Genomic DNA, 72,089 nt, shown 5'->3' with positions numbered 1-72,089 from the left:
CTTAATAACATTATATAGAGTTAAGAAGGAATATTCACTTAAATTCCATAGTAGTATAATATTATACTGTATTAAGTGGATGAAACACATCATTCATAAAGAAAGTGATATTCCAAAGAAAGAGATTGAGTATGACATGATAAGTTGGAATTTATATTGATGGTATCTTTAGCCTTACAAAAGTAATCAATAAACTAATCAAAACAATATTACAGTACAAAGCAAAGTTACCTAGGTACTGTATCTGTTTTAAGTGTAATTAATATTACATAACAAAACTCTTATCTCATTATGCTTTTAAGGTGATATTTGTGAGCAACTTCCTATCACCAGAATATTAAATTGTTTTCTCGAAATCTGATAAAGCTATAGAGCTGACATTTTTACAACACATGGGCATGTATCTTTTGCTTATAATGTAACAGTATTTGCTTTGTTAATTAATTTCCTTACAAACAATTTCCATGCGAATATTTTCAAAATGTTCAATACACTATCTTCAGTAATACGTATATACGATATATTAGATTTACGAAAACATTCTGTAAGGCTACTAAATAAATAGGCCTATACCTGAAAATTTCACTTTCCTATACGAAAAGTTGAGAAAATATTTCTTTTGAATGAAAAAATAAAACTTGTTAAAAATGAGCATTAAAATTAAAACTTACATTCTTATAATGCACTTACACTTCTCAGGCAAATCTAAAAATTAACATGGATACAGTTTTAATAAGTTCTCTTCCCTTTATCTATTGAATCAGTGCTGGCCATCCCTGAATATAGCTCGAGCAAGCGGCATATACAACCTCTTTCGTCTGTCTCTTTCATTTCCGCTGTAAAGCTCTCAGGCTCTCCTGGGCTCTAATGCGCGCGCTTGCTCCTGTGGGCATCAATTGACATGCATGATTTAAGGCAACGTTAAAAAGTAAAGGTGATATTGCATCTCCTTGCTTTAGCCCGCAGTGAATTGGAAAAGCACCAGACAGAAACTGGCATATACGGACTCTGCTGTAAGTTTCATTAAAACACATTTTAATTAATCGAATTAATTTCTTGGGAATACCAAATTCAATAAGAATACCTATTAAATAAAACTTCTCTCTTAACCGAGTCATATGCCTTTTTGAAATCTATCAATAACTGATGTACTGTGCCCTCATACTCCCATTTTTTCTCCAATATCTTTAGAATATAGAAAATCTTATCAATAGTCGATTTATTATGCCTAAAACCACATTGATGTTCTCCATTAATTTCATCCATATATGGAGTTAATCTTCTCAAAGAATATGGGACAAAATTTTGTACGAAGTTAACAAAAGTGATATTCCACGAAAGTTGCTGTTATTATTATGAGACCTATTATTATTATTATTATTATTATTATTATTATTATTATTATTATTATTATTGTTATTATTATTATTGCTATTATTATGTTACAGTATATTTATTAATATTATACTATGTTCTAATATAACATATTCATAGATATTATGTAAAAGTGTTTTCCAGAGTTAAAGGTGACGAAGAGCCTGAATAAATTAATTTTAAACAGTGAACCTTAACACTTTCATACGACACGTTTCTTCGGTTGCATTCTGAAATTACATTTAATGTATTTTACGGTAAACTCAATCGATTAGGCTAATTGGCAGTAACTATTTGTGAATAAACGAATGTTTCTAGGAGAACTATAATAAATTGTATACATTAGTTACTGAAAAACTTTACTTTGCTGTAGATTTCGCAATAATTGAATTTAATGACGTTAATTTGATCAATAACATAAAACTAACACACTCTTCCATAAATGCTATGAATTTCAAATATAGAAAAAACAATTGTCGTCTAAAGTAGTACCTCAAGCAAAAACAGGAGGGAAAGAGCGTAAAAAAATGAGTGAATAAACAAAAAATAACACTTATTAAAAATACTCGGATTTGAACCACCGCATGATTCGAATAAAAGGAATACTCAGCGGAAATTGTATGTCTGCGCCACGGCACATATTACAATCTGCGCGGCATCAATCGGTGTTAATCCGGATGTCTCCGATTGAAAGCGCGCAAACAACGTAATCATGCGCAGCACTACATCTTATGTCATAATTTTTACCCTTAAAATATAATGTTTACTGTGTACTTACTTCGAAACCATGTCTTACGGTGCTTTGGCGTTAAGTTGCTGGCCGCCATTTTAATTATTTACAAATAGTAGAAACAGGCACACTACAGCTGGATTAAGACACAGTAGGAATTATGGATCAAGACTATACAATTCAGTATTGAAAAATAATCCAGACCTAAGCAATTTACACATTCTTAAGTTTAAAAATAAAGTGAAAATGCTTGTATGGTATTTGATAAATTTCATTATTATTTTAAGTGTTACTAGCATTATATGGTACTAATATTTATTGTATTTATCTGATGCATGTAACCTATAAGATAAAACATTGTAATAAATATAAATAGATCATTTTCTTAATTAGTAACAGTATATATATATATATATCCAATAAATGATTTCTTAGCATCGCTACAGATACACTTGATTGTACTTGTCACTATCTCTTGTCACTAGAGAGTTCTTGAAATTTATATTTTCCCCGCCATTCATAAAATATTTTGATATGATACCTTTTGCACAAAGGGGAAATCTATAACTGAAACTTGATTAATATATTTCAGTATTATTTCTATTTATCCTGGTAATAATGAACAGTTTGACTCGTAGACATTTTGTTTTGCAGCATTAACTTCTCATGATTGTACGAGAAGATTCGAAGAGAACGGTAGTTACGTAGACTTTCGGCTCCCCCCTACTACCAATAATGCATAGCACAATGTCAGTACAGCGGTTGCTGTCGTCTGCGATACAACGAACTTTTCTGATTCATTCATTCATTCATTTATTTTATTCCATAGATATTACATGAGCAATGAAGCTTTAAGATGTGGAACATGTCAACATTTTACAATATTACAATTACAATTTTTACAAATTTTTATAGTTTTACAATTTAGTAATTTTCTACAATTTTTACAATATTGTACAATTTTTTTTACATTTTTTTTACATTTTTTTTTACATTTACATTTTGGCGAGATGTAGTGAGATGAAATGAGGTCCGAGGATTCGCCAAAATATTACCCGGCATTTGCCTTCTCGGTGGGGGAAACCTCGGAAAAACCCAACCAGGTAATCAAATCAAAGGGGGTAATCAAATCAAAGGTGTTGATGCCAAGGACTCGCCATAGACCGTCCGGCTTTAGTCCCACGGCTGTGGAAAACCTCGGAAGAAACCAAAGTCCAAAGGGGGATCCAACCCAAGCCCGAACGCAGCTCCGGATCAGCAGCCCAGCGAGTCTGCCGACTGAGCTACATCGATGGCTCTACTAAAAGTATACAATACATAGCCAATCAGATTATTAAATTTACAAGTTCGTCATTTTTTTCGGTTATTATATACTTATTTAAGTTGTGTTAACTCTCGCTAGTGGCTTTATATTTTATTTTATCCGTCTTAGTATTTATTTTATTATTGTAAACATTTTTGTTTTATCACTATTATTATTATTATTATTATTATTATTATTATTATTATTATTATTATTTTATTTTATTATTAATGAATTATTTTGTATTACTATCTTTTGTATCATCTCTGTACGATTATTCTATTATTAATATTATTATTATTATTATTATTATTATTATTATTATTAATATTATTATTATTATTACTATTATTTCTATCATCAGCATTATTATGTGATCTCTGTAAAATTTATGTAGACTACTGGACTGTACCCGAGCACGAGCATATGCTCATTTCGGGTATCTATTCATATTGTAACTTTAAAATTCAAAACAATAATGTAGTTTTACGTATTCTCACACCAATAATAATCACTTTCTACAATTTAATTCTACTCCCGTCAACAATGGGATTTGTACTCCACACAGCAACACAGTATTCGTTATTGCACTCCACAGACGACAATGAAAATTTACTTGGATTATTGAGAACAATGAACTGTTAATCTTAACTAATGTTCACAGAGCACTATTTACAAAACAGAACTGTCAGTTCTCAGTTCACAGTTCGTTTGCCTTGGCTAGTTCTTCTAGCTCAGTCACTCGAGTTCATAGTATCTCGAACCCCAGACCTTCAGAGACAGTCCACTGAACTTCGAACTCAGGTCCCCCAACTGCGGTCCACTGCACTCGAACTCAGGGCTTCAGATGCTCACACAGCTGCGGACACACTCAAGTCGAACTCCGGTCTCGAAGCTGGCTTCACTGCTACATAAGACTGGCTTGCTGTCCAACGACTACAACAACACTGCACTAGTTCGCTCGCGTGTCGTAATTTATAACCAAACCATAGCTACGAGAATGTACGATGCTAGAAATTTCCACGGATGTCCAGAGATGGCACTCTCGAATTCTCTGGATTTCTCCCCTCTCTGCCGCGGTCGCGCTCTCTCCTCTCCTCTCTACGCCTCAGCACATGCCCCAGGAAGCAGATGCGCGCGCAACTTGCGCAGAACCACGGCCGACCTTGCTCTTCTTCTGCCGGTCGTGAGATCGAATCTCACGTGGCTGTCACAATATGTATTCATTTCAAATGTAAATTGTAAATAAATTTGGAAAAAAAAAAAAAAAAAGTAAATTTGAAATAAGGCATTACAATGATTGAATTGATCTTCTTTTGCTTCCTGTAAGTCCCGAAAGATTACAGAAGCTTGACAAGCATAGAAAAGACGTGATCGATAACGATTCCTCCTAGTGGCAAATTTGAAACTAAGTATGAAATAATTTTAAAGGAAAAGAAGTAGACGCGCTCAGTCAATTGTCCCGGGATCGATACCCGACCCCTTGAAATTTTTTCCTTGAAATTATTCACGTCTGCTTCGCAGGATGCTATACTTGAAAGCCTGATTTGCATAATATATACGTCACTATAGGTACGTTAACAGAAAACCACAATTAATTCACACAGAGTTTATGTGCACTCAAAGTTGGGTTTCTGGCGTCTTATTAGCCCACTTAAGGTATGTGGATATAAAGGAAAAAATTGAGACGATGTCGGGTGCAGTTCCTGGGTAGCTCAGTCGGTAGAGCGTTGGCGCGCTTAGCCAAAGGTCCCGGGATCGATATCCGACCCCGGAACAATTTTTTTCCTTTGAAATTATTCAAGACTGCTTCACAGGGAGCTATAGGGTTGGCAATATTTCTTTTTGAGAATTTATTACAATTTTACTGAGCGAGAGAAGCAGAAACTTGTCAACGAACATTCCCTTAATACGTTGACGCAAAAACCGATCATCCTCTCGCTCAGTAAAATTGTAATAAATTCTCAATAAAAACTATCACTCTCTTCTCTCTTATACCGAATTTTGCACACCTCTACTCCCTCTTACTTATCTGTCCGATTCCACAGTCTTTCTCGGTATCATAACTTAAATACTCGGTCACAATATGATAACACGCTAGAAATACCACTGCACACATCATCTCTTTATTCTTCATCTTTCACTGTTGCTACTTCTCGTCACTGGAATTCTCTGCCGCCTGAAGTCAAGGGCTGCCCAACTTTAATTTCCTTTAAATGTAAATTAGAAAAATATCTTATGATGAATTGCCAGACCTAACGTGTTGCAAATGTGTTCCACTGTATTTATTTTTATTTTTTTTTGTTTCTTATTTTTATTATCTAAATCGTGTTTGTTTATCACTTAATGCCAATATGTATCTCACTGTGTAGTTGTTTTTTATTATTAATCTATTTTTGTGTACATTTTATTCAATTGTCACTTTCTGGTTTAATTATGTAAATCCTACTTAATTGTAATCTAATACTAATATGTGTACTAATGTGTTTATTTTTATTTTTACTGTGTACATTTTTCTTTTTTATTGAATTATCGGCTTCTGTTTTTATGTGATTCGTATTTGATTCTAACAAATTAATATGTATTTCACTATGTTTATTTTTATTTTATGAGATAAATTTTATGTAACTACCTCTTTTGATCTCATTATGTATCAGTATGTAATTACTTAATTCTGATCCAGTTTTATGTTCAACTGTGTAAGCAAGTTTTAATCCTGGTTGAGTGTAAGAGAAGGCCTTACGGCCTTAACTCTGCCAGGTTAAATAAAGCCATTATTATTATTATTATTATTATTATTATTATTATCACTATACTACTCATATTATACCAACCTTTACCCTATCTGAAAGCCAGATTTGCATCTTTAATAAATCGACCGTAAATATAATCCTTAGTCAGTATTTTACCATCCTGACTTTCATGTGAATTGCTTCGTTTTGAAGCCCAAACTCCTTTAACATCCCGCAATGAGCTGTGCTTCTTCCAATGCCAGGTATCCATTTTAGGAAATCCGTTTGTATCTTATTTAATTTTCCCGCATTTTTCCAGCCCCAAATTTGTGCCTCGTACAACATAGATCTTACCGCATCTCCGTATACTAGCTTCAATGTTACTGCAGGAATATCTGACACTTAAGTGATCAATTAAAAAAAAAAACTGCACATGACACGTGATAGTAAGCGGTGGGTTCAAAAACTGCTTACTTTTGAACAATTGAAAGTTCACGTATATTTTTATGAGGGGCTCAAAAGGGCGTTAGTGTAAAAAGATGAGCGGCGGTTTCGTTTGAAGACTTGACTGGGAATGAGACTTGGTTATATGATTTTGAGTCTGAGATTGAGCAACAAAGCTCTGTTTGGAAATCTCAATAGTCACCAGTCAGAGTTGTATCGTCTGCAGGAAAGGTCATAACCGAGACTTTTGTGAATGTAAAGGAGTGGTTTATCAGCTTGTTATGCACTGACACATAGCTCTGACAGAACAATATTTCAAAGTGTAGTCATCCTGAAGGCCTTGAACGATAACGTGCGAAAAAGAAATCACGTTTCATTGCAATAGAATGGACGATGCACCACGGTAATGCACTATTCCTCATGACAAGTGCAGTCATGTAATAACTTAGCAAAATGAACTTGTAAAGTGCCTGTCATTCTATCTGGAGTACGGACTTTGTACCATATGAATTTTGATTTACAGAATTTTAAATTAGAACTTCGTTGGGTACACTTTCATTCTTCAGAACAAATGGTGAGTGCTGCGGAAACGATTCGAGAAGTTCTATTAAAAAATTGCTAGAGCGTCTTATAGGCAGAGAGGTGATTTTTTTTTATTTATTTAAATTTAAATATACAGAATGCAGAATATAATTACAAGTATAGAAATGGAAATAAAATCGTAATATATTATATGATAACTTTCTTGTGTTAAATTTTAACGTACCTTGTTAACATGTTTCGACCTATTCTGGCTCCTCTTCAGAACAGGTCGTTGTTGGTCTTGGCGCCTCTTGTTTCCTGTGAGGGTGCGTTTGTAGCGTAGAGTCAGAGAGTGTATGTGTTTTGAAATTGAGTTGTGTGTTGAGAATATCGTTGGGGCGTGTTTTTGTGTGTCTGTATATTTCATATTGTTCTAGTGTGTTGAGTTTCTGGCTTTTTGGTTGGATGTGCAGTATTTTCAAGTCTGTGTTGGTGTTTCTGTAGGTGTGGTTGGCATTTGTGATGTGTTCTGCTTATGTGGAGGTGTTTTGTAATTTTGTTATGGCTGTGATGTGTTCTTTGTAACGTGTTTGAAATGATCTGCCTGTCTGTTCTATGTAGAAGTTTTTGCAGGTGTTACATTTGAGTTTGTATACGCCTGTGTGGTTGTATTTGTTGTTTGTGTGTCGAGATGTTTTTGTAGAGTATAATTTGTTCTGTATGCGATGTTGTAGTTTAATTTCTTGAATGAGGTTGCAATTTTATGTGTGTTTTTGTTTTCGTATGTTAGTGTGATGTATTTTTTGTGTTTGTGTTGTATTCTTCTGTTTTTTGTGGTTTTGTTTTGTCTTACGTATTATGTTGTCTATTATGTTGGGGTTGTATCCGTTTTCTTGTGCTATGTATTTGATTGTGTTTAGTTCTTCGTTGTAATCCTGTTGGTTCATTGCTATGTTGAGTAGTCTGTGTACCAGATATTCTCAACACACAACTCAATTTCAAAACACATACACTCTTTGATTCTACACTACGAACGCACCCTCACAGGAAACAAGAGGCGCCAAGACCAACAACGACCAGTTCTGAAGATGACCCAAAATAGGTCGAAACATGTTAACAAGGTACGTTAAAATTTAACACAAGAAAGTTCTTACCGTACATATTCTGAAGTGATACAGTGTTAAAAGTTGTGTAATCAAGATGTAGAAATAAAATAATACAATCAATATAAAAAAGGAGATACAGTAATATTAACAACATTTGAGGACCGAATGAGCAGCGCTCGTGTTCCGTAGCAGTTCAGATATATTATTAATAAGCATATTAGAGAATATGCAAAGTAAAATAAAATAGGAACTAAAATTAAAACTACAGTTACAGTGAAATTATATAATATATATAATATAATTTGCCTATATTAATATAAGAGGAATATAGAAAATGAAATAAAATAAAATAGGAAATAAAAATTAAAACAACAGCGGCAATGAATTTATATAATATAATATTAACATAGAGAAGAATAATATCGTACGTGAATAAAGTAGGACAATTATATATATATATATATATATATATATATATATATATATATATATATTCTTAATTACAGACATCAGCTCAAAGAATTTGAGTGACCACGAGGGCCCTGAATACAATAAACATGTACAATATAATGTGATGTGATACATTAAAGAAAAAAGAAAGTTAATTGTTTAAGGCAAATATAAGTGGATTAATTGAAATAGAGATGATGATGTAGTATTTGAAGAGAATCCTTGATAATATTTATAAGGACAGACATTACATAATCAAAAGGAATGTGAAGTTCCTTAAGATAATTCCAGTGAATTTGGAAATACAACCTCTACTGCCAAACAGCAAACCAATGACAGACCATTGTGTAAGAGGGACGTTGTACTTTTGAGAAAGATAAGGCAGACAAGGTTCATATATGGACTTCTTCTCAATATCAACTTCGGTGGCCTGATTTAGGTTTCTTTCGAAACGGATAGTAGGGTCAAGAGCAAGAGCCAAAATTATAGAATACAAAAATATAATATAGGCTGATTAATTCATACACATAGGCTATAAATTTATTTAATCAAATTGAAGTCATTAACACGTATCTAAGTTTCTTGTTATATGTTAGTGGGTTACATGTTAGAAGTTCTGGGTGTAATTTAGCTAAAGAATTATACAAATGAGGGCCAAAATTAATGCTATGCTTTAGACAAGCAGATGTGAATCATTTAGGTTCAACTAATGTTGAATTATTATTTCGTTTTGTGTCATGATTATGTGCCTGTAATATAAACTTATTAAGATTTTTATGATAAAATTTCAACAGAGTATATTTATAAATTTGTTCAATATTAAATACATTAAATTCAGAATAAATTAATTTATTTCGATAATCAAAACGTTTCTTCAAACAAATTTTAATTATTCGTTTTTGTAGTAAATTTAACGGACTAAGATTAATTTTTTGTATTTCCACCACAAACAATAATACCATATTGAATGATAGACTGAAAAATGGCCAGATAAACATTTCGTAGAACTCTAATGGGTAAGTAGCATCGAAGATTAACGAATTTTCTGTCGGTGCACAGCGACAAGATGTCACTTTTCTTGGCTTATAATCCCCATGCAGGTACGGTCCGCCTGTAGTTCAGGGACTCAGTTCAGAACGGCAGTTCAAAACTGAAGCAGGCCACACATTATTCAGACCGAACTGACATTCTGATCGAACAGTCCCAGGACTGCAGTTCGAGTGTCTGTTCACAGCACACACACAGTCTAGGAATCAGATATCTAGGTGAAAAGTTCGCGTTCAATTCCATTGTGAGAATGGTGCTTACCGTCACAAAGAGCAGAATGAAGATTGCATCGTTTCTAATGTTGCTGCTCTTAACGTCAAAAGAAAATTGAAAATAGCTGTGGACGAAAGAGTGGCTGTTAAAGCGTGAAAATTTATCATTAATGAAGATTCTGGAATGCCTGCAAAATACTAGCATTGAAGATTTGAAAATAAAATATTTAAGAATGGATGAATAATGTTTCGGAAAAGTTATTGAAAATGATCAAATCGTATTTTCACAGAAAAAAATACAATAATGAGAAGTGCAATCAGTGTGCGCGAAAGATTAGTAGTGACGTTAAGATATTTAGCAACTGGCCGTTCATTTGAAGATTTAAAATTTTCTGCAGTCATCTCTCCACAACCACTTGGAAAAATAATTCCAGAAATATGTATTTTATATACAGAATGTCTCCAACCTTTAGGGTCAAAATTATACAGATGGTAGAGGACTCTATTCTTGGCTTTTGTAAATGATATGCCAGTTAATATCTTGTCTAGGGTTCGCTTATTCGCGGATGATTGTATGGTATACAGAGAAATAAAAAGTCATGAAGATACTTCTCTTCTCCAGAATTACCTAAATAGAATAAACGATTGGGCAATAGGCAACAAAATGAAAATAAATTCTCTAAAGAGCAAAGCCATCAGCTTTACAAGGAAAAGAAATAAAATAGTCGCATCGTATACGTTAGGAGGTGAAACCATTCCGGAAGTCAACAAATGTAAATACCTCGGAATAACATTTAGCAGCGATCTCGGCTGGGAGAACACGTTACAGACACAGCGGGAAAAGCATGGAGAGCGTTACACTTTGTGATAAAGGTACTAAGAAAAGGTTCTGATAAATCCAAAAAGATTGCATATAAATCACTAGTACGTCCAGTAATGGAATATGGTGCTGCATGTTGGGATCCTTACAGATCAGAACATATTAAGACACTGGAAAAGATTCAAAAACGGGCTCTTAAGTGTTGTCGGAAAAATTCACCATTAAAATGGGACACGCTCACGGACAGGAGAACGCGAATTCGATTATGCGCACTGTTCAAAACATACAGAGGTGAGCATGCCTGGAGAGAAATAAAAAATAGGTTGCAGCCGCCAAATTACTCTTCAAGAAACGACCACTCATATAAATTGAGGGGAAGAAGGCAGAGGACGGACACTGGAAAGTTTTCTTTTCTCAATCGTACTATCAGGGACTTGAATGCTTTACCTGCAGACTTACTAAAGGCTTTACGAACAACCAAAAATATATTTAAAAACAGGCTTAAGGACCTTACTAATAGACGGTAATTATACACAGTATTTAAAGGGTGTAAATGATATGTTGTTATTGAAGTGTTGTATCAGTGAAGAATTATGTTGTGTCAGTGAAGTGTGTTGTATCAGTGAAGAAGTATGTCGTGTCAGTGAAGAGTGCTGTGTAAGTGAAACGTGTTCCTGTCAGTGAAGCTTTATAGTTTATAGTGGCAGTGCATAGTATTTGAACAGTGAAATGTTTTTGAAGTGTTAGTGAAATCAGGATAGAATCAGTGAAATGTGTCGTAGTTCCAGTGCACTGAGTGAGTTGACAGCGAAATGAGTGTAATGTTGAAAGGTACTTGTGCAGATAGGAACATATCATACTCGTTGGTTTTAGTTCGATCTTAGTTTTAAGATACAAATTAGATTTATTTCAAATGTTATTTTAAGTGATCATATCATTTAATTTAGTATATTCCCTGTTGTTGTTGTTATTATTATTGTTAATTATTGTTAGTAATAATTATTAGTATTATTATTAATTGTATTTTAATTAATAAGTTTATTATTGTCATTATTGAGTGTAATTAGTTACCACTGCCACCGGGTATATACCTATTGCAGTGTGAATAAATACATACATACAACAAGGAGAGGACACGCTCTGTATATCACCGAATGGAATAAGATTGTGTGAGATGAAAGTACAAGACGTACTGTTTAAAGTCATACCTGGTATGGGTGGCTAATGACCCCTCGTTTTGAAAATATTGGCTATTGTTTGTGACATACTTCCGTTAGGTGCTTAATAGGGACTGTGTAACGGCGTAGCCCACATGGTTGGATGCTGAGTTGTTATCCAGGCAACTTAAGTTCGAATCTTAACTGGTCTTATTTTTTTTTCTTTTAATAATGATTAATATTGTGATCGCAATAATCTATTTACATATATCATATTTCTCAATGTATTGAACGCTTCATAATGTTTTAAACAAATTATAATTAGCTAACATTGTATTGTAAAGGATAAACAATGAAATATTGCTCATGTAGGCAGGCAAGATGTGTCACTGGTGTCTGTTCTGTTTCTGTAGCAGCTATTCCACTTCATTGTGTTCCGATTCATTATGATAAATGTCATAAAAACACACAAAACATACAATTTCCTGCACCATGTATAGCAAATGAAAGAAGGTTGTCGACAGTCACACACATTATTCCGCACTTCTACTGCGAAACAGATATCATTCACATTCACAAACACTTCTCATTCCTTTATTAATTTTGATGCATACCACACATATTTCAACATGGGTTTGAATATAGGAGCTGACAACTGAAAGTGAATAAAATAATAATAATAATAATAGTAATAATAATAATAGTAATAATAATAATAATATAATAATAATAATAATAATATCAAGCTTTGAAAAATGAGAAGACATTAGGATTCGAACTCAAGTTGCCTGGATGACAACTCAGCATCTAACCATATGAGCTATGCCGTTACACAGTCTAATGTTTTCCTATTAGACACCTAACGGAAGTATGTCACAAACAATAGCCAATATTTTCAAAACGAGGGGTCATTGGCCATCCATACCAGGTATGACTTTAAACAGTACGTCTTATACTTTCATGTCACAAAATCTCATTTAATTTGGTGATATACAGAGCATGTCCTCTCCTTGTAAGACCTAAGGCACCATTGGTCGGAAATGCATATTTCAGGACCTATAAAGTCTTGGACAAGTAATAAGTTTGAAGAACATTTTTGCAAGCTGCTTACATTTTTTACACACATAAACAACTTACATCGCATAGCAACTGTTCAAAGTGGTGATTACCAGCCTTGATACATCCAGAACAATGCGTGACATTTTTGTTCCACTCTCTTAAATAACCCTGGCGTCTGTTGTATAATGAGGCAGGTAGGTTAGAATCTGTTGCCCTAGTGATCATGGATATGAAGTGGGCTGTGTTACAACTACATTCTCTTGCAAACAACAAGATATTTAATGCTTTATTTCCAAAACAACATACATCTCATAGTAACAACTTAGAGCTCAGAGCAGTTGTTGAAAGTGGCGACTACTTGTATTACAACGACGCACGAAATTTTGTAAGCAATAACAAATAACTAATATCATCATGGAAGCGCCAGGCAGTTATTTGTTGTGAAAATTAAAGCAGCTTACAGAAACTCCTTCACATGTACTTTCAAGATCTCGTGGCGTCCAAAGTATCCATTTCTGACCACTGGTTCCTTAATGTCAAATTAATGCTCAGTTTAGAGTCCTCTATCATCTATAATTTTCACCCTAAAGCTTGGAGACTCTCTGTATAAAGCCCTGAAGGTGGAGTATATGAAAGTAAGTATTGAATAACTACATTGTGCATTGTACAAATATTTATTTAGAACCAATTGTACAAAAACTGCAACTGAAATAAAATCATGTTCCTTACGAAAAGCACTGCGAAAGTTATTAATTTTCTTTATAACTGTATCAACAGAAAGTTGAAATCAATACAACTATGAAATCTGCATCGACATGGGGAAATATTAATAATGGAATTCCTCAAGGATCAATATTAGTTTCCCTACTTTTTCTAGTGTTTATAAATGATCTTGCCCCCCTAATAAAAGATGTAGGTCATCCCATATTGTTTGAAGATGACACAAGTATAGTAATTACAGCCAATAACTCCAACACATTCCAATCTTCAACAGAGGAAATTCTCTTCAAAATATGTGACTGGTTCTCAGTCAATAAATTTGTATTAAATTGTAACAAAACTAACATCATTCAATTTAAATACTGTGCAAATTCAACCTCACAAATTTCTAGGGCAATAATTAAGAATAGATCTCTATTAGAAACAACAACTAGCAAATTTCTTGGCTTAAAAATTGATAATGTGTTAAATTGGAAAAATCATATTAAACTAAATTCAGCTTGTTTTGCTATTACATCTATGCAAAAGATAGTAAATATCAATACCTTAAAAACAATATACTTCTCATACTTCTACTCGGTAATAAGGTTTGGAATAATATTCTGGGGAAATTCCATAGATAGTAACAGTATATTTCTATTACAAAAATAGTAATTAGAATAATAGTAGGTGCCAAATCTAGGGAATCGTGTAGGACTATTTAAAAAAAACTACAAATAATGCCCATGGCTTGTCAGTATATCTTTTCGTTAATAATCTTCCCCGTATGTAATAGTGAAAACTTTGTAACTAATTCAAAAGTTCATAGCATAAATACACGTAAAAAAATGACTTTCATATTCCATCGGCAAGTCTATCGTGCTATCAAAAAGGAGTACGTTATATGGCAGTAAAAATTTTTAATAGCCTCCCTATCGATATAAAAAATGAAACTCAAAACATAAAATTATTTAGGCCCAAATTAAAGAAGTACCTAATTTCTCACGCCTTTTATTCTGTAGGTGAATTCATGACATTCAATAATACTTCATGAAATTGATACTAAATCTATGTGTTGTTCTAATAGACTATATTGTAAATATCGTTTGTATATATTTCATCTAGACTGTGACTATAAATAAAGACTTTATAATACTATTAAGTTTTTTGACTTGTTCCATATTGTAGCTGTAAGCAATGTATGAATACCATGGAATGTTAATAAATACAATACAATACAGTAGTTTGGTTGTCTACGGTCTTGCAACAGGTCGCCAATTTTTCATATTATGCTTTTAACTTCAATTTTCTATGGCTATGAAGGCAGATCTGTCACAGTTTGGAACTGCAAGCGGACTGTGTGTATGGGGGGTGGGAGTGTAGCAATGCGGATATAGAGTTCAATGATCTCTCCGAAACTAACGTACACCATCGAGACCCAAAATCTGCAGTGTGTTATAAGACTGATAGAAAGTGCATTGCAGCAAATGGGGACTTATTTTAAAAAGGCTATCCAAATTTTGAGAAAGTTAAAAATATATTGTTCATAGTTAGACCATTATATAGCGGTACTTTGAAATTCTATTCTGTCCAAAACTCGGAAATACCAAATTCTTTAAATTTTACATTTTCTCTTCCATACGAACATTAACTGCAATGTATAATAGTTTTATAAAGGAACTTACTTCCAAAAGTATTTGAACAGTGAAATGGTTTTGAAGTGTTAGTGAAATCAGGATAGAATCAGTGCAGTGAGCGAAATAAGTGTAGTGCCGAAAGGTACTTGTGCAGGTATGAGCCTATCACACTCGTGGGTCTTAGTTAATACTTAGAGTTAAGATACAAATTAGATTTACTTTAAATGTTATTTTAGGTGATCGTGCTTCATTTAATTTAGGATGCTCCTTCTTATCATCATTATTATTATTATTATTATTATTATTATTATTATTATTATTATTATTATTATTAATTTTTTATTGGTTGTGTCTTATTAATTGTCATTATTGAGTGTAATTAGTTACTACTGCCACCGGGTATATACCCATTTGCAGTTTGAAAAAATACATACATGCATACATACATACGTACATACGTACATACATACATACATACATACATACACACATACACACATACACACATACACACATACATACATACATACATACATACATACATACATACATACATACATACATACATACATATACATACATACATACATACACACATATTCAATTATTGTTATTGATTTTTAGTCCTATTGTAAGTGGTGTTCAGAATATTTTATCATCATCCTCTATTATTGTCATAAAATGTAGTGAATTCATTATGGTCCTGTAAGCTTATACTTCATTGTTAGTATTACTGATTTGTAATTCATTTCAATAATTGTATAAATCTGATTGATGAATCTTAACATTTGACTTTAAGCTAAAGAAGTGGTAGCTCAAGCATTTACAACAGGAACACTATCTGACTCGCGTCATTCTACATAAAGTCGTCCAAAAATTGAAAGCCGAAAGATCTTGCTCCAGCCAACAGAATTTTAGAGTGAAAACTTTCAGGCATATAGCTTGGCCTACAGTATATTTATCAACGGATGATAAAGCAATCAAGTCAATGCAGAATGACTCTGGTGCTAGTAAAGTACGATGGATCAGATTCACAGATGTCACCCTTCTGTGCATCTATGAAATATCATGCCTCTGAAAGTTTCTCACCAATCCCATATTCATATGAGAGTTTTCCTTGTCCATGTTATACAGTGTGTCCCGTAGAATCACTACCGCAAGAAACCTGAATATCTCCTAAACTAATAGTGACAGAATAACCGGACTTAGATTTTATGTTGAAAAAAACTCACCAAGTTTCAATAGATCTCCACATGTTCGCCTCTGGTGGCCCGAACAATATCAAGAAGGTATTCTATCTCCCTCCATGTTTTCCGCAGCTCTAAACTGGTCCGTCGAATTGATTTCCTTGGGCTGCGTTGAAATGCTTGCCTAATATCTTCAACTTAAGCTGCGGACACTGCTTTTTTGCCGTATCCCTTTTTCCTTTAACACAGAGTCTGTTTGCAACAGCTGATTATACCATTTGACAATGGTATGACGCTCTGGAGCATTTGCACCATATTCCTGCCTAAATCTTCTTTGGACTGCAATTGGGAACTTCAATTCGGCTAACCAATAACAACATTTTACTTTTTGCTGTACAGTGAATTCCGCTTTATGCGTTGTCATACCCCGCGCATGCGCACTAGAGTCGTAATTTTCATTGTTACCAAACTTGGAGATTTTCTACATAAGACAAGATGAGAAACATATTTCTAAATTCACTGAGTGACGAGATATTTATATTTCTCTGTGGTAGCAGCGGCGGATTTTCAGGGGAGGCAAGGGAAGCCGTGCCTCCCTTAATATTTCACCAGAACACAATATGGCAGTGATAATTTCAGCTGAATTAATATCACAGACAAGTTACAGCAAATGACGAATATTTTTACTTTTATATTAATTTTACTATTCACTACGACTAAGATGTACAGTAAGTTACGTAAAGTCGACCACATCCAGTTGGTGATGCCCGCTCGCTATACTGCAGATAGTACAAATAATAATTCGTACTGAAAAATAACAGATAGCGTTGTAACCTGTATAGTAAACATCTAGCGGCCTGCTGTGTCTATGCGAGAGCGGGAGAGAGGAGTCGGCTACATGACGCTACTCCCCTGTAACCATGACAACAGCAATTCAACCAATAAGATAGCTGGTTAGAAGAGTGTTTAACTTGATAGAACGCGCGAAGGGAGCCGATTTGGAGACGTCCTACCCACCGCTGACAAATGTACTGCTTATAGTCACGGCTGGTTCCGGCTGTATTGGGAAGCTCTCTCTCTTTCTTTCTTCTTGGTTTTAGAAAATTGAGTCACGTGTAGCTAGTTTTCTCTCCCTGCGTAAAAGTGTTCATTTATGCTGTTAGATTTTCTCTTGCTTGCGTGTGTTCTTGTTATTTTATCCTTTTGTGTTACGAGATGTATGTGATATATTTACTTATACAGTATTTTAAATGTATCGAGAGTTTAGAAACAAATGCAGATTTGTCTCTAGTTTCTTCTAGTAGTAATTATTCAGTACCGTAGTTTCCCCTAACTATGTTCCACATTTGTCACATTTTTCTTTATATATTCAATACTATTCATCCAGATTAAGTGAAATTTTGGCTTCGGACTCTTGTAAGTGTATATTAAATAAATATTGATATATGTGTTTGAAATTATTTAATTACAAGTGTTGAAAAAATAATAAGTATTGGTACATAGTTATATTCTGAGTTGCCCAACTATGGTCCACTCATATATTCATGCTTGAAAACATGAATGGGCTATAACTGGATCTGTAATTATTCGTAAATCAATAAATTGAGTTTCTAATTTAAGGGTAGAAACATAATCTAGCACAGAAATATTAAAAATAAATGAAAAGTACATGGATTCTTTTTATTAGTACACATTGCATAAACACACAATAAACAAGTGAAATCTGAAAGTAATTTTCCTGCAATAATGAACAACTACACTCACCGGCAAAAATACGGGGCCACCTAAAGTTTCTCAATTTTTATTTATGAGGTGAGAATCAGAAAACCCATTATGAAATGAAGAAAACATTGCTTCCCAGAAAAAAAAACTCTTTTTTTATCACTTGCGCTATTATTTTCAACGCCAAACAACGGATATAATTAAAAGGTGTAAAAACTTACAAATTGTTTCAATTTTCTTCCAAATGTTCAACTGATTTTGTGGCCACCCAGATGTTACTAATAGCGGATATTGCCTCCCCTCAGTAATTGCCGCTTCTTACTATACATGAAACAATGGATACAATTGTTCTTCACTTCCAAAACTTTCCATGGTCACAATTCCTCCTCATAAGTAACTACCATATAACTATGTGCCTTTAGCATTATTTTAACAGATTTCGTCTTCTTTTCCACATCTGACTCACTGTCTGTAAATATGGAGAGTATACCGGAAACATCTTAATCTGTATCCAATTCCATTTCATCGCTCTCATAGTCACTTACAGGGACGGTTGTGATCCTTCTACCCTGAAGCTTTCGTTTTACTGGACCATTATCCGTGCTAGTACCACTGATGCTGGAACAGCCTGTTTCTTTATTTACTGGAGTATAATGTTAAATGGTGTTTTAGAATATACTGAGATACCGTATTTGCAGAAGTAAATAATCAAATTGTTCACATTTCATTAAAACAAATACAGTATTTCAAAATGAAATACAACTATGGTCCACGAAAAATTGTGGTACATAGTTGAGGACTGTCTTCTAGCCTTGAGGTTAAACATTTTTCACGCAGAGTCCTTAACCTCTGCCAGTGTAATTATTACGTGAAAGTAAACACTATATAGCCACGTTTAATTGTACAAAGAATCATATATCTATAGTTTACCAGTTCCACAGAGGAGAGCTTAATAAAACAATCACAAACTGAATGATTTCGTGTCTTCGCAAATTCAATAGAACGATGCACACTGACCTTGTTAAGCATCCATATCATTGCCACGTATAATGGTAGATATAAGCATCTATGGGGAACATAATTCCATCACAGTGGCGCCTTAAATGGCAAACACGGAACTCTTGGGGGACTAAGTAGTACACAATGCGTTTTGGACCATAGTTGGGTGCCTGGACCATAGTTATGGGGAATTACGGTGTACTGTGACCTATTTGACCGGTTTGCGAAGAAAGAGGAACATCGAGTTAATTTGCTGTAAAATGAGACTATGTAATAGTAATGAGCAAACCCCGGATTCTTAGGTTCGAATCAATTATGTTGCTATCTCCTTACTCTCGAAATATTGCTTTTCTTATTCGTTTTATGTAGCAAAGCGTAATATTCTTAAATTTAATATGACCTAAAAAGACCTAATTCGTAGGTTAGGACTTGGAGTGTCCTAAAGAGAGACAATCTTTAACAAACAGTTGTAATATATTAATAGTATGTTGTCTATTTTTATTTTTTTTTTTTCCGTAAAATTATATAAATTCCTAAACATAAGATTTAAAAACCTAAAATATAAATTGGAAAACCTAATTTTAATTTCTTTAAACCTATTACTTCTGTGCTTGGTAATGAGGTACGTCACAGACTTTATATTTTTATATTATCATCATTTACGTCTTGGCCTCCCCAACTTTCAAACCCACCGTCCGCTACTGTGTGGTAGTGATTCTACGGGACACAGTATATAATATTATTTTCTGTAAGATATTCATAAACATATTTCAAACTACTACCTGAAATGCTGCAATTATCACAAGGTCAGTGATAGCAAAACAACATATTTTCTTTATGGCGTCTTAACTATTTCGAAATTGGGACTCGTCATTCAAAACATGATAAACAAAATACTTAGGCATATATTATTTACATATCTACGAACATTGATCGCTTATACCAGCTTATGTCAAACTATGGGTTACTGGATCATGGAACGACCTGTCAGGTCTATAAAAAGTTTTAAGAAATTTTTTAAGAGTTATCATTATCAACATTCAAATAACTTCTCAGCTTGCAGTGAACATGAAATTAGTAAACCTGTCTGCTTTCAGTGTACGCGGGACTGAAAATAAAACTATAAGTCGCGACGCTGTTATTCCCGGCGTGACTCCTCTTCTTTGCTTACGTCTTAGAAAGTGAAGGCTCTATAAAGTCTAGGTAGATAGTATCTTTCGCCATTTTTGTTCTTTCGTTGCCGAGCTACCAGACGAGGAATCTATTTGCCGCACCGTTAAATATTATCATGTTGTAGCTTCTATGATAATAAATTAAATGCACTGTAATTCAGCAAATAAATGAGCGGAAAATAACGTCCTCGTGTGCTTTCTGCGAACGCCGACGAAAGAGCCAAAATGGCAGGCGATTATATTAAGTATTTATCGAGCCTTAGGAAATGCATGTAATTATCAGCGAATCACAAGACGCACACGTTTAAATGTAGCCGACCTGCAATGTGATAGGCTGCAGGAAATAAGAGCGACGGGACTATAATACAGCACACCTGCAACAATGAGAGGTATGAGTGCATTCGCTGTTTTTAATTATTTAAATAAGATCGGTAGCAACTAGCAGTGTTGCAATTCTAATTGACAAAAGTTAACAATGAGTTTTAATCAGCTTGAAATTTAAATCTTATAATGGGGAATAAAATATTACTACTAATAGATTTAATTTCTTGTCTCTTGTTGTGTCTTTCTTCTTGTGCTTGTGATTTTATATAAAATTAGTTATAGTCCCGTCGCTCTAATTTCCGGCAGCCAATCGCATTGCAGGTTGGCCACGTTTAAACGTGTGCGTCTTGTGATTCGCTTATGAAGACGTTATTCATTTCTTAAGGCTCGATAAATACTTAATATAATCGCCCGCCATTTTGGCTCTTTCGTTGGCGTTCGCACAAAGCACACGAGGACGTTATCTGCCGCTCAATTATTTGCTGAATTGCAGTGCATTTGATTTGTTATCATAGGAGCTACGACATGATAATGTTTAATGGTATGGCAAATAGATTCCTCGTATGGTAGCTCGGCAACGAAAGAACAAAAATGACGAACGGTACTACCTACCTAGACTTTATAGAGAATTCACTTCCTAAGACGTAAGCAAAGAGGAGGAGTCACGCCGGGAATAACAGCGTCGCGACTATAGTTTCCGCAACAAAACAAAACCGTTACGATGGTTGACAGGCGGCAGCCTTTGAAGCTACCGCAAAGAAGTTGTCAGGCGGTGACGGGGTCGTAATAAAAATGATAGATGTCCCAAACATAATCGTAATATATATGTCTAAATCATAAAAATGGTCAATGCACTGGGATGGGATCAGAGTCTTCAATTTATTTTGTAATTTTTCAGTTAGTTCTTAAGCTTCTTTGGATGCAAAAGTAAACTAGGCTCCGCGAACAAAAGGTTTGGTGCCTACAATGTCACGCCGCGTGTGTATGACACATGTCAATTCATATTTTTATACGCCTGAAAGTTGTATACTGTACTGCCAAAACAAAGCAAATAAAATTACTGACACCTTAAAGACTTATAATTTAACATACTATCTTGGTGTAAAACCAGGATACAAACACAAATCATGGTGCCCACACAGTGTGTGTAATATATGTAATGTGAACATGAATCAGTCATTCAAAGGAAAGTGAAAGTCTTTAGGTTTTGGTGTTCCCATGGTTTGGCTTTAGACTAGATCATTTAATGGATTGTTATTTCTGCTTATGTAAAATAATAAAAACTGACATTTCATGATATATCCCAGTTTAAAATATACCATTCTCCCTCTTCTTTATAGTGAGATGTGCATCTTGAAGCCTGATCCAGGCCTCCTCTGAAAGGTATTGAGCTTCTAAAAACGTTTAGCTATTCGAAGAATACTACTGCGGGACGTATCCAGATCTCACCAACGTATCGGTAGCTGCGACTTTCATTTACAAGTGCGATTGCGATTGTCGAATTCTCAGGGCTTAGAGGCATCTTCATGCGTACTTCCCTCTCAAACCTTTTCACTCTCCACAGAGCATGTTCACATTAACGCTGAACATGGATAACCCAACAATACCCTAACAATAATACTTTAAAGTCCTAGCAAGCTAGGACTGGCAAACAATTAAGCTATAATAACGCCATTTGTGGCAAATTTTGTAAGCATTGTTAAAACTCAATTTGTGTGTGGAAATTAATATTTTATAATTCTGTGATAATATAGTAGACCCAAATTTCATTATTTCATATTTAAATGCGGTTCTATAAAAAAAAGTGAGTGTCACGATTTTTTCTTTTGGAGGGCAGTGTATTTGTCTTGCTTATGTCATTCTCCATGTTGTCGTCCAGAAATGAAACGTCGTAATAGCTTGCTCTTTCAAACAATATTAAGATGCGAACCTTGAGACATAGATATAGCTAGGGTCCGTGCCAGGAATCTGTAAAGTAGAAACACGACATAAGACTTCTGCGCAAGTGGTACGTGTTGGAAGGGCTAGGGCCAATGACCGCTCTGGGAGGAGACATTGGTTGAACGAAGCTACCAATCGCTTGCAGGAAGGGAATCGTTTTTATCTGAACCATGAGCATCTTACCCTTTAGCGGCCGCGAGCTGATGCTGCCGGCAATACACTCCGGCACAGATAGACTCCACCCCATAAGCGCCAAGTCACTCTATAGATTCCTGGGATATACTATAGACTCACAGTATGTTTATCTGTGGATTATAAATAGAAAGCGGGATTTTAGGCCCTAAAAAGTGGTATTTTAGGCGCCTAAAATAGACTCTTAAACTTCTTTATTTAGACTCTATAAAATAAAAAATAGTCTTTTTTTGTTAAAGAATGTAACCAATATAAGATTCAACATTTATTTAATGCAAAATTCTAGGACTAAAAGAAACTTCTACAAAGTTCACATTTTACAAGCGTACACATGTGTACACAAAATGAAGACTGTCTTTAAGTTAGTGTTTTTCATTCACCAATCACATTTTTAATAGTTTGCTTCACAGTAGATGATCAGCACCTATTGTGGCTATTGTGTCGCTGTACTTACAAATGGTGAGAAAATTTATTTTCTTGGGTTATTTTACGATGCTGTATCAACATCTAGGTTATTTAGCGTCTGAATGAGATGAAGTTGATAATGCCGGTGAAATGAGTCCGGGGTCCAGCACCGAAAGTTACCCAGCATTTGCTGGTATGGGGTTGAGGGAAAATCCCGGAAAAGCCTCAACCAGGTAACTTGCCCCGACGGGATTCGAACCCGGGACAGCTGGTTTCGCGGTCAGACACGCTGACCGTTTCTCCACAGATGTGGACTGGTGAGAAAAAACGTAGGAGTTATCTTTCTTGGAATATAAGAAAATGCTTATTCGGGTACAACCCAGCGATTTTGTGTTAAATTGCTGACAGAGGAAGATATAATAATAATAATAATAATAATAATAATAATAATAATAATAATAATAATAATAATAATAAACATTTGAGATGGGCAGGGCATGTAGCACGTATGGGCGAATCCAGAAATGCATATAGTGTTAGTTGGGAGGTCGGCAGGATAAAAGATGGGAAGATAATATTAAAATGGATTTGAGGGAGATGGGATATGATGGTAGAGACTGGATTAATCTTGCTCAGGACCAATGGCTGGCTTATCTGTGGGCGGCAATGAACCTGCGGGTTCCTTAAAAGCCAGCAAGTAAGTAATAATAATAATGATAATAATAATAATCATAATAATATAAGAATATATCTAACTATTACGAAAATTGATGCAAAAATTAAAAAAAAAAAACTTAAAAATAGGCAGTAACGTCAAAATAAGCGTTTTTAGGCTGTGTAAACCCCCTTTATTAATAGCCTACCGATATTTCCATGAATAAATGTAAATATTAAATCTCAAGCCTGTATATATCAAGGAAAAAAATAGGTTTTTGCCTAAATTCCGCTATTTTAATCATAAATAAATCAACCCAATGCAAAAAAATTCTGGTGCTAGTAAAGCAAGACGGATCATATTCACATACGTCACCTTTTGCACATCTATGAAGTATCATAGCTTTGAAAATTTTCCACGTTCATAAGACTGCTTTTCCTTCTCATGTTATATAACATAATGTCATATAAGATAGTCATAATCGCATTTCAAGCTATTGTCTAGCACCCTACAATTAAACAAGGTCATTGATAGTAAAACCGCATACTGTGTCATTCCGAAGTTCGGACTGTCATTCATAACATGATATTGTTGGCATATCTATGAATAATAATAGCTTATGCATTTGTATGACAAATTGGCATATAATATGCTCCATATTTACCTTAGTGAGTGAGTAGTTCTTGCTCAATTGTTGTTGTAGTTATTGAGGAATTGTGTAAAGATCTCCTCTTAATAGAAATGTTATCAAAGTAACAGTTTATATGCTAGTTCAGTAATGCCAATATAAATTATACCTGATCTTGAATATTTGTGTAAATAAGAAATTCTGAAGCATACATTAAAATAAGAACAGACACTTACCAAAGTATTAATCATAAATCGTCGTCTACCACGTGAAAGTCGAGGCTAGAGATAAGCCGGTTTTAAATATATTTGTATGCAGTTTACCTCGATATACAGTATCTTTAAAATTAATTCCTTGTGTTACGTCTCTTCGTGTGGAAGGTGACGATATGATGAAAATGAAAGTAATATAATGATTAAATGACGAATATATATTAACAATATCTTGTTCCACTCTGACGTTGAATTATGTAATACAAGATCTTGTAACGGTTGAAAACAACCTTCACTGTTACTAAGGAATATGCTTGTAAATTTTCTCGCTAGAAACCAGTTACATTAGTCACATTTTACAGAAATGGAATGTTTTCCAACATTCTGTGAACATTACCTAAAGAAATTAATTTTTTTTTCCTGTACATATTACTATAAAGTAAAATTAAACTGAAATTATATAGTGTTTTCCATAATCTTTGAGACACTTCCATAACTAGCGTATTTTAGTGTGTTTAAAATTAGTTTTATATTTACGTCGTAGGGTTGACCAGAGCTTGCCGTTTAGAGCAGTGGGCAAATACACATGATATCACGGAAATTCGGCACAAAGTTAGATTTTTTGTAACGGAAACTCTGTAAGCATATTTTATTCCATATACTTGTTGCAGTTTCATTCTAATCCAAATGGTATTAGCACCACAAAGTATAGGTTTTGTTATGCCCCAGGGCTTAAGAACGCGTGATTTCCTGTGGGGTGTTAAATTTGAAACGGTCTAGGAACAGTGTCAGCGGAATACATGGTCTTTAACAGCAGACGCGCAATGTAATCCCAGCTTGTGAAGTAAATAGATGCTTAGCCAGCGTTATAGAGTTATGTCGCGCCTGCGGTAAATCATTGCCTACGATAAAAGTATTCTTACGCCACGAATCACTGCTGGACTAATCGCATTGGTCCAGTGGAACAAAGCATGCATTTATTTGGTTAAATTAAATCACGCATTGTTCGAAATCTTTTCTTACGCGTAGTCTCATTAAAGCGACTTATCACTGTATTGCACTGAACTGAATTAATTGTAACAGATGTTTAAGACGACATCTTTAAGCACGTATAATCATAAGGGGTCTAAAGCCCATCTCACCTGGTGGTTAGCGTGGGTGGTACCCCGGCCGGGAAACCGATAAGAGTACATAATAAGTGATGGTGAGAAGATTGGCGGCAGACAGTGATACAGTCAGTGATAGAGTCCAAGGAAGAAATAAGTCGAAGGCAGGATCGAAATGGCGTCAGCTCCGACAAGATATATACCATGTAAGGAACTCGTTATGTATATTTGTACAGGGACATCATTTTATTTTTACTAACATTTTTAATATTAACCTGGCTATACCTTTGGATTAATGATTGAGACCCGGAAACACCGTTTGCTACCTCCTTCCACGACTGGAGTTCGATGATACTGGCGTAAAATACAAACAAATCAATTTACTAGGTACAGGAGGGAAGAAAAGTAGTTCATCCGTTTACGTAAAGTAGGAAATATCGCGATTTTGAGTGTGATAATTTTCATTGGGTTTTGTTTAATCAAAATACAGTATTAACAATAAGTGTTTTTTACTCACGAACTGAGTTATCCATGAGAACGTATTCATTATGCAGTGTATATTATACTGTCTACAGCACATTAGCGTACCATATAGAGAATGACGTTAAAATGAAAAATAATCGTAATATGGATATTTAAACACATTTTTGAAAATGGTGGCCGTTCATTTCGATACAGGCTTCAGTTCTTTTTGCATATTATCGCACTATAAACTATTGCATCTAAGTCCAATTACCAGTTTCGTTCTTCATACTTAGTAACTCATGTTGAAATAATTCTGTACCTACTCTATACAAGAGTACCTTACGTACTGTAAATTCAGTCTTCACTTCTGCCCGACTCGCACAGATAAAATTACCCAGACATGCTATCTACTGTCCGTCCAAGTGGTTACCAAGTGGTGACCAAGTGGTCACGTGACAATGAATTACTTAACGAAGCCCTTTTATTTAAGTTATTTTAAACAGTTGTATGGGTATAATATTACGTAGATGTCCAATTCCTAACAGAAATTAATGTTCTCAGAAAAGAGCTAAGACAGCCCAGCCACTAGTCTTTACAGTGGAGCGAGCAGAAGCAGGGGGGGGGGAAATCGGGATGCGACGTAGGCAAACGGATGACAGTACCTGTGCGAAAATATAATTCAATATTGGAAGTTTTCGTCACTGGAAACCGCGAACATATTTCTGAAACGTACTATAATCACTAACTCAGTATTGCGGCCTTGGCTCTGTGTGGAAGACAGTTGGAACTTCGTTAGTAGAAGGGGTGGGAGTGAAGTAAATTCAAAAACTCAGGTACAATAAAAGTTGAAGTAAAAATAAAATGGTGCCCCTGTATATATTTAATAAATCAAGTATGGTTCCATTCACAACTAATTCAGTCTAGAACCTAAGTTCAGTAACCATGTAGTTTTCCTAAAACATCCTGAGAGCTCCAGCTCTTTCAGTAAAATCGTTTCTTTTCCATTATATATTAATATAATGGTGGTGTCAGAAATCCTGATAAGTGTGAGCAGGAGTCGAACGCAGTAGTCATCCGTTCAGTAAGTCATCCGACCTAAGTTGACGGTCGCACAACAGTTTGTATTCAGTTTATTAACAAAATAAAAATGTTTTAAAAATAATATGTACACAAAAGCCATTCTCATATTAGATGCAGTTCCCCTATACCTTACATCTATGCACAAGCACTACTGGGTATTCATTTCAAAGTGTGTCATGACGTCACTGTCGTGAGTCAGCGATTTGAAGCGAGTTTCAGCTTTTATGTCAGAGAAGTTGCCTATTAAACAAGGCGTTCAATCTGAACTTATGAACGTGTATGGTATAACTTGAACGTCGTAGCAACAGATGGCGGTCTGTACTGTCTGTGTGCTACCATAACCTCTTTCGAACTGTGTTTTGCGCGGAAAATTCGTACGCAGGGTATTTGTTATCATTGGTTGCGTACGGGAACATTCCACAATACAAATCAAATGCTCCGTGTCCATGTTGACCGTCGAAATTAATGTCAACAAATACGTAAGAAATCGTCTTAACCCTCTCCCCATATCCTGACAGTAAGAAAAAACCCACCTCAGTTCATGTTTCCAGACAGTTCACATTCCTGCCACTACCGGCGTTACCGTACATATCAGTAAGTACTCTTCAGAATGAACGCCGTACTTGCTATGCAACTTCTCTAACACATAGGTAATACACTTCTGCGGAAGTGTAGGAAGATTGAATTCTCTAGGCTCATCGACTAGCCATATGACGGCATACAGCGAGCCATGACACACTTTGAACTGAACACCCAGTATAGTCGATAGGCTTAGAGCAGCGTTCCTCAAAGTTTTTTGAAGTGGGAACCACTTTTCTAAGTCAGAACAGTTCCGCGGACCACCTTATTCTTGTTCCCTTCGAAAGAAAATTTATAATTTTTGTAGCATATTTTAATATCAGAATACTTATATTTTAAAACAGAATTAATTAATTAAAATTAATTAAGTCATTTAATTTTATATTAGTATTAAGTAATTAAGTTACTGTTAACAGAAAAAAATTCCTTTTCGTTTTTTAATAATTCAAGGCTATTAGAGTTTGGATAATCTTTAACTTATTAACTAAACAAAATAAATAAATGTCGGTACCCATATTAATGATGGATGAGCCTGCCGATTCTTGCACAGTTGTTCTATATTTGGATGTATGCTGGCAAATTTAAGTCGGAAATCGTCATATACATCGAGTCGATTTCGGTACTTTGTTTTTATTAGAGTTAGTGATGAAAACCCTTTCTCACACAGATACGTAAATGCAAACTGAATTATAACCTGTAAAGCACCATTGTGCAGTTCACTTTATTCTCTTTTCACTTGTCATGAGGTCCAGAAATTAACCATACCTTTCGCTTGGAATTTCATTTTAAGTCCGGAGTCATTCGAGAGTTCAATAAACTGTTCACTTTTACTCAATGAAAGTTTGTTATTTTCAATAAGACAATGAAAGGAAATACGAACCCATGAAAATTCATCATATTTACAAGGAAAATAAGTTTCAAATTGTGACCTCAGAGTTTCGAGATGCGAACATATCGCTCATTTGCGATAAGAGTGACACAACTCAAAAAGTGTTAATTTTACAGGAGAAGCATTTTAAAATTTTCATATTCTTAAAAATCAAATTGTAGGCACATGCTTTTTCCAAACGGAATGCAATTTTGCACATGTATTACATTTCTAGTGTTGTAGCGTATAGTACCATAATTATTATTTAATTTCAATAATTTCAACAATTATTTTAAGTTGTGTCGTTCTTTTTTTAAATAAATATATGTCTGTTTTTAGTTATGACAGTGAGAATATTTACCTAACGTACAATAACTGCACAATTATTGTGTTTGTAGAAAAGTAATTTTTCGATAAAGTAATGCAATGGATTAATTTCTTGGCATGCCATTACAGAATTATATTGTAAGGATGCTCTGTGACATTCATTAATAAATTTAAATTTTAACAAAGATGTTATTGTATTGACAAACGAATGTAATAACTTTTTATGAAAATAATACTTTATAATTAACCGTATAATTCAAAGACTATTTTCAAATACACGACTATGAATTATATTTAAAAATAATATAATAGCAACAATCTAGATTGAGAAAGCATTATACAAAATCTGAAATTCTTTACCCAAAATTATTTTAGAAATAAATTGCCCAGTAAGTATGAACTACAGCACAACACTTTGAACACAGTTCACAACACCTGTCTACACTTTCAGAGATTCAAAGAATTCTTTATAGAAGCTTGGAATGTGATTCGGTTTAATCAGATCTAGTAAATCTGCCTTTTTCCTCTCACTTATACCTATTTTTTCATTATAAACTTGTGGCAATTCTGGAATCTCGGTCTTGGTTTTACTTCTTGAAGAACATTTTTGTAGCTGTACTTCTTGAAATTCTTCGTCGAAATAGAATGTTTTGTAGAAAAATGACAATGGATGACTTTGATGCACTGTCAAAACCTTTACTTCGTTGATTTTCCTTGTGTTCCTGAAGTAATTTGCGTTCATGTAACTTGTTCCTAGATTCTTGATATTGAAAAAGTCCTAATGGGATATTTCTTTAGTTTTGTAGGTCCGTCCTGTTTTCTTTGCAGCTTTAACAATAGAGACAAAATGATGTGGAGTGTAAATCGGACCACTTTTGGACACGCCTTTTACTTCGATCTCGATATTGAAATGGCGCTATCGTCTTCGTTCTGAGTGTGTCCAGTTATCAACAATTTATGGATAATGGATTTCAGATTTGGAATTTGGATACAGTGAACATGTACAGATGGATCATGAACCTTAGAACAGAAGTCCTCAGCAATGATCAATATAGAAGATTATGTTTATATCTTCAGCCGACAATTTTTTATTTTTCTTCATGAAGTTAAGTACACAGATACCTATTTCATTGACACCTCTTTCTGCTTCTTTCACATGCCAAATGAAACAGGTGACATCAGTTGTTTTCAAGTCAAAATTGTTAAATTAAAAACATTCTATTTAGAATCTGCATCAGCATCATTTACACTAGTCTGCTTACTTTCTGTAAATAACAGGCGGATCATTATTCATGTTACATATTTTAAACTTATTTCATTTACAGGTACACTGTTATTTCTTTTAAATTTTTAATCAAGGCATTAATACTATTCATCTTGATAAAATCTGCGGTATATTCTTGAACAAACCTTCGAGTTGTGTTTGAGTAACCGGCTACCAGACATCATTTGCTAAAAATGTTTGTTTTGACAGCTTTAGAATTAGATATGAACGTAATTGACTCATTTCCGTGTAAAAAAGTTACGAACCCTATTAAAAATAAAGGTAAAATGTTATTATGCTTTTCAAAGAGACAGACATAACATTAAATAATTATTAAATTAAAATAGTTTTAATCATAAATACCGTCACAATATTAAATGCAAGTTTATTGATGATAAGGGAAGTTAAATAAGTATTTGTTACTTATCTAAAATAATGACACAACGCAGAATAATTCCTTGCCACTGAAAAAAAAATTATTCAATGAAAAGACACAACACAAATTCTGTCACTCTTCATGAAAAGATTTAAACGTTTCAGTTTGAATGCTTCGTAGCAACTAAAATTAAGTCTTTGTTATTGCAATGATTTTGTTAGATTAAAACAATTTAATAAAGACACATCTGCCATCTGGGGGAAAAATAATGTAATCATGTATTTGTCATTATTCACGATAAAAATATATTACTTTCGGAGTTCATTTTTGTAAGAATCTCAAAAATGAAAAATTTTGAGTTGTGCCTCTCTTATCGCAAATGAGCGATATGTCATTGTACAATTGGTTTCCAATAACGAGATCATTTTCAACCAAAAAAGACTCTAGGGTTGGAAATAGTGAAAAAATCCTCTGTTTTACGGAACTGACCTACAAACCAGGTGTCCTCTCGAACATCTTTATTTTCTCATGCGCATTGAAAACAGTCAAAGAAATACCTTGTAGACAGAGATTTAGTTCGTTTAGTTTTGAGAATACATCTAAAAGATACGCCAATGTACTTAGCCACATTTCATCAGCTGATGTGCAGGAAAAAGATGGCGAGAAACACCACGTTCATAGTGCTTTAAATCCCTCTTTTGTTGCTGAGAGTAGAGTGGGAAGTCGGTAGATGGATAGGGTAATAAATTTCATGAAATGTCAGTACTGAGAGAAAAAGTGAAAGGCGATTGTCATGTGTCATTTCCAAACTCTGAGATTATCACCTCTAGTGTCATACGCAATTCGTTTGAATTGTATTTTTTTCTTCTGTCCTTTTTGAAGGACCACATGGGCAGACCTCGAGGACCACAGGTGGTCCGCGGACCATAGTTTGAGAAACGCTGGCTTAGAGGAAGAGAGTAAGAGAACCTGCATCTCTCGGCATTTAATATTATCCAGTTCCAGGGAATATTTAATTATCGTTATTTTACTACTTACTTAAAAGATGTAGTACAGATTGTACTTTTTATATTGCTGTAAAATTAATAAGGAATTCACAAAGTCTGAAAGTTATAGGTTACAATCATTCACTTCTACCTGCTTCTCTTTTGCTTTCTTGAGTTACAGTAACTCGCGTACACCACATCTTTCTTGGTTTTACTTTCGTTACTAATTCACTCTTGTTTTCATTACGTTGTTTATTTGGTCGTGGTCAACCCTTATTTTTTTTAAGAATCAATCAATATTGAAAAACGTATAATTTAAGAAGTAGAAATAATATTCTAATCATGGTTCCGCTGAAAGGTCTAGGGTATTTCGTAACTGGAAATTTTGTCACCATTACAGTTTGTCACCTGTTTTTCGTCATTAGTTTTTTTGGTCACCAAATACATTTTGTCACCATGTTTTTGTCACTGAGGAGATTTTGTCATTGAAGATATTTCGTCATCATACACATTTTGTCATTTCGTCACCAAAATAATAATAGTACTGTATGTCGTAAAATAGATGACGTAGCTTCCGCTGAAGTTACAACTTCAGCTTTCATTGCTTCTACACATTCCGCAGCTCCAATTCTACCCCAATTTGCTGAGTGGTTCGAATGCTCTGCAGGTTCCTTTATAATGGTTTTCTTATCTGAGGAAATAGTCATCAGTGAATTAAAATGTCGCTCTGATCACATGTCCATACAATCCCGGTCTTTGTAATTTTGTGCTGTGTAATACGTGTCCATTATATGTCGATTAATTTATCTCGTGATCTATTACTTTTTACGCATCGAAATAATTCCGCCATACCTTAACTTGAAGATTTTGAAACCAATGAATTCTGTAACTTGAAAATTTTGAATTCAAAAAATGAATGTATCCTTGGAAACGAAATGAACAATATGAAGAGAAGGAAATAGGAGGTTTTATATTACATATCATTTTATATAGATATCATCAAGGGAAGCGATACAGAGTGGAGAAAAATTGTGGTGGCGAATAGTGATGAAGAAATTAAATTGGTGACAAAATATAGTGGTGACAAAAGTGATTTGCTGACAAAATATGGTGGTGATAAAAGTGAATCGGTGACAAAATGTTGCAGTGGCAAAATGTAATATGTGACGAAATCACCGGGTGACGAAAATTCCGGATCCCCCGCCAAAGTAAACAATTTCCCGACAAATAAGAGGCTTATACTATTTACTGCTATTGTGAATGACAGAATTCACGATAAGTAACCACTCGTCACTGTCACTGAAACACACCATATCGTGCTTTATGCCTACTTGATAAGGAAAGTGTCAGGGTCCGCTACAGTAGTAGTAGTTTACAGTATGTATAATAGTGATGCAACGATAAGTGTGAGTTGATGTCGTATGCCAGACTGCCACTGGAGAGTTCGCTGAATAGAGCCAGATGAAAAACTTTGGTAAATGATATTAAGTTAGATAGAATTTAAAGTTCCACTGAGCGTTTGAAAAAAAAAAGTTTTCATTGATATCATTTTTTTGCATTGAGAATTACTACAATATTTTTGCTGAAGATAGGGATAAAATCTGAAAATTGGAAGAAATAAAATCGTATTATCATTTTACACATATTAAGGTACCAAAAATCGATATAAAGTAAAATTTCATTTTTTTTTGTCAAAATTTGGTATACAGACTCCCCTCAAGGTAAGCGTTCACTACATCGTATCGCACTCATCGGACGAATCGCACGGATCAGAAAAAGACAATCTTTGCTGTAATTGTTATGTAACTGCGTTCACTACATCTTATCGCACGCATCGCCTCTCGGCAAATCCGTCCACGTTTCTCGGATGAGCAACTTTTCCGATGCGTGCGATCATGGCCTTCTTTAATAAATCAATTTTAATTGCTCAACTGTTACTATTATGTTGTGCCATGTTCAGTGTCGCGCCACAGTGGCAGACGGAAAACTTATTTCGCTTGAGAAAACTGCGAAGAATTATGTAATTTGAGGCATTCCCATTACAGTAATCAAGTCATTTCTTACATATATATTATGTAACCAATATTTCTTTCGTTTCTTCCTCTTCAATTAAGACGCATGAAGCAATTGAAAATTCTTATTCGTTAACAATCATAATTAATACACCTAACCTGAACTCCTCTGTTTTCAGCAATGTCAATTTCGTACGACGTCATGTTTCAAACAGCTGATAGGGGAATCCGATGAGGCGATAGATGGAGTCGTTACAGTGAACGTACTGCACTTAAAATATCCGTTACGTGCGATTCGTACGAGGAGTGCGATACGATGTAGTGAAGGCTTACCTTTAAGATCAATTTGAATAGACATACGACAGTCGTCCAGAAATTAAGTCGAGTGTCTCACGACAGAAAGAACTTGGCTGCGAGATCACAACTGCGCATGCGTGGACTGCTCATGTACTGCCAGCGTGATCCTAAAGGTACTTGTCCACGGAGCTAGTTTTCTATGAATTTCCAGCGCAAGGTCACTATTGCACCGTTTAAACTGCACAGCGAGCTGCCAGATTGCAGAGGCTATGAGGCAGAAGCGCACAAATTACTTCTGGCTTGCAATACGATCCTTGCGCCTATACACAGCGTTAAGGAAAGTCTGGCGCTACCTCCTTCTGGCATGATCAAGTTAGATAATATTGCAGCTGGCGCAGCAAGTCTTCTGTACGGTAAATTTGAATTTTGAATTCATTTTTTGTGGGTTTTCCAATAAGTCATATGATAATATATAATATAGTTTCAATACTTCCGTCTCTGATTTATTTATTGTAATATCAACCAAAATTATTTTTTATTTTTTTTTTGTAAATATTTCAAGTGCAAATATGCATATTTAATCTGTGCTTCCCATTTTTAAATGCTATTTTTCGACATTTTACACATTCATCACTGCAGTATAGTTCAACGACTCCACATAATAACAACCTGTTCGGAAATCCATGATCTATTATGGGCAATTACAATATGCTATTAAATATGCATATTTCTTATAAACTGTAATTGGTTTATTCAATCATGTGCTTTCCTTAGTTAGATTGTTTTTAAATGTGTTTTAATAGGTTTTAAAATTTTTAAAGTTTGTATAATTGATCACATTTCCGTATAATGTAATATTGATTTTCATACACTAAGCACTGATATCTATACAATTGTCTGAAGATGCCCACACAGGGCGAAAACGTATACAATATAATTGAAATGTGTTAACAAAAACAATTTTGGTTGACATTACAATAAATAAGTCAGAGACGGAGTATTGAAACTATATTATTTACTTCTGTACGGTGCTAGATATTCCGTCCTGTTTATTGAAGAATAACTATAGGCAAAATATAAAATACTCCAAGCATTGATACACTGTAAATGATAATATATTTATTTATTTTATTGGGTTATTTTACGACGCTGTATCAACATCTAGGTTATTTAGCGTCTGAATGATATGAAGGTGACAATGCCGGTGAAATGAGTCCGGGGTCCAGCACCGAAAGTTTACCCAGCAATGATAATATATATTGTATTATTTAAATAACGTATTTCCTAAATCTTCATGTGTTATAGCATATGATATATATACCGGTTGCTCAAAAAGTGTCGCATATTTTATAGGAGGTAGTATAGATCGAAGTTACAGAAAAAGTTCCTATAAACATGTGTCCGGAAACAAATATCTGTTCAGACATGGCCCATGTTATATATCATATTATTTTATGATTTACATCAGGCATGTTCCCTGACAGACTACCGCAGCAAGCTTTCTTTTATAAACCAAATGGGAGACGAGATATAGGACGGCCGAGAACCAGATGGAAAGACCAGTTTCAAGAATAAATGTCTTTGGCGCGGAACGGGATAAACCCCAATCCTTGGATAGGCAGAAGAAGAAGAAGAAGAAGAAGAAGAAGAAGAAGAAGAAGAAGAATCAGGCATGTCAAAACCCTGCACATTGTGCAACTGTCTCTGTGCGATGTGCACTCTCTATTCCCCTACCTGGAGGGAGTGAATCGCCTTGGAGGGGAACGCGACAGGGCTATAGCCTACAATACCCTCAGCAGCTTTTGTTTCAGTAAAACAGTTTCAGTACGAGTGCCGATTTGGCTGTGTCTGTGAATGAGTTATGATAAATAAAGTGAGGAATTCACAGATAACGGAGAAGAGAAATTACGAATCATATAACATAATTGTTATAATGTTTTCCTCAGCCAACAATAATTATTATTTTAAAATGAAAGGCTTTCATCAGCCTATGTCGAGGTAATAGTGTTGTGAGGTGACAATTTAGATCAGATTAGTAAAGTTCTCAAAATATGATATTGCCAGCGCTTATTTCTTAATCAGTACTCTCACGGCAAAACATACTTGACAATGGCGTTGTTTTGGAGTCTGTACTAACACAGCCATCAAAGGTTAGATGACTTACGACATTCATTTCATAAACTGGTAAGTGATGAGAATATAGTGAGGAATAGCTACATGTGAGGCTCTTGAGGTTGTAAGGAGAGAAGAAAACAACTATTTGCAAGGCGGAAAACTTTTGTGGAAAAATATATAATGGCAAATTTTCCATCTCACGTCACAATATTCATTCAGTATACTTATATTAATAGATCTTTAAATCTGACATAAAGAGAATATCGTCGCTTCACAGCTTGTGAACTACACTTTTAATTTCTTTGAGTAACGCTCCCAACTTTTCGATACTTGCTCTCAACGTTTTCAAATAAACTATATGTGAATTTAAATTCTAAGCTTAATTTATATTTATAAATATTAATATTAATTTATTATTATTGACATACAACAAAGATATGATTTCAGTATAAAAACTTCACAATGTCTTACTGCATGTAATTAATTGGGAGTATAAAATTTCTTCAACATTTGTGCACCAATGGTCACAGTAAATAATAATGCTTGACGAACAGTGAAAGAGTAGGGTCTCTTTCTTTAAAATAATTAGTACCTACTACGTAAAATGAAATACTTTTTCGTTTCTTGTTGTTTCGAAATTACTGCATTTTTTTTCTTCAAATACTGTATAAAAATCATATTAATAAATTATGCTTTACAAACCACTACTTTGTGAAGTGTAACTTAGTAAGCCTAAAATTTCTTGTATTACAATTGTCAAATATAGACACTGATAATAACTGTGTTTTTTTTCGTTCTGCTAACTATGTTTATAATGTCCAAATATCTATTTAATCCAACCCTAGCAGCGCATAATAGATTATTGTACACCCCTCCAGGTAAGAACGGGTAAGAGCAACACTTGATTGATGCAACCTGCACAGGCCGGCGATCCGCGCACATAACTGTACATTTAGAGTCTGATTTCTGACATGCCTGACTTACATCAACACACTCTCAGGTCCGGGCGTTTAGCCTCTCTCTGAGCGCTACTGCGCCTTTAACCCTCAATGGGAGGGACAATATTTTCTATGATGCGTGCAATAGCGGGAGTAGAACGAGACAGGTACAGATGCCTCAAACTAGGAAGCTGCCTGGAGAGGGGAAGTAGTAGAGCTAACGGAGGGGGCCCACCTAGGCTCCGACACCCAGGTAGTCATATTATCTGAAAAGTTGACCGCTTGACAATGTATTCAAGATGTACCCTACCTATGCCGCCTTCTCAACTGTTATTAGAACTGAGCTGTACCGTTATAGTCCACAGTGCACAGCAGTAGGCGGACAGTGGTAGGGGAGAAGTGCTCTATGCGCCTGCGCGAACGAGACAGCTTGCTAGTTTGAGGCATCTGTACCTGTAGGTCGCTCAAGCTAACACGAATCGCCCAGTTCTGCACTAACCCATTAATATTAAATATTATACTATGAGGTTGATATATGTGTAGGAATGATTCCGATATTGTGATATAATCAAGAATATTTCTTATTTTATTGAACATTTTATCTTACGTTTTCACTTTATTTGTTTAAGGTCAAAACGGAAAAATAATTACAATGGACACGTGAACGAGTAAGGCTACACTGTGACTGTCAGTGCTACAAGGTCAAGTAGAACGCTCCTGCGCCAGACAATCCAGTGCAAATTTTATAGCGACATGTAAACATGTGCTGCAAGATCATTCTGGTAGCTTCTGGCGCTATGCAAAAAATTGCAAATAGCGTGCTATTCTGGCCATATGTGTAAACGTGATGTGAAATTTCTGTTGCGCTAAGAAAAACAGTGCACTAAATAAAAAGCATCGTGGACGAGTACCTTTAGCTGGATTTATTTTCTCGTGCACATTCGAGATCAAATCAAGATGTTGCCTTCGCACTCCGATTATAAACCTTGCATATACAAATCTGTGACAGGTGAGGTTTTGTTTTTATTAACAAAGTTCACACATGCGCAGTTTTAATCTCACAGCCAAGATAATGTGCAGCGAGAGGTCAGACAGCGCACAGTGGGGCCAGTTACAGGAAAAGCTGGCAAAAAGTCCAAAAATTAAATAGCGAAATTATTTTAAATAACCAATGTTCAAGAAAGTTAAAGACCATCTGTAACATATATCGATAAGAAAATGACAGAAGAAGTAACTAGGCCCTTCTCACTGTGGAGGTCAGAACTTGCACGTTGCACTGACGACTCATTGAGTAGCTGATAAGCGGAAAAAGTGCTGTTTTTTCTTTTTTTTTTATTGGGTTATTTTACGACGTTGTATCAACATCTAGGTTATTTAGCGTCTGAATGATATGAAAGTGATAATGCCGGTGAAATGAATCCGGGGTCCAGCACCGAAAGTTACCCAGCATTTGCTCCTATTGGGTTGAGCGAAAACCCCGGAAAAAACCTCAACCAGGTAACTTGCCCCGACCGGGATTCGAACCCGGGCCACCTGGTTTCGCAGCCAGACTCGCTGACCGTTACTCCACAGGTGTGGACCGCTGTGTTTTCAAGTTGATATCATTTTGTTGTGTGTTCATCTAATGAATAGTATAGTACAAATATATATGTAAGTTCAATCATAATGAATTGCAATTTAATGAATAGTAATTGACATGAGTCTTCACCTGGAGGTATGTACAGTAGTTTGCTGTTTTACTATTTCTAAAGTAATAAATTGAGGAAAAACTTCGAAATTACAAATAGAAACACTACGTGTCATATTAGAATAAAAACGCACTTCATAAATATATTGTTACGATTTCAGTTATGTTCCAGGAACGTCCGGGCTATAATTTTAACTCCATCTGGTACACAAATTAGTCATGTTTAAAAACACTAATAACATTTTGCGGATATTTGCAGAATTCTATAGTATAACATTTTCTTTAGAGCGTGTGTCGGCCAGTTTTTTTTTTACATTCTTAGCTAAATACATCATTTTTTTATCTTTTCTTCAGGATCTGGCTGTAATAATATTTTCGTAACAAGACGGACCCTGTATGACGTAATAAGAATTCTAGCAAGAAAAAAATAGAAGATAAATTGTGATTCTTGAGGGAATTTGTGCAGAAACACATTAAGTGCCCGGAAAAACTGAATTCGAATTTTAATAAGAGGTTATTTTATTTTGTCTCTGATTTTAAAAAGAAATGGCAGGAATCCATCCGAAAAGAGGAAATATTTCTTGAAAGTAATGGAAAGTGTCTGTAAACTTGGATTAGATTCCTGAACTACTCGACTACCGAAAGAAAGAAAACTGGTCGACCACAAAAAATTTCGAAATGAAAAATTCAAACGTCAGAAAACTATAAATATGCGGTTTCTACATTCTTTAGGGGAGTTTTCGTATGCTGCCCAAACGAGTCTTTGCTCTGTTCGTCATTTGGAAGGTTCCAAAGTCGTTAAAGATGTTACGATGACTTCACCAAAACGAGCTTCAAAATACGGAACTGCATGAAAGCAGGTAAACAGTCAAAGGGCCCGAGAACTTCCAGCAACCGAAGCATTATCTATGTTTATCGAAACTAATCTTAGAAGAGAACAGTACGAACAAAGTTAGGAAAAAATATTTGTCTCGATTTCCTTCTTACAAAAGAATTCAGTGCGGCAAAAAAGAGTTTAATCCAGAAAAAGAAGCAATTATTGTCACTGAAACTTCTGCCGAAGTAAAATTACAAACCGTGTTGGATCATACAGATTCACGAATTTGTGCAAACTCAAAAAAAAAAAAAAAATCTTTTAATGAATCAAGAATTAGAAAGAGTGGGGGAATTGTATTTGGTTAATAGATGGGGATTTATGTATCTAATCAGAATACAAGCAGAGATTACGACCAACCCCGAAGAATCTGATGCAAATATAGGGGAGAGTCGGGTAGTATCGGACATCGGGTAGTATCGGACAGTGCGTTTTTTTCATCTACCACCATATGGTAGTACCTGAATGACATGGTTACGTTTCTCTCTGCGACATCACAGAAACGTAACCATGTCAATCAGGTACTATCATCGTGTGGTAGATGAAAGAAACTCACTGTCCGATATTACCCGATGTCCGATACTACCCTATTCATTTCATCTCTAGTGCCTTTGCGACTCACTGTAGGCAAATCTGGGACGAACAAGGAAATTTTAATTTGGCAAAATATGTGTTCATCGACGAGATTCTGCAGACCCATCAGATTTCAGTTTCAGCGAAGAAGCACAAGAGGTCAGTAATAAAGTGTTCAAAATATACGAAGAATGTCTCGAGAGAAAACCATTCAAGATGTGCTTAAGAGGCTATTGATTGCATTTGAACAGTACATTTCAAGGATGGAAGAACTCCGCTTTACTAGAAAGTCATATTTTGATAAAGAAATGTTAGATATGGTACTGCCAAAATCAGTCAAGCAATGACATTTCAGATTCTGACTGAGAACTCCATATATAATTTTTGTTATTCTCTATTTTTGTATGTTTAAATCTCAATTGTAATCCTTATTCTTAATTATTTCGTGTAATTTAAATCCACTAAGTTATAATTTTATTTTAAGGTTTTTATAACTGTAATATCTTGCCAATAAGTATATCAGAAACTTGGCTATTGACAGGTAATAAATGTTAAGCCTATTATGATTATATCATTATTATTTTCTTACATATATGTATTTCTGCCCATTATATTACCTAAAATCCACTAAAATAATTTTTTCCAACTTTTCCCCCTCTTGGCCTCACTGTGCAGCTTGCTGAAGCGTGTGTTCGTGTGACAGGAGGACATTTTGGGCATCTTCTCTAGACAACTGAGAATTAACCTACATTCTTTCAAACAGACAGGTACATTAGGTACGGAATCAAATGGGAGGTAGATACGGTACGTGATATTCGTGTAACTCGGAAACGTGGGTGAATATTGGAAAAGTATATTAGGATTTTTTGTTGGAAATAAGGTCCTGAATCATCTCCTTAAGGATTGACCTGATCTTTTGATACACCCTGTATAGGTGACATCTATTATTAGGTAGTACAGTACATCTGGTGCATGTTGTCTAAACAGTTACCTGATATCTAGCGCACAAATTCTCAATTTAAGTCCGGAGAGTTTCTCGGCCAATGAATGCAGCCATCATTGAAGTTCTTTCGAATGACAACCCTACTTTGCTTAGCAGCACGTGTTGTTGCACTATATTGCTTCAGAATTCGAAGTTAACAAAGTGGAAATACTCTAGGGTTATCAATGGCTTTCTGGTAAAGAGGCAGACGTTTTTCTCGGTAGTAGGCTCCATCAACAGTTTGCTTTTTAGAGACGATACATATGATAATTGTAAACTATCATAATGAAATATGCCCCAGCAACCATATATTTAGCGAGAATTTCTTAATTACAATAGGCGAAATCTGTACAGGATTATTAACATCTTTTTAATATCTGTAACGTCGCCATTGTCGTTTCTTATCAATTTTCTGCCTATCTTTCTGTTAGCTTTCAAAGTTCCACTGATCTCTTTGAGTGATATGCTGGTCTGATAGAGACAATTTTAGATCTTACATTGTGTCGTGGACGGGTGACATAAGAAAAAATCGATGAATAGACCTTTATTATCAATCAATCAATCAATCAATCGTTTATTAATATCATGAGTAACAGTTTGTTGCAATAGACATGAAATATACTAAATTACAAGAGATATAAAATAATAATATTTGACATAAAATATAAAACAGATTGAATATGACAATAGAAATGAAATAACAATACTGGTAATAATAATAACAATAACCACTACTAATAATAATACAGAGCAATGCAGCTTAAAAATTTCGAATACATTTACAGTGGAGTCAAGAAATTCACTAATATTATAGAATGGATAGTTGATTAACCAGTCATACAAACAGATTTAAATTGTATGTAACTTGAATCATGTAACGTTTGTGGTAACGTATTAAACATTGTTGTAGCAATAGAATTGAACCATGTTTTGGACTTCCTTAATCTAACTATAGTTCTGAAAGACATTAATTGTGCCTAGTGTTATAGTGATCAACTTCTGTTTTAGGGCGATAAGTATTAAGGTTGTTCTTAATTTTTAATAGACATTGGAATATATATATATATATATATATATATATATATATATATATATATATAAATTTATGATAGTTAATTTTTTTAATAATGTTGCTCTGATTAATGATTAACCAACACAATATTGTGAACTGAAGGTACGGACTGAAAGTTCCTCACGTTGGATGAGAAACTTTTTGTTATTAAGTAACCGACTGATAAAGCACTTGAACTTCAAAAAATTCTTATGTGTATTGAATTCCAAATTTTAGATTATAAACATTACGATAATAACAAATTTTAATGTCTATCTTAACTCTCAGTTGTGAAAAAGGGCAATGGCGCAGAGATGAGAAGAAAAATCATGCACGTTTAATCACCACTTCTTCACATATGTGCTGTTCACGCAATACAACAATGCCGCGAATGATAATGATTTCAAATGCTTCCAAGACGAGTGATATCGTTGTTAATATTAAAGTAATAATGATAAATAAAGACATTGGCAAAAATGCAGTGGGAGTGATGAATATTCGGACCATCCTGTATATAATTTCAATTCATTTATTGTTTGTAGGAGAGAAAATTTCAATATGTGAAAATTATCTTGTTACAGAACCGACTTTCTTTTGGTTCACTTTCACGTATCCAGTGCCCGTTATCCACAAGATGTTCGGTTGATGGAAGTACATTTCGATTTCTTCAAGTCTCTTACGATGGGTTTCTGGAATGAACAAATAAACGAATAGAGTACAGGCAAGAGCTGATATTCCAAATATAAGGAAGAGTCCTCTCATACCGAACGCGTTGATAATCGTAGGGTACAATGCTAGGCTGATTGCAACCATCACATCGTATATCCCCATAATCAACCCAGTACCCACCCCTCTGACTTTAGAAGGTAACATTTCGCCTATCATAATGAAGGATAACATTCCCAATCCTGTCATCGCAGCGAAGTTGTAGCCGAAGAAGAGTACTATCTTGACCCAGACTAGAGCCTTCTGATCAGCAATAACATCCGCTGTTCCCTCATGGTATAACACTCCAATCAATACAGAGCCACATAGAACCATTCCTATTCCTGACACTAATCCCAAAGCCCGTCTGCCTGTCACCAGAAGTAATAAAGAGAGTATCACCAGGGAGATTATTTCTATCACGGTAGCAACTAGAGATATTATGTAACTGTTCATCCAGTCAGCATTTCCCTTCAACTTTGAAATAATTTCCACCTTGTAAGCTGTAATAATACTATTTCCCCAGAAACACTGGAATAATAAGAAGATCAAAGCGGTGAAGAAGGACTTAAATATGTAGCACCTAAAGTATCCACGTACAGATGAGATGAAATGTCGTAAGTTGAATGTTTCTCCATTTCGGATCTTGATTTTATTTTCTTTTAACTTAATCCTCTCTGATATTATCTTGATGTCATTCTGCACCTGCATAAAAAAAGTGTAAGTTAATTTTCACACTTTAATTATTGATTAAAATAATTGTTACAAAATGCATCAATATCTAAATACTTCTACTCATTTCTGAAGGTTGCGGCAATGAGATATGACGGTTTTTATAGCCCTGTTGTGGGACACTCAGGACGAATTAAAAGAAAAGACATATACTGGAAGTAATCTAGTACAATGGAATTTATTAATGTCTGATTACTTTTTAAAAGCTACATTTCGTAAGTAGCTTCCACGGCAACGAATATATTCCTGAAATCTGCCATGAAAGTTGTGCATAACTCGCCCCAGCAAAACAGGTTGATGGCGCTAATTTCGTTCCTTATGTTTTGTTTCAGCTGGATGATAATGCGAGGCTTGTTGCGATGCACTCTACTTTTGAGATAATCCCATAGGAAGTAATCAGCTGCATTAAGGTCAGGAGATCTTGGCGGCCAGGCAATGTCTCTGAATCGTGAAATTATTCGTCCTGGAAACATGTTTCGCACACCGTTCATTGAATCATGGGCACTGTGCGCTAATTACTTCCTCGAATGGAATAATTAATTTGTATCTTCTCGTGTGGTGCGGCGACTTGTGACGGGAGTGGATTTGCTTGCTTTTCCTACTCTGGTATTAATCCCACCCGAGCTTTGCCAGTCTTCTTAGGTACACAGAATATGCCTTTCTTGGAAATAACGGAATCACGTTTTTTGCAGGCTCCTATACTTGGCATCGGAAAGAGTTGTTATGTACCCCTCCCAAAAAGGCTCGATTTTCTTGGGCATTGCTGCTGTGATACACCGTGCACTCTGATTATGAAATCACTCACTACTGGTCTATCACCTCTCGTCGCAATTCAGCTGTCGGTGTGATTCCTGACGCACATGCCGTCATTCAAATTCGTTATCAGAGATCGGAAACAACCCTGTACAAGTATACTATGTCGTATATTGGCTGTGGCATCGACATTAGAGTCTTAAATTTTAAGGGAGTAGAATCGTAAGATTAATTGAAGCTCTAAAAGTTCACAGTGACAAAAAAAAGCGAGGGACCAAGATCCGGCAAAGTAGTGCGGAAAGAATATGACGTTACGAAACTTTCAAAGTTTCTCACCGATGCTAACACTGCTATCAGGCTCTAATCATCAGGAAGGGGAATGAAAATATCAGGCTATAGCATCATCCCGCTCCCCGTGTGATGAAAATGATGTCCTTCTCCTACCAAATTGAAAAACATCTTCAGCTATTTTGAAGAGCTTGGCAAAATCTGATAATAGACTGTGTGACACATATCGATGGCTAGTAAGTGATATCTTTTATCTGTAAATTTGCAAATAAAAAAACTGTTCTTAAAAATTAATTTTTCTCATAATAGAGAAACTTTTGGTATATTTTGCTGCTTTGCAAGTCGTTGTACTCGAAGGCAATATATTAGTGGCTGTCCAATTTTGTGAATACACATTAAAAATGTAGTTAAAATCAATTACCATTTTACATACGAGGTATCACTTTCTCGCCAACAATATGCCCACAATGTCAGATAAGGAAACCCCGTGGTTAACTGTAATTAGGGCGGGAGGAAATGATGACATATGTATCTAGTAATGCTATACTTCATACTATTAATGACTGTAATGAACCTACTTTGGTTACTTCAACCAGAAGAGAGGTTATTGAATTTTAGTTGCATGCAATGTGATAAAAGCCATTAGATAAAAAAAAACTAGTGTTTTATGTACTTAAAGTGTCAGGTCATAGATATGTATGTTTTTCAATTACAGGGAATTGCCTGTGCCAGATATGCGACAACTAATTTCGAAAGACTAGAAGGTATTTGTGGAAGATCTTTTTTACAACCTATCATAGAATCTAAAGGATAAAAATTACTAACACACGAAGAGACAGCTCTCTGTGGAGTAAAGTATTAAGTAACTTAAGATATGACACAACCTGGCTGTTTAATAAATAAAAAAATAGATTTAGAGAACCGCACTAAATAAATATACTAAGACCATTACGTGTTGCTAAACAAGTCTCATGAACAGGAAACTAGTCTACTGAAAATATTAGCAAAATATCATCACAGTAATTGTCTTAGTATATCTAGTATGAGAAATAGTCATTTTGTAATGCCAGGCAGGGAAACATCAACAGAAATATTGGAAATACCGTTTCTAGAGAAAAACGAACATGAGGTCCAGTTTTTAATATCAGAAAATTTATTGTCAGTTTTCTTATGCTCAGTAGTGGCAAAAAAAAACCGGACCGACCCTTGTACCTGATTTCAGAGCCCTGTTCACTCCAGAGCAAGATAGACTGGTAACTACGACTTTCGTGGTTCGAATCATGCCTGGCAAGGAAACTTTTTTTTGTTTCTTATTCAAATTTATTCCCAATACTTTTCGATTGCTGGTAAAATTCATGTTCTGAGAATAATAAATTAATTAAGTAGTGAAATATCGCTGCAATCGAAAAGTATTGGGAATAAATTTGAATAAGGAACAAAAAAAAAGTTTCTTCCCAGGCAGGATTCGAACCACGAAAGTCTTTGTTACCAGTCTATTGTGCTCTGGAGTTAACAAGGCTCTGAAATCAGCTACAAGGGTCGGTCCGGTTTTTTTGTGCCACTACTGTACGTAACATAAAAGTACACGAAATTATAACCATAAATGTATGTCCAATTAATTATATGTCCACTTTAATATAGTCACAAAAACTAAATTTTATGTCTACTTTTTACGTCCAACGTTTATTTTGCTCTTCGACATTGCATTCTCTCATATAATGCTCTTATTTGGGGTCCTGCATGTAAAATTTACAGAGTTTTTGTAATACAAAAAACAATTTTGAGACTAACTTTTAATGTAAAATCAAGGGATTATTTAAGAAACATATTCAAGTCAAGAAAAATATTAATATTGATTGGAATTTTGAAGCTACGACCTATAACAATGATAAACGTTTATTTTGCACTAATAATTAAATTCAGTATCATGATACTAGAAACAATAAAATATTACTATGAATTGTAAACATACTCGTAGAATAGTTAAATGCTCCAAAATCTCCTGTGAATAGAAGTAGTGTGGTTATTAATAAGTTAACTTCTGATTTAGTCAATATCATTAATTCATAGTGTTCTGCCCAAGGGCAAGTCTTTCACTGCAAACCTAGAATTCTCCAATCTTCCTTATTTTCTGCTTTCTCTTAGTTTCCGCATATGAACATTATCTTACTGTTGTCTATTATTTGATATCATCTTCAACTCCGCACCTTTTCAAGCCCAGTATATCCTTTGAGAATCAGTTTCTTCTTATCCAGTGACTAAGCCAATTCCTTTTCCTTTTCCTTTTCTCATCAGTTTCAGCGTTATTCTTTCTTCACCCACTCTTTCTAGCATAGCTTCATTTCTTATTCTGTCTGTCCATTTCAAACGCTCCATTCTTCTCCACATCTACATTTCAAATTCTCCTAGTCGTTTTTCTTTACTTCGTTGATATGTCCATGTAATTATAAAGGATTTAAGTTTGTTCAAATGGGGCTAAAAACTATAGGATATAATTAACACATTTTTATTATGATTGTATTTATTGTATTTAATTTTACTTATTTGACCAATTAACTACGTGTATCTGTTTTATGTACAGCATAAAGGAATAGAAGGAATGTAAGGACTTTAAGAAAGACGAGAAAGAGAAGGAAGAGAAGAAGAGGGCAAGGAACGAAAAGGAGAGATGTTTGAAAGGGCCTTTGCGTGAATAACTAATTTTCGTTGTCCTTGGGTATGGATCTTTCGAGGTTGTTACAGATACTGTACAATAAATAAAGCTAAATGTCCTATGTGCAATTGTGAGTAATCTGAATATCAAGTTCCATTTATAAAGGCGTACTAAGTTGAAGATCTTCAAGAGTAACGCCGAGTCACTTTAATTATATCGGCGTGAAACCTGGCAAACAAATAAAATTATTGAAAATAACTTGCTAGTATTCACAAGAAAAAAAGAAGTTTACGATGAATATTAGGGCAAAGAATAAGATGCCAGAAAAAGCGTAAACTAGAAATTAAATTCGAAATAAAGAAAGGGAAATGCAATTTGAAGGGATAGGAAAGACATAAATGGTAGAAAATGAATCTAATTAAAAATATGACCTTGGACTGATATCCTCAAGAGAACAGAAGTAGGGGAAGGCCAAAACAAACATGTAGACGAATAATTATTATAGAAGAAATTACGAAACAATGGAAAAAGGTGATGCAGAATAGAGTGCGATGGAGGAACTTAATGTATGCTTTATTTTCCAGGTGGAAGATAAAGGAATTGATGATGATGATGATGATGATGATGATGATGATTGGATGTACAGAATATTTTCTTTGAGTATTTTGGTATCTTCTCTGAATGCCGTTTTACTGTCCTTAAGATATCTCTGTCTTTTCACTTTATGGTCTCGGATAATCCAGAACAGTTGAACATAAAATGTGAAAATTTGTTTATTTGTCTTACAGTTACTTCTGGTGAAGTACAGACAAAAGAGAAGCTGCAGTAAGCAATGAATCGATGATTGATCTTGTCTACTCACTTGTATCTCATTTCCCGGTCCCCATATCCTGGTGAGGGACGCTTGTGCCTCCCTGAGGCGACCCTTCCTGACGAGCCAGGATGGAGTCTCAGACATGTAGAATACGAAGCCCAGGAGACCAACAATATCTCCGGAAAGGGCAATCGCCGTCGCTGTTCGCCAATGTAGGAATGTGCCTAGACCCAGAATGAGTAGAATGCCCAACAGGACGGAGATCTTCATGGAGATGGAGAATGCACCCCTCAATCTAGGATCGGACATCTCATCCGTGTAAACCTGTGAGACAAACAAGGTAATGTCTTATGGGATTATAGGAGTCAGGGGTGGGATATTTTATTTACGTGATCGTTGGTCGTTTGATAAGAAAAATGATACGCTGAATGTTATTCCCATCGGGTGGCTCATGCAACAGTCATTACATGTCGGCCGTGTCTTCGATTTGGACGATAGGTGTCTCTTATTTGTAACAATATTTTGTGTCGCCAAGCACATGATATTCCAAGCGGCACAAGCTCGTACGAACAAAGTAGATTTCAGATACGAGTAGACAAAGTAGAAATAGATTTTTGAAAGTGTTTGACAATGAAACTGTTTCAATACTGGAAACAGCTCTGTCAGAATTACATAAACTGACATAAATTGTATTTACAGCCTCAATTTCAACCACGGAATCAGAGCAATGTTACTGTACTAAAAATCGAATTAAAACGTATCTACTGTCCGTTACTCAGGAGAAGACGAGCGGAAAGAATGTGACCTTCTTGACTATCGCTGCTGATTATTATAAACATCGCTCAGATAAGCATCCCAGTAGCTAGGTTATTACTCGTACAGGAAACATAAGTAACATTGCGTGTGGAAATTAAAGGTAAGTTGAACAGAAGGAGACCTAATGTTTCCGCTTACTGCAGTACAAATATTGCACGTGTTGTCGTATGTTATCTGTTCACATCCCATCCTCCTCAGTCCGCTCTCGTCTTCTCCTGAGTCACCGACAGTACTTAACACAATAGGTCAAGAACGTTCAATTGGCTATGCAGAGCATTGATAAAGACGCCATTGCAGAGACTGTATATGGAAAGTGATTTCTTTGTTCATAATTGGTTCTTCATAAATGGCCCTCTTGTCAGCGTTGGATTTATGAATGTCAATTATTCCTTCCTTTGGACTTAGACTATCATTGCATATAGGGCGTATAGTGGGCCTAAACGGCCTAAGTGCAAGCATACATAGGCAACTATTTGATCCAGCCCTCGTCAAATCATTAAATTCTTAACAAATGAGTTAACTTTTAAAACATTATTAGCATATTATTATGATGTATCGAAGTACATATGATATTTCCATGCAGAAATTCTGCGTTATAATATGATCAAGGATGGATGGAACAGAGAAAAATTCTCTCCGGTATCGGGAATAGAGCCCTGGTTTTCAGCTCTACGTGCTGACGCTTTATCCATTAAGCCACACCGGATTCCAGTTCTGATGCTGGATCGCATCCCCTCAGTTTAATTTCTATCTCTCAGTTTTCTCTTTGGTGGCCTATTCTGTGACACAGTACAGTTTAGTGGAAAATATTTATAAATATGGGGATCGTTCCGAAATTAATGCCTACTATTTTTTTGTGTTGACCTATAACACCTAAGCCAGATGTCAGTGTCGTTGTAATAAAGGCTTAACCTTCACGCTAATGTCCTGTTAGTTTGACTCTCGTGCTACAGATAGCGATAGCAGGGCATTCTACCAAAATTTCATCTGGCATAGAGGTGCATATGAAAAAGAGATATGTTATATAATTCCTCACTGCCGAACAATTGACATCCGTCGTTGATTGCTGAAGATGTACGGAGTCCATAAAATGGATGCGGTCACAGTGAAGCCGTGGGTAGTTCGTTTCAACACTGGCGAAAATTACAGTCTTTTCGGATAAGCGGGGTGTGATTCTTTTGCATGCCCTAGAGTCTGGGGAAACTCAATTCTGAACGCTACAAGAGGACTCTGACTAAATAGCCTGAATTTTCAGGGTGAGGCGAGAGAAAACCTTTCGCTTGAAACGCGATAAGGTCAGACCCCGTACCAGTTTCGCGACCACTGAGTACGTTGCAAAATTTGGTTGGAATGTCCTAACACATCCCCCGTACAGTCCGGACTTAGTGCTGTCAGACTTCCATCTGTTTGAGCCTATGAAATATGGGCTACGTGGACAGCAATTTATCACATCTGTAACAAAGAGGCTAGTTTAGACTTTTTCGAGCGCTTCATGCAGGCTCTTGTTAATAGCTGGTAAAAATGCATAACGAAAGGATGGTGACTGTGCGGAAAAATAACTGCATGTAGCTTAAACCTTTCTCTATTTAATCGTGTTGTTATGCTCTGTGTATCTGTTGTAGTTTCCATGAAAATAAATAGGAGACATTATTTTCGGAACGACCCTCGTATTTATCTAAAGATATTGGTGATTGTCCGCAGAATTTAGCAAATTCTTCAACTTAAAGCTTAACGTTAGATGGTACTTACCATTCCGGTTGTAACTGTAAGACCCTTTGCAACTCCTTCTATAATTCTTCCAACTAAAATCGTGCTGATGTTCTGGGCCGCTGCGATTGAGATCCACCCCACGATGTAGCATATGTGTCCTAGTATGATCGTCCGGCGTCGCCCACAAAAGTCCGTGATAGTGCCTCCCAGAACGTATCCTACAGGCGAGACGATCGAGTACACGCTTGCTGCAACACATCACAGGCTGAAACAACGCTTGAACAAGAGAAGACCACGAATTTACCAAGTAGTAAAATATGAAATACAATGTCAAGGACATTTGATATCCAGAAGAATACATAGAATTAGGAATGAGCAGGATCCGTCTATGCTTTTCTACATAGCAAATAATAAAGTTATTTGTCACAATTTATTAGTTTGAACATTTTCGGCTCGAATGAGCCATCTTCAGAAATTATGCCTGAGAATACATATAAACATGGGTACATACGTGATAAGTAATACAATGAGAACAATAGGCAAGTTATGAGTCTCTGCAATAAGCAATTGTGGAATCAAGAAGTAATTAAAATGTACTTCTTGATTCCACAATTGCTTATAATTGCTTATAATACGTGATACGCAATACAATGAGAACAATAGGCAAGTTATGAGTCTCTGCAATAAGCAATTGTGGAATCAAGAAGTAATTAAAATGTACTTCTTGATTCCACAATTGCTTATAATTGCTTATAATACGTGATACGCAATACAATGAGAACAATAGGCAAGTTATGAGCCTCTGCAATAAGCAATTGTGGAATGAAGAAGTAATTAAAATGTACTTCTTGATTCCACAATTGCTTATAATTACTTATAATACGTGATAACTAATACAATGAGAACAATGGGCAAGTTATGAGCCTCTTCAATAAGCAATTTTGGAATGAAGAAGTACTTAAAATGTACTTCTTGATTCCACAATTGCTTATAATTGCTTAGAATACGTGTTAATTAATACAATGAGAACAATAGGCAAGTTATGAGCCTCTTCAATAAGCAATTGTGGAATGAAGGAGTAATTAAAATATACTTCTTGATTCCACAATTGCTTATAATTGCTTATAATACGTGATAACTAGTACAATGAGAACAATAGGCAAGTTATGAGCCTCTGCAATAAGCAATTGTGGAATCAAGAAATAAGTAAAATGTACTTCTTGATTCCACAATTGCTTAGAATACGTGATAACTAATACAATAAGAACAATAGGCAAGTTATGAGCCTCTGCAATAAGCAATTGTGGAATCAAGAAGTACATTTTAATTACTTCTTGATTCCACAATTGCTTATTGCAGAGGCTCATAACTTGCCTATTGTTCTCATTGTATTACTTATCACTATGTACCCATGTTTATAAGTATTCTCAGCCATAATTTCTGAAGTTGGCTCATTCGAGCCGAAAACGTTCAAGCTAATAAAATGTGACATATAACTTTATTATTTGCTATGTAGATAAGCATAGACGGATCCTGCTCATTCCTAATTCTATGCAATAGCTTATCGGTTTTCATCATGTCTTAAAAATTCAGAAGAATATAGTTATTCCCAACTCCACCTATGCTAAATAATGTAGCAGTTGATACAGCGTCGTTAAATAAGAAACTGAAAGTTATGGTCTATAAATACTCATTTTGAAATAATGAGTTCCTACTTTACATGAGAACATGGACCATGGAAAAGGATAGTTATAGTAACTGCAGCTTTCTTAATTCTCCAGTAGTCGTGCACTAAAATGTAACGTTAGTGGTCGTGTGGATCACAGTTGTGATCCATATTCTGAGTTTTTTTTTTCACATACAGGGTAATCCGTGTCGGTATGGATAAAATAAAAACACCGTAAAACATTTACTACTAAACATTATTTGTTGAAACTTTGTGCATACAACAGTGAAAGATGGGAGATTCCTCAGAGCTCAACATGACCCCCATTGCGCATCCTGCAAAATTCATAACGGTGATGCAAAGCAGCCCATGTCCGTTATAACATAAGAGGAGTGATTTGTTCAAAATCTTAAGTAATTTTTACTCATAGATCATCAATGTTCCTGGGTTTCTATGAATAGACAATGTCTTTAACAAAATACCACACGAAGAAATCAGGAGGGGTTAGATCTGGGGAGTTTCGGGACCAAGCCAAGAGATACAGTAGCTGCTTCTCTTACTGGGTTTCGCTTGCGACCTCCTGCATGTTTTCTTTTTTAAACACAGAACCTGTTTCTACAAATGTTCGATAACACAACATTATGGAATCATCACCATTAAATCGAGAAAAATTCGTTCCGGCACCGGAAATAGAACCCGGGACCTCTCAGTTCTGCGCGCTGAGGGCTCTTTCCAACTGAGCTATGCCGGGACACGATCCACGGTGCCGGTAGAACTCCTCTCATAGTACTGTTTTACGGCCTACTACCTGCATTTAAACCTATGTAAGTCAATATGCAGGAGCGCATATTTAAATGACTTTATAACCATATTCAACAACAGTTTGTGATAACTGTAAACATTTAATACATCACATATTCAGGCCGTAAAACAGTACTATGATGTACTGTAATGTATTAAATGTTTACAGTTATCACAAACTGTTGTTGAATATGGCCATAAAGTCATTTAAATATGTGCTCCTGCATATTGACTTACATAGGTTTAAATGCAAGTAGTAGGCCGTAAAACAGTACTATAAGAGGAGTTCGACCGGCATCGTGGATCGTGTCCCGGCAAAACTCAGTTGGAAAGGGCCCTCAGCGCGCAGAGCTGAGAGTTCCCGGGTTCGATTTCCGGTGCCGGAACGAATTTTTCTCGATTTAATGGCAATAATACACATTGACTACTTCATAGTAGTCGTGTTAATATTCAATGGGGATGGCGAGATCTCAAATAATGAATATGTGATGTATTATGGAATCATATTTAAGTACATTACGCACACCATACTCAAGTCGAAATTTCCTTTCAACTCTTTTAATACTCTCAGTCCACTGTTGTGGTTGAGGGGTTAGCGAGTCTAACTCCGAACCAGCGGTCCCGGGTTCGATTCCCGGTCAGGACGAGTTGCCTGGGTGAGGCTTTTTCGGGGTTTTTCCCTCACTCCTATAGATGAATATCAGGTTACTTTATCAGGCGATTGGAACCCCACTCATCTTCGCCACTTCCTTTCCTCCCCTATCATCCTTTCCTCATCATCCCGTTTCTGGTTTTTCAGATCACTCTACCGGCGGCCTCCCGAAGCTGCTGACTCTCTCGACCGGCCTCCGTGGAATGTAGTTCAACGATGTTGGATGGCTTCTGCAATGGCGGACCTACTCGGGAGAGGAGTTTCGCCTCGGACCTTGGAGGAATTTACCGAAGCAGGAATGGTATATGGATTCTGTCGCTGTAGGGACCGGTCATTAAGGGAGTCATGTGGTTAGGGCGGTGCGCATAGCGGATCTGTGGCATGCAACTCATTCCGTATCGAGGGTTAGCACAATAGATCTCAATAGGTCGCAATGCTGGGCCGTCCGTGCCCCCTTCAGTTGCATTCCATTCCATTCCATAACACTCCCAAATTTAGCATATGAAAGAACACATTGTGTCTGCTGTTGATTGGTAGTAGCCATTTTAATCATTTACGATTTTCATTTGTTCTTTCAGATTATGCATTGTTGATTGTCATATATGGAAACTCCCATCTTTTAATCATAATATAACCAACAAGAAATTTGTCCTATTATCATAATAGCTTTATAATAATAAATTAATATTATCCATACCCAAACGGATCAGACTGTATAATTTTATATTTTTAACTTTTCTGGTTAATTATTAGTGACAACACATTAACAGAGTCTAATCATATTCCTTTTATCAAAATTCACAAAAAAATTGTTTGACCAATTACACATTATAATAAATGCTGCAGAAACATAAATATGGATACAGAACATTTGTGCGGAGCACTGTCGTGATCCAACAACGCACCAACTTATTTACGCGCCAAGAAAACACTAGCTTAACACTTGTCAATTACAGCGACTAGCTGAAAGGGTAGATAAATACACGAATGAAAGGTACCCAGAAGAGAGATTTAATAAGTGCTGCCATCTCGGATCACCAATCATAAATAAAGAACTAGATCACTATTTTGATCCACGCGACCAGTGGATGGATGGTAGTAGTTCCAACGGTTGGTATTGTTTAGACTTAGAGCATACCTGCACAAACAGCGCTCAACGAGCGCGCGCGCCCCTTCGGAGCGGGAGTGCTGTGTTTACCCTCGCCGAAACGGAAAGGAAGATACCTCAGAATGACATAGACTTGCTGTAAGTAGAGGAGAGGGAAACGACCACTCAGTTATCTAGTGGAGTGCAATGTGTAGCCCTATTCTCAGTAACTGTTTCATGTTGCTTACCTACTGCTGCAGTACAGTATGGAGGAATCTAAAAGACGGAACATAACATTTAACATTTAACGATTTACAGCTCGGACTTATTGATCTTCAATGTGGCCTAAGGGCTAAAGATCGTTTGAATAATACTACTAGCCTGGTTGAGTTTTACAAGTCTGAACATTAGGAATAATATCCACGACTACACAGGCTGGCTGTGAAAATGATTGCTATGTTTGGCTCAACATTTATATTTGTGAGCAACTGTTTTCTATAATCAACTTTAATAAAGGCAGACATCGAACATATGCAACTGATGTTTCATTACGATCAGTAGGCTACTGTTCCTTTCAGCTGCCAACAGCATAAAACCTCGTTTTGATGTACTGATAAATAAAAATATAACAAAATGATATTGTACATTTAAGTAGCTATGGAATTTCTATTATTTCTGTAAAATAAATATTTATTTATTAATTAATAATAGTCCAAGATAGTTTTGCAAACACTGAACGGGAATTCATTTCATAAACATTCTTACTAGTACTGTATTTCATTTTGTGTATATTTTGTACGAGATCACCCCTTCTTCCAGTCCACCCTTTACAGAGCGCAGCTAAAATCTGCATTCCGCTCATGAGCTGTGAGCTTGCTCGGGGAGCGCAAACCTTGTGCAGGTCTGGTTTAGATTTTCCAGTAAATGAAAGAATATGAATTCAATAATATTAACTCCAAACTTTTGAATGAAATATCAGAAAAGATTGCAAAACTTTGCATTTTCAGCAATATTGATACATACACCAGGATTCTCAGATTTTGAGGTGGGAAATAAGGAACACCTTTCATCCACATTCGGTTCCTTAAGGGGGGGGGAAACCATTGATTTTTATAAGAAGAGCATCATTCATTAATTCATTCACAGTTTTATGCCCAAATGCAGCATTCTTCAGTGTGTCCTATTTTCTGCCTTCCTCTTAGTCTCCGCATATGATCCATATATATCTTAATGCCGTCTATCATCTGATATTTTTTTTGCCCGAACTTTTCTCCCTTTCACCATTCCTTCCGGTGCAACCTTAAGTAGGCAGTTTATTCTCAGTCAGTGACCCAACCGATGCATTACATATTAATTAATATAATTAATCTTATTATGATTTATGCATTATGTATTGTAATTATGTCATATAATTATATTGTGAACTTACTCTTTCATTTTATATATTCCTATATTTAACCTGTATTGTCCACTTGAACAAGACGCATTTAACATTTATTTATATAACAAAATCTTCTGTAAAATTCGCTACAGTTTTCATCATTCAATTATACAAAAAGTTCATTTTTATAACATTTAGAGTATTCTAATTTTTTTCATTCTTCCATTTTGTAGCCATTACAGAAAAAAAATCGCCGTAAAAGGGAGAATGCTTATCAAGAACTTTATTACTAATACAATATTTTTCGGTTTTTGTGCACCAGTTTAATTTATAAAATACATCAATTTTTCTGGTACTGTCATATAGGGTAAACATTGGTAATTTCGTGGCAGTGGTTATTTCGTGATACTTTTTCTTTGCTCTTTTGTGAACTAACCAATGGTGTTACGAGATCCAAATTTCCGTCAAGGGATTACATATGTTGTCCAGTTTCCAGAAACATACAGCTAAGCTTTGTGTGACTATTGTAGTTGCTTCAGTGAGCTTTTATATTTGGAGAGGGCAAGTTTGCGTCGACTTCTCAGGCGTACAAATTTTGTGGATGTTTGTAATTACATTACAGGCTTGTTACTAATGGTAAGCATATGATATTTGGTACAAAGATTTATTGTATCTTCTTGAAATTTTAGGCAATGTTTTTGGAATTTTAGATACGTCTGTAGTCGCCATATAGGCTTAGCTTTACTGATAGAAATCTTAGCTCCTTGAGGCGAAATTTTGTTGTGCATTAAGTGTTACATTTTATACTATTTTAAAAATTGTATTACAATAGGAATTTTAGAAATCTGAAGACAAGATGTGATAACAAAAAAGAAAACGGAGACACAATGGGTTCAGTGTAGCTTATGTTTGATTTGTTATCATGCTAAGTGTCAATGATAAGTGCTAGATGACTTACTTGCAAGAATTGTGTCAGAAGATCAAACATGGCTCCACCATTTTAGACCGAAAACAGAGGTAGACGATGGAGTGGCATCATGCAAATTTACCAAAGAAATAGAAATTCAAAAGTACACCTTCGGCAGGAAACGTTATGGCTAATGTATTTTTCGATTCAGAAGGACTCTTGCTTGTGGACATCATGCCACACGGAACCACCATTAATTCTGACGCGTATGTCGAAACTCTCAAGAAACTTCAAGTTACACTGAGTCGTGTTCGACGACATCGGGAGAAGCAGGATGTTATGCTATTGCACGACAACGCACAGCCATATGTCAGTCACAAGACCACAGACCAGATCAGAAAATTCGGATAGACAACACTGAAACATCCGCCTTACAGTCCTGAACTGAACGGCACCGTGCGATTACCATCTCTTTGGTAAACTGAAGGATCCCTTCGCGGAACGAGGTTAGAAGATGACTTCCTTGTGCACGCTGCTAAAGAGTGGTTCAGACGTGTTGGTCCAGACTTTTGCCGTGCTGGTCTATAGGCCCTCGTTCCTAGGTTACGTAAGGCAGTTGAAAAGGACGGGGATTATGTGGAAAAGTGACATTTTGTTCCTTAAGGAGGCATCTACATTCTGTGAAAAAAGCAAAGCTGTAGCATAAAAATATAATTTTTAAACAAACGTTATGCGCTACTTTTGGAGTTACCCTAGTAATATAGGCTATAGTAAAGTCCGTAATAAAAGTGTTCACCCTTTCAGGGGAAAGAAGATCCCTTTTCAATTTCAATTTTCACTTTGATTTCATTCTTATTATGTGTTGATATGTATTTCTATGTTTTCTTGCTATGAATATTAGACGGAATTACTATGTTTGAAGTCTTGTAACAATAAATGAGAATTTCATTTGACTTTAATGAATATTTCCACAATTCTTCTACCTCTCACGAAATTATCAATGCAATATCACGAAATTACCAAGGTTATCACGAAATAACCGACCTTTCAGCTTAAATTGTAAAAGTGGTTCTTGGCACATATTCAAGAACGTATCCAATATTTTATGTCTCCAGATTTGTACAGCAAGTTATCGTCTTTTAGATGAAAAAATCGGAATAAGAATATATTTACACATTTGCATTTTAAATTAGTTTTCATGAAATTATCGCGAAATTACCTATGTTTACCCTATACTATTAAGCCGCCATCAACCACACTGCAAATGTGGGCTAGGTACTGCACTCGGGATTTCGAAATTAAAAACGGAACATTTTGCGTACGGTTCAAGACTCATACCGTACACGGAATAAAAAGAGCTAAAACCGTATGGTTTCGGGTAAAAGCGTGCATCTGGCAACCCTAACATATACGTACCTATGTACGCAGCTTCTTGGTCGTTGAATGTGAAGGTGTTGTTTTCTTCCTTCAGACGAGGGATAAGCACGGCGGTGTGACTCAAACCCATACCGTACACCAAGAAACCGAAGTCTATACATATGAGCATGACGATCTGCCATCAAAATAAAGAAATGTTCATGTTTGTCTTGACACTTCACTCCAACAGGAATATTAAGAATTGCTGTATAATTAATTACATGTATTTATTTAATGTTGTGTATATAAATCAATCTATATCTACTACAGTGAAAAGTACTTTTACAGTATGTATATATTTGTTTTTGTTGGTTATGCTGTAACCTAGGTTATAACTACCCTGTAGCACTTTCTCTATTGGTCTGTGATCTATGATCATCTTGGGAAATATTTTAGAAATATTGTAACGCGTTATAAAAGCTTCGAGAAAAAAATAAGTTTTGAAGATTATTGTCTGGCAGGAAGGGGAACTATATTACTATATGACTGGGGAAAGTTGGGATATGTTCGATTTGAGCGTGAAGGAGGTAGGTCTTCATTAGTCTAGCCTACGTCGTTTCCACTTATTTATATCCTCATGATATCTCTCACCTTGTTCATCACTTAGTACCCTAAGTTTTTCTGGGACATTATCCACATGAAAATGTAATAAAATGTAATTTGAAGTTCATATTACATACTAGTGCGTGCAAATTTTGTTCATGATTATCGCATTGTGCACATATTGGATATCCTTATTACTACACATATAATTGTTAATGACATCCTCGTATGATTCGCATGCTTGAAGTTCAGAGAGTTCATGTATTTCTAAGTGAAGGCTTGATAATTATAATTCCGTTTCAGCCATCTATCCACAAATCCATATCCATCTGTTCAGGGTAGATACAATCCCTCCATGATGGCTGACTGCAGTTGCTGAAGTGATTAATAAGATAGTCTATAAACCCTATCAGTAACACAAATATAAATCAACAAAAAAGAGATGATAATTTCCTGTAGGTGAGGTAAAGAATTGGAAGCCCATATGATTTCTTGTAAAGTATTGTCTGCTATTAATAAATCCAAGCCATTTTATTCAGTGTTTCATGCATGTATATCGTATGGCTATAAATTATAAATCACTGAAACATTAAATAAGTTTACTTTATTCCTTATTGTAAAATAACGAAGGTGATAGGAACTGCATTAGTCTTGCTCAGGATAGGGACTGATGGTAGGCTTATGTGAGGGCGGCTATGAATCTCCGGTTTTTGAACACTGTTGATCTGTGAATGTGCAATTGACGCGCAAGAGAACGAACGGTTTAATATTGAATCAATTTTTTTTAATTTATGAACTGTTTTACTTTTCAGAGAAGTACCCTTTTCGAAATTGCACATTCATTTATTGCTAATGTAATTGTGAAATTTCTAACAAGGAAAACATAGTTTGTTAATTTTAAATTATTATTACTTATCTTGTTGGTAATATGTAATTTGGAATGACATTTAATTGTGATTTTATTGTACTTGTGCTTATTGTCATATGGATATTTGATTATGTAATTGGTAAATTTGTAAGTATATAAATGGAATTATTAATAAATTTCAAAACATGTAATATTACAACCTATGCAATGGGACATGTTGAAATATACGTTAAAAACATAAATACATACATCCATACACATATGTGTGTAACTTCACCTGTGGAAATAATGGCCTCTTTGCTGAAGTACAGTTTTCTTCCTGTGACAATCTCGTAAGCTCTTCTTCGTTCATATTCTCTGTTTCAGCCATTAGAGTTATCGGAGTATCTGCTTTCCCTTGCAGTGCTTTCACATATGTATTTTGTACATTTTGTTAGTACCTGTGGATTGAATCATGCCATTGTATGTGAGTTACCAGAAAAGTTTATTAATGTTATTGCTAAAAGTACTTGCGAATACAGTATCACAATGGCACGTCAATATCTATGATATATATATTATATATATATATATATATATATATATATATATATATATATATATATATATATATATATATATATATAATATAGTTACAGACTAGATTATTTTTAGTACCTATACTTGTTATAAAGTATTATTTGGTTGGGTTATTCGTCGATGTCAGAAAAATATATGTTGAACCACATTTCATGTTTGTAATATTAAATCATAAAATGATGTGCCAAAGTGATGAAAGTTAAGTGTTCCTCTTAGAGGGATCAAGAAATAAATTCTCATCATTTAAAATCAGATGAAGATATTATTTTGATTTACATCTGTCAAGATGCAAAAATTGTCCAAGTTTATGCACCAATGGTTTAAAATCAGTAGCATGGTCATGCGCATGCACACTAACGTTTATCGTGGAAAAGAGCCTGGCGCAATTCAGTAGAACATTCCGTCATTGGACCATTCTTCTTCATCGAGGCGACAATATACATAAGTATGGAAACATAAAAGATTGTTGCAAAAGTAGCTACGTCAGAGTCAGTACAGTGGATAAAGGTGCAGCACAATTATCTGAATGCGCATGCGTCATTTATGATTTGACATTGATCAGGAATTGGTTTGTGACGGTTTGACATGCTGTAAGAACACATGACTTTTATTCAGCAACAGTCAGAGTTTGAAGTTTTCGCTGTAGGAATAGTAAAATCCGTGTGCGCATGCTCGTGACTGTTCAAACCTGTTTGAAACTGCTGTAGGAGCAACCTTAATATGGAGATATACCGCCAATTTTGAAATCTCTAATAGTTTGACTTTCCGCTGATATGGATTATTTGCAGGTATGCTTTGTAGTTAACCCCGTAATCCCTGGAAATGTATATATAATTTACAGATGTTTACAGTTCGAACAGCAAGTAATGTCATTAAATTCAGGGGGTTATTCTATGAAATATTTCAGACAAAAAAGTTTAATACAGTTTTGCTTGTTTTTGCTTCCTTTTCGAGATAAAAATTGTTTTATATTAAACATTTCATAGAGTGTTTTGGGAAGCCACTGATTTAATTTCCTATATGCTTAGTAAATTTAAGAAATCAGTTGAAAGAGACGATCATCCTCTTAACCGGGTTGTTATTCGCCAGATGGAATGGTGCATCGTATAATTGGGATGTGCGCAGTGGAAGACTTACAAAATAAATAGTGTGAATTTTTAGTAACAAATATAATTAACAAATAAATGGATAACAAATACATGAATGATTCAATGAAAGTAACGTACAAGTATGAAGTTAAATGAAAAGAAAAAAATGGCCTAAATTAATCTCAAATATAACAACAAACAAATTACTAAACCGTCGATACTTTGGACAACCTGAGCCAATATACCTGCAAGTCATGATATAAACTATTTAACAAATTCCAAGTAATAGATTCTTGATCTATTAAAATATTTGCCCGCTGGAACATTCTCGCAATATGTCCAATAACATATGAGACTTTAACATCAATGCCCAGCCATTATGACAACTCTTAATAAGTGCCCCATTTAAATTACAAATTACCATGAAAATGCAACTAACAAGTTCAAAATATATATTGACTCAGTATAACACAAAGAAGTAACCCAATATAAACAGTCACACGGTTGATCAATGTACACATAATTAATTAAAGATTAATCTCAAATAAATCGCACACATAGTATTAATCTCTGTACTATTACAACAAACCTGATACCCAAGAGAGAGAGAGAGAAACACTGAATAATATACAACCGATAATAGCTTCAAATTCGCGTACTCATTTAAATACTCACTAAAACTCAATACACTCGAATTCATGAATACCACCGTGTAGAAAGTAATGATAATCAATTTGGAAAATAGAAAGTACTAGAAGAATCAAGAGAGCAATATGACTCCAGTTTCATTACGTACACTATTACGATATAAGGTATAGCGATCGTTAACGACCGCACTTTCGCCAGCCTATCTTGGAATCTCGATTCGAGGTAAGTCATCACAACTATATAACCTCACACAAATTCGAATACACAAACCAAGAGCTATCACTAGCGAATAATCTCCATATACGATCCCCCAAATATATCGCAAACACATATAAGCAAATATCAGAATGACTTCATAACATCGATTTAACTACTCCAATGATAAATCTAATACAACCTTATTTCATGTCGAGCGTAGATTCCTGAGTGAAGCTAATAATACTAGAATTCTCGGAAAAACCTTATACATCGAACTTAAGTTCCTAAGTGAAGTTTACTGTCCAGACGCGGATTCCTAAGTGTAGTCTACTAGACGATCCCTGGTTCCTGAGTGTAGTTTACTAGTCGGGCGGGTGTTCCTGAGTGTAGTTTACTAGACGAGGCCTGGTTCCTGAGTGAAGTCAAAAATAACTGAGCGTAACCAAGAAACCTCGCCTCCCTCTCTCTTTTGTTTAACAAATACCAGCCGGCCAATGGGAAATTAGGTAAGAAACTAGGAGGATAAATGGCGCTATCTATGATATGCTGTCGGAGTGAACTCTGTCGGGCGAGATGATGCACTAGCTGCATAACTGACGCGTCGAGCTCGGCTCACAGTGTATTATCGTAATAAATGTTTGAAAGAATTAAATGTGTAGAAATTTGATCCGAACAAATGTAACTTTTCGTTCTGCAAAAGAATTTTACAATGTTACATTTGTTCGGGTCAAATTTCTGGATATGTAAAGGACAAACTGAAATTCTTTCAATCATTTATTATCATACTACACTGCTCTCTTATATTGACTAAATATATTTGAGATTAAATCAATGACGTCCTCAAACATGCAATGAAATATTCCATATAAAACAATTTTTATTTCGAAAAGGAATAAAAACAAGGAAAACTGTATTAAACTTCTCTGTTTCAAATATCTCAGAGAATGATCCCTAAAATTAATAACATTACTTAGCTACGGTTCACTCTGTGTATCTATTGTGTTAATAAACCAGAAATTATATTAATATGTAAAAGTAACATGTTTCACAGGATTCATCTTTCATTTTCTTTAGTATAAAGATGAGTGGGCTTTTGTGATTAATAATGGCGATAATCTCCTCCATGCACAAAAAGTTAACATGATATCTTAATAGTTTAGCCTAAAATCTTACCCCTTAAAAATAAGATCTAGTCCGTAAATGTTATAAAAATTAATTATTTATTTATTTCATCTGGCAGAGCTAAGGCCAGTAGGCCTCCTCTTCCGCCCAGCCAGACTCTAATTCTAATTGAATACAATTCCTTACATAGTTATTACATTAATATCTAGATCATAAAATGACATGAAAGTAAATAATGAAAGTTGGATAAGTAATGTTGGTGTGACAATAATAAACATTGGTAAGAAATAGTTATAATAATAATAATAATAATAATAATAATAATAATAATAATAACGAAATAATTTAGATATTTATCTGTGATTGATATATATATATATATATATATATATATATATATATATATATATATATATATATATATATATATAACCATTAAACATTGAGAAACCTGAAACAGCTATTATTGTTAACAAGAATTGTTAGAAAAATATTTCGTTAGCCTATTCTTAAATTGATTTGATGTCTGACAGTCCCTGACATTACTCGGTTTGGAATTCCAAAGCCGAGGAACAGCCACAATGAAAGAAGATGAATATGAGGATGTTCGGTGGGAGGGAATGGATAATATTGAGGAGTGTTGTGATCGTGTGTCTAGGTTATGATGGGTGGATAAATTTTGAAAACGACACGCAAGATAGACAGGAGTGGAGAAATGCAATATGTGAAAGAGAAGGGAAAGAGTAGATTTTCCTACGATCTTCTAGACGGAGCCAGGACAACATTTCGAGGGATGGTGTTACGTGATCAGCCCGGCGAATATTGCAGACGAAACGGACGCACATATTATGAACACGTTGTAGCCTCTGCGCCGAAGTAACTCTGAGGTCAGTAAGCAGAATATACAGTAATCGAAGTGGGGCATCACGAGTGTTTGCACTAACACTTTTTTCATAGAAAAGGTAGAAAATTCTTCAATCGCCTAAACGAGTGGATTAACGAGAATACTTTTTTGCAGGTTTCTGCAACTTGAATGTTCCAATTTAAACTTTTATCCATATAAATACCTAGATTCTTTACTGATTCACTGAACGGAATTTCGGTGCCGTATATTTTAATCGGGGACAAATTTGGTATGGTAATAGTGCTTAACAAACGTGAATGGCCCACAATGATTGACTGTGATTTTTCTGGATTTAGTTTAAGTCGGAATTTCCGTGTCCATGTGCAGATTGAGTCCAGATCGTCATTAATTTTAGTTATTGCATCATTTATTTCGTCAGTGTGGAATTTTATGTATATTTGAAGGTCCTCAGCATAGAGATGGTGTCGGCAGTACTTGAAAGATTCTGATATGTCGTTGATATAAATTGTAAATAGTAAAGGGCCAAGAACTGATCCCTGTGGGATCCCTGACCTCACGGCCTGCCAAGAGGAAGAACGATTTCCAGCGATCACACTTTGTTGGTGACCATTAAGGTAAGAGGCAAACCACAGGACAACGTGCTCTTCTAGGGAACACTATCTTGGTTTAGTCAACTTTCATAAATACTTAAACGAACATTTCACTTATTCAAAAGATTTTTTTTTTCAGAAATGAGACCAAAATTACAGTACAGCATTACGAATAATGCTCAATAATCTTTTAGTCCCTACGAAATTTAACACATAAGAAATGGACGTTTCACGATTTCATTAAAAAATGTACACTTTTGGCAGCGAACTGCGTACAAATTGGTTGAGCACTTACCTTTAAATTTAAGTTCCTAAGAAAAACAGCGACATTATGGCCCACAATACTATTAACAGCTCAAGAATACACTTTGGAAACTACACAATTATTGTAGGAAAGTCGGGCGAAGATACAAAGTCACCTGCTATTATGCTAGATAAACGCGTTTTATGCCTTTTACAACAAGATATAGGCCTAGATAACAAAACCTGACTAAATTGTGAGGGTTCATATAGCGAGCTGTCATTCAGGTGTTATTATTAAACCTCGAAGGTCTGGCATTTATTCTGTATAAAATGGGCAGGCAAATAAAAACTTGATATTCAAGAAATAGGCAGTAACATAATGAAAATAGGCATTTTCAAATTACGAAAAATGGACAGTAAAATCATTAAAAAAGTAATTTAATTATGTTACTTAATAAACCTTGTGTACAACATTTCAGTACTTGCATTTTCTTTTCTTGTTATATTCCAGAACAAGATGGTTTTTCAAGTTCTCAACTGTCACAATACCTTATAAGAATTAAATAGGCAAAAAAAAAAAAAATAAATAAATAAAATTAGCCCTACCGTCCCAAAAATTTGGGCAAATATGTTTTCCTCTATTAATCTGTTTCTTACATCTACCCAGATAAAAAAGGCATTTTGCTTAACTTACGGGATCTTGTTATGGTAAATGTTTTAGTTGCTGTTTTCTATCTGATGGTTTTCCAATTCAGTGCGGACTAAAGCAGGGTGATTCACTATCACCTTTACTTTTTAACTTCGCTTTAGAATATGCCATTAGGAAAGTTCAGGATAACAGGCAGGGTTTGGAATTGAACGAATTACATCAGCTTCTTGTCTATGCGGATGACGTGAATATGTTAGGAGAAAACCCACAAACGATTAGGGAAAACACGGAAATTTTACTTGAAGCAAGTAAAGAGATAGGTTTGGAAGTAACTCCCGAAAAGACAAAGTATATGATTATGTCTTGTGACCAGAATCTTGTACGAAATGGAAATATAAAAATTGGAGATTTATCCTTCGAAGGAGTGGAAAAATTCAAATATCTTGGAGCAACAGTAACAAATATAAATGACACTCAGGAGGAAATTAAACGCAGAATAAATATGGGAAATGCGTGTTATTATTCGGTTGAGAAGCTTTTATCACCTCGTCTGCTGTCAAAAAATCTGAAAGTTAGAATTTATGAAACAGTTATATTACCGGTTGTTCTGTATGGTTGTGAAACTTGGACTCACTCTGAGAGAGGAACATAGGTTAAGGGTGTTTGAGAATAAGGTGCTTAGGAAAATATTTGGGTCTAAGAGGGATGAAGTTACAGGAGAATGGAGAAAGTTACACAACACAGAACTGCACGCATTGTATTCTTCACCTGACATAATTAGGAACTTGAAATCCAGACGTTTGAGATGGGCAGGACATGTGGCACGTATGGGCGAATCCAAAAATGCACATAGAGTGTTAGTTGGGAGACAGGAGGGAAAAAGACCTTTGGGGAGGCCGAGACGTAGATGGGAGGACAATATTAAAATGGATTTGAGGGAGGTGGGATATGATGATAGAGACTGGATTAATCTTGCACAGGATAGGGACCGATGGCGGGCTTATGTGAGGGCGGAAATGAACCTCCGGGTTCCTTAAAAGCCATTTGTAAGTAAGTAAGTATATACTTAGTTATATATATATATATATATATATATATATATATATATATACTGTATATTAAAACGTATTCTATTCAGATAGTTTTATTATCCGTCAATGTGAAGGGTAAACGTGTAACTTGTTAATCTAATTTTAGTAGTGCCATCGGTGACTATTTGAAGCACCGCCGCAATGCGACGCAAAATACTGATAATAATTAATGAAGTGAAAAAACCAATGAATATGTTTATAGAACAATATATTATGTTACTGAAGTCCAAAGATATTGCGGCAACCGTGCTGGACGATTCTCGTTGCCTCGGGAGTCTACGCGCGCTTTCGGCGGAGAGGGAGGCGCGGGAGGCGAGGCTTGAGCTTCGATGGGCGCTGGGCGCGGCGCGGCGAGGGGAAAGAAGACTGCGGTCCCGTCGCGGAGCGAAGGGAATGGAAATAAGGAAACGTCTTGAGACCAATTGTTGGGGGTTCCAAAGGTTTCGCGACACAGTACATTCGAGAACGTGTAATTAAATGAATAAAAGCGCGAGCAGCCTTCAGTAAGTGTGTCAGTTTTAGTTTAGCCAATCAGCTGCGAGGGAGCTAGTTAGCGGAGACGTATCCAGTGGATCTGAGTTCGAGGTGCAGTGAACTTGAATGAGTAACTGTGGCTGCGTCCAGGCGAAGGCAACGCGTCCGGAAGTCTTGGGTTCGAAGTGCAGTGGACTCTCTGTAAGTCTTGGGTTCGAAATGCAGTGAACGTGAGTGAGTGAGCTATAAGAACTAGCCAAGGCGAACGAACTGTGAAGTGAGAACTGACAGTTTTGTTTGTACATAGTGCTTTGAGAACATTAGTTGAGATTAGAAGAATATTGTTGTTCTTCTCAATAATCCACGTGAATACTCATTGTCGTTCTGTGGAGTACAATAACGACTGCTGTGTTGAGTGGAATACCCATTGTTGACGGGTGTGTGATTAAAGTCAGAAATAAAAGTCACATTGTAATTGAAACAAAAGTTCGAATATTTTCGTGTTAAATACAAAGAAGGACGTCCTTCGGTCAAGAAAATATTTCTGAACTTAATGAAAGGAAATTCTGTCGTCTATTTGCAAAAGGGGACAAGTCCACGAAAAAAAAACATTTTTAGGTTTTTATGCCTTTGTTTATGTCGTAGATAGGGTCTGGATAGTATATGTAAAGTTGCAGAAGGTATCAGAGATGTTTCAATTGACCACACTTTTGCAAAAGGGACTAGTCCTATGTACATTAGGATGCAGAAAGGGACAAGCACCATATACAGGTTACATAATGAGACAAGTCCTTATGTTAGTCTATACCCATTGATAAGTCAGGTTGCAAATCCAGTAGAGTCTCATTACAATCGAGTTAAAAGCACAATAAAGCAGTATCTACCTAGTGAATTAAATATAAAGATCTTGTGTGGTATGTGTCGCAAACCCAGAACAAAAAGTTAAATATGACTATTTGGGAAATATTTTTGATACGGAAATTTAACTTAAGTTTTGCAACTCTGGCAACAGATTGTTGCTCAATATGTATACAGATGCAGGAAAGAATTTGAAACACAAGAGGACAAAGTTAAAAATCACAGGTACCTACTCAGTTAAAGGTACAAAACTTGAACGCCAAACAGTTTTACAAGAGAATAAAATCCAATGATGGTGTTCTCATTCTGTCTTATAGCTGTTACAATAATAAAATTTTACCGAAAGTTCCAGATCAAAAGATATATTATTCTCGTCAGTTATACATTTATAACTTCACAATCTGCCTTGGCTTTTCAAGCGATGCATAAACTTCTGCAAACATATTTATCTATACTTGGCTTGAAAGTGAGCATAAGGACACAAACGAAATAGCTTCATGCTTATTTCATCACTTAAACAGCATAGACTTGTCCAATATGCTTGTCCATAAACTTAGCGTTTGATACAGTTAATCATTATATCCTTCTTTCAGAATTGGAAAATATTGGTACTAGAGAAGTTGTACTCAAACTTTTTCGTTCATATTCAGTAAATAGTTATCAAGAAGTCAAAATTGACAATTATTATAGCAATTATAAATTGATCGATATTGGAATTCCACAATGTACAGTATTAGGACCAATCTTATTTATAATATATATTAATAATTTGTTGAAAATTTATCTAAAGAAATATGGTGGTAATATGTTTTCTTTTGCAGATGATACTGTACTAACATTTAATGGGGATAATTGGGATAACACTTATTTAAATGCTAGTAATGGAATTAAAAGTAGTGAAAAATTGGCTTCACTCTAGTCTCCTGTCCTTAAATATTAATACAACTACCTATATTCCATTTTCTTTAACAACGAAAGGTTTATCTTCACCTATGAATAATTATCACTTAGTAATACATAATGTTTCATGTAATGAATTACCAAATAATTATTGTAAACTGCCCACATCTAACACCTTCCACACAAGTCAAATATTTAGGAATTATTATAGATCAGCATTTACGTTGGGATAAACAAATTGATTTCATGTGTACAGGTATAAGAAAGACAATTTCAAGGAAAAATTGTTCAGGGGCCGGGTATCGATCCCGGGACCCCTCGCTTAGTACGCGAACGCTCTTCCGACTGAGCTACCCCAGGAGCTATACACGACACCGTCACAATTTTTCCTTTGTATCCACACGACTCAAATGAGCTGACAAGACTCCAGAACTCAACCTTGAGAGCACACAAATACTTGTGTGACTTTTTGTGGTTTTCTGTTAACGTACCTCCAGTAACGAATGTATTATACAAATCTGGCTTTCAGGTAGTAGCTCCCTGTAAAGCAGGTATCGATCCCGGCCCCGGAACGATTTTTCCTTGAAATTATTAGCTCAGTCGGAAGAGCTTTCGCGCGCTAAGCGATGGGTCCCGGGATCGATACCCGGCCCCGGAACAATTTGTCCTTGAAATTATTCAAATTAGCTGAGTGGGAAGAGCGTTCGCGCGATGAGCAAAGGGTCCCGGGATCGATACCCGGCCTCGGAACAATTTTTCCTTGAAATTATTCAAACCTGCTTTACAGGGAGCTACTACCTGAAAGCCAGATTTGTATAATACATTCGTTACTGGAGGTACGTTAACAGAAAGCCACAATTTAAAGTCACACAAGTATTTGTGTGCATTCAAAGTTGAGTTCTGGCGTCTTGTCAGCTCATTTGAGTCGTGTGGATACAAAGAAAAAATTGTGACGGTGTCGTGTATAGTTCCTGGGGTAGCTCAGTCGCAAGAACGTTCGCGCGCTAAGCGAAGGGTCCCGGGATCTATACCCGGCCCCGGAACAATTTTTCCTTGAAATTATTCAAACCTGCTTTACAGGGAGCTACTACCTGAAAGCCAGATTTGTATAATAAGAAAGACAATTTCTAAATTCATAAGGAGCATTGAGAAAAATATTTTTAGCTTTGATACAATCATTAATACACTATGGTATAATAAATTGGGGTGGAGTAGCATCATCTGTACGTAATGCAGTAATTTTATTACATTAGAAGATTAATAAAAATTTGTCTAACCAAACATATGGATTACTCAACAAATTTAATTTATACAGATTGTAATATAACAACTATTGAAGAAATTATAAATATAGTTTACTAACTTACTAACTCCTTTCTTCTTTCAAATCCGAACAAAACATTGCACGTCTCCTAGCTCTTCAAGAGAGTGAGTCTGGAGCTTGGTTACACGCATTACCTTCTCCTCACATCGGCACTTTAATAGATAGTACATCCTTTAAAATCGCAATGGCTTTACGCTTTGGTTGTAAACTCTGCCAGCCACACCAATGTATTTGAGGAGGAATTGCTGATATTTACGGCCAACATGCACTCAGCTGTGCGAGGAGAAAGGGTCGCATTCCCAGCATACATCACTCAATGATATCATTAAAAGATCTTTGACTTCTTGTGGCATCCCGTCTCTTTTGGAACCACCAGGTATACCGGTGACAGAACAACTAGAGGCTTCAGTGACTCACTACAGAAGAACTCACACACAGCAGAATTGTTCGTTGCACTACAAACTGAAAATGTTGACCACTTACTTTCACTGATCCAGCTGCGCTCTCACAATACAATAACTTCCGTTCAGAAAATCTTTTGCAGATGAATGGTACCGTACCTGCTAGTGCGGGAGGAGGGGGTGGTCGGACCTCTTAAAAGTAACGGTCTTTAAGCTTCTAGATGTTTTGTCCCCAATATATTAGTCGCGCGGATAGTAAACGGCCAGTTCTCACCTTAATTACATGGTCTAGAGGAAAATCTTTAATTTGGGACTCCACTTACGTTGACACTATACTAAAAGCCAGGTTATGAACCGACTAAACAGGAAGTAGTTGGCAGGGCGAGAGGAAAGTGCGGGTTAGAGGGGTAGCCTGTGCAGCGATGACACGTTAAGTATGGCGGGGCGGAGGGGGGAAGGAGAACGGAGCTTTTCATTGGACCTCACGTGAAAATGTCGTCTGCTAACGAAAATCTGGCAACGGAATCACGGAGAGTGTGTAGCCAAACTTCCCAGTTCCTTTGGAGTACCACGTGCATTACGAGACGCATTTCGTACCAGAGTCATTAGTTCGTGCTTTCTTAAAAACAGTAGCTTTAATTACTAATAATATTGTTGATAGTGTTATCGAGAACTATATACAGTAGTTATTTTAAACATATCGGTGACAAACGCTGAACACGCTTTGAATCTCGCGCCACTATGTGGCAATAGAGCTCAGAAAGCGAACAACAGAACGTTGCTTCCGGTTTAGTCGGTTCATAACCTGGCTTTTAGTATAGCTCCATCTCACTTGCCGAATACCTCCAGACGCTCAGCATCTGCTGCCGAACTAGCCGTGAAAAAAAAGTCAATAAGTATGCTCATTTTTTAGACAATTGTATCTTTGTCCCCTTTGCTGTGGAGACCTTCGGTCCTT

General features: G+C 35.5%; 1 protein-coding gene across 1 annotated transcript; it reads right to left on the bottom strand.

The window, feature by feature from the left end:
- Positions 1-42,370: 42,370 nt before the first annotated feature.
- LOC138709296 (facilitated trehalose transporter Tret1-like) lies at positions 42,371-60,537 on the bottom strand. Its single transcript, XM_069839965.1, has 5 exons — positions 60,379-60,537; positions 58,691-58,826; positions 50,820-51,028; positions 48,303-48,578; positions 42,371-43,719 (listed from the first exon to the last, which is right to left on the bottom strand). Exons 1-5 carry the CDS (start codon positions 60,469-60,471, stop codon positions 42,877-42,879), a joined length of 1,557 nt encoding a protein of 518 aa, XP_069696066.1. The 5' UTR covers positions 60,472-60,537; the 3' UTR covers positions 42,371-42,876.
- Between the last annotated feature and the right edge of the window lie 11,552 nt (positions 60,538-72,089).

Source organism: Periplaneta americana, chromosome 11, assembly GCF_040183065.1.
Source record: "Periplaneta americana isolate PAMFEO1 chromosome 11, P.americana_PAMFEO1_priV1, whole genome shotgun sequence".
Lineage (NCBI taxonomy): Eukaryota > Metazoa > Arthropoda > Insecta > Blattodea > Blattidae > Periplaneta > Periplaneta americana.
The sequence above is the reverse complement of the archived record's forward strand: the minus strand, read 5'-3'. Positions and strand labels throughout refer to the sequence as shown.

Bases quoted from the DNA above. Each gene is read 5' to 3' on its own strand.
- LOC138709296 (XM_069839965.1), bottom strand. From the start codon at position 60,471: ATGGCTGAAACAGAGAATATGAACGAAGAAGAGCTTACGAGATTGTCA. The intron at 51,029-58,690 runs GTACGTATATGT...GATGTGTTGCAG, and splicing joins CCAAGAAGCTGCGTACATAG to CAAGCGTGTACTCGATCGTC. The intron at 43,720-48,302 runs GTGAGTAGACAA...TTTTTTATGCAG, and splicing joins GACCGGGAAATGAGATACAA to GTGCAGAATGACATCAAGAT.